A 72,089-nucleotide genomic window follows, 5' to 3' on the forward strand; every position below is an offset into this window, starting at 1 on the left:
TTATGTACTGGCTGTCTATCAGCATTTCAAACTCTATGATTGTGCATATTCAAGATGCAAGTACGCCAAAGGAGGCATGGGATACTTTGTCAAAAATGTATAGCACAAATACGCAAGCCAGGAAAATGCAGCTTAAGCAAGAGTTGCACAATGTGCAAAGAGAAAATATGAGCATCAATGACTACCACATGAAGGTGAAGAAGATTGCAAATGCACTTGCTTCCATTGGGTCGCCAGTGGAAGATGATGATTTAGTTTCTGTGACCTTGAATGGTCTAGGAAAGGATTATGGACAGTTCCAAACATCCATTTCCGTCCTGAAAGATTTCCTGATTTTGAGGAGTTGATTGCTCTTCTAATTTCTGAGGAGCAGAGAAATGGTGGTGCATCTTCTTCAGGAGGAACTTCAAAAGAAGTTGTTTTCTACTCGAATGCTGGAAGAGGTAGAGGCAGAGGTAGAGGAGGCCAATCTGGAGGCCGTGGTATAAATCAGAATATGCAGCAAACTCAAGAAAACCAGTCCTATGGAGGAGGACGTGGTAACTCTAGAGGCAAGGGGAGCCAAAGAGGTCGTGGTGGATGGCAAAGAGGCCAAAATGCAAACAGTAATGTTGAATGCTACTACTGTGGTAAAATGGGTCATATGGCTAAAGACTGCTATAAAAAGCAGAATGACATCATGAATGGAAAATTGCAATAAGGAAATTATGCATCTTCTAGTAGACAGGGTGATGACAGAAATGAGCATTTGTTTATGGTGCAGCACATGAACAATTCTGTGACAAGTGCAGAAGAAAGCAACGATGTATGGTATGTTGACTCAGGTGCATCAAACCACATGACAGGTCATGCAGAATGGATGGAGGATGCAAGGAAAATGAAAAAACCAGGATTTGTGGAGATTGGTGATGGTACTGCATATCCTATTGTGCAGATTGAAAAAATTCATTTGTCTATGCAGGATGGGAAAAAGAAATACCTGTCCGATATATTTCATGTCCCGAATATCACCAAGAATCTAGTTTCTGTTGGTCAAATGGTTGAGCAGGGCTTGCAGGTCAGATTTAATCCTCATGGATGCTTTGTTGAGGATATGAAAAATAAAGGTCGCTTGATAGCAAAAGGAAAGAAGAAGGGCAGAATGTTTACGTTGGATGCAGACATGCCTGAATTGAGTGCAGCAATGTTTGCACATGGGACCGGTGTAGTTGCAGATATTGATATCTGGCATAAACGCATTGGTCATGTTAATGTACAGTGACTTAAATCAATGCAGGCCCAAAATATTATTGCAGGATTGCCTAAATTCAAGGTTGCAAAAATGCATAAGGTATGTGAAGCTTGTCAATTTGGAAAACAGGCAAGGAAACCATTTCCTAGACATGTTCAAGAGAGTAAGAAGCCATTGGAATTAATCCACTCTGATGTGTGGACTACTAAAGCTGCATCTCTTGGAGGCTGTCATTATTTTGTCACTTTTATTGATGACTAGAGCAGAAAAGTTTGGGTGTATTTTATGAAAAAGAAAAGTGAAGTTTTTGGGCATTTCAAAACTCTTAAAGCTATGGTTGAAAAAGAAACATGCCTGCAAATAAAATGTCTAAGGTCAGATGGAGGGGGAGAGTACCTCTCAAATGGGTTTGCAAGGTTCTTGCAGGAGCATGGCATAAAGCAGCAATATTCATGCAATCATACCCCACAACAAAATGGAATTACAGAAAGGAAAAACAGGCATATTGGAGAGGTATCTCGTGCCATGCTCAACGAAAAAGACTTACCAGATTTTTACTGGGCTGAAGCAGTTGCTACAGCAGTCTACATAATGAACAGGACTCCCACTGCAGCAATACATGGGATGACTCCAGAGGAGAGGTATACTGGTAGGAAACCAGATATTTCTCATTTGAAGATTTTTGGTTGCATTGCCTATGTTCATGTACCAGATGAGTTGAGATCCAAGTTGGATCCAAAAGCTGAGAAGTGCATCTTTATTGGTTACTCTCTGCAGTAGTAGAAAGGGTATAGATGCTATAACCCTTCTACTCGTAAGTTTACAGTGAGCAGAGATGTTGTTTTTTATGAGATGAGTAGCTGGTATAAACCAGTAAATGCGATTGATAATGTAGATGCACAAAATGGTAATGCTGCACAGAATTCACAGAGATATTAGTGGACCTAGAGCGTCCTCTAGCAGTGGTTCACATTCTTCGCCATGGACAGGCAGATTGAGATCAGGAGAATCTTCTCAAAGCAATGCAAATAGTAGTATGCAGGTATCACGAAAAGGAAAAGAGAAGGTAGATCAGCCCATGTTTGATGTGAATGTAGGTCAATCTTATGTGGATGGTGAATCTAGTGGCTCAGAACAGAGAATTGATGATGATTTGGGTATTCTTTCTGTTGTTACACCTGGAGTAAGGAAGACCAGGGATGTTTTGAGAGCATCTGGAAGTGAGCCTACTTTGCGCAGGTCTACCAGAGCTAGGTATCCTGTGGATAGACTGAAATATGATGGATTTATAGCCATTCACTATGCCTATATAGTCAAAGTGATACAGGAACCAGAACCCACTTCTTTTGAGCAAGCCATGGGAAAAGAAAAATGGAAGAAAGCCATGGATGAAGAAATGGATGCTTTGGAAGCAAATGCTACATGGGAATTGGTACCTTTGCTTAAAGGTAAGAATGCAATTGGTTGTAAGTGGGTTTATAAGATGAAGCATAATGCAGATGGCTCTGTGAACAGATACAAGGCAAGATTAGTAGTCAAGGGGTATGCACAAACATATGGCATTGATTATGAAGAAACATTCAGTCCAGTTGCAAGGATGGCAACCGTAAGAGTAGTCATTGCTATGGCTGCATCAAAGGGATGGTCTCTACATCAGATGGATGTAAAGAATGCCTTCTTGCATGGTGATTTGCAAGAAGAGGTATATATGGAGCAACCACCAGGTTATGTACATGCTGTTCATCCTGAGTTTGTTTGCAGGTTGAAGAAAGCATTGTATGGCTTGAAGCAAGCACCTAGAGCATGGTCTGACAAGATAGGATAGTATCTTGTCACTATTGGCTTTCAGATTTTCAAGGCAGATTTCTCACTTTATGTGAGAAAAACAGAGAAATGTATTATGTTGCTTGTCATTTATGTTGATGATTTGATTATCACAGGTGTCAGTGATGAAGATATCCTTCATGTGAAAATGCTATTGAAGCATAAGTTTGAGATGAAGGATTTGGGAGAGCTGCGTTATTTCTTGGGCATTGAGGTGATTAGATCACCAAGTGGGATATGGCTCTTACAGAGGCAGTATGGATTGGACATGCTGTCCAAATATGGGATGACAGGTTGTAAGCCTATTTCAGTTCCTTTGGAGCAGAATGTGAAGCTGAGCGCAGATGCAGTTGAGCTTCTGGAAGACCCTACTATGTACAGACACATAGTAGGAAGTTTGATTTATATGACTGTTACCAGGCCAGATTTGAGCTATGTTGTTGGATTGGTAAGTCAGTTTATGCAGGCTCCAAGGAACCGCATTTAGATGTGGCTAGATGCATACTCAGGTATGTGAAGTCCACATTGCAGTATGGACTATTTTATGAGACTGGGGTTCAGATACACTTGCATGGATACATTGATGCTGATTAGGCTGGTAGTATTTCTGATAGACGATCTACCAGTGGATATGTGTTCTCTTTTGGGAGTGCTGCAGTCACTTGGAGTAGCAAGAAACAGCCTACAGTTGCCTTGTCAAGCACAGAGGCTGAGTACAGGGGCGCAGCAATGGCTGCATGTGAGGTAGCTTGGTTGCATAAGCTACTTTATGATATGCATCAGCCTACAAATGGGCCAGTTGTCATTTATTGTGACAACATAAGTAGTATACACTTGGCAAATAACCCAGTCTATCATGCTAGAACAAAGCACATTGAGGTGCATTATCACTATGTGTGGGAGAGGGTTTTACTAGGTCTTATTGATCTAGTTTATGTCAACACAGAGGACCAGGTAGCTGACATATTCATAAAGGCATTGGGCGCAGAGAAGCTGCGCAAGTTCAGAGACCTGCTTGGTGTGCAGGAATTGGGATTGAGCTCGAGGGGGAGTGTTGAGATATCGAGCTCCACTCGTGATATGCTAGGGTGACCGTTGTGCATTTATGTCACCGACTTGTTAGTTGTAGATGCGGTTGGTACACCACCCATGAATAATAGCTAGATGACAGCTATCCTTATCTACTCTAGTTCATGGCTCAGTTAGTATGCCACCTTAGTTAGTTGAGTTTGGTTTGAGACCCATATATAGGGTTCTTCTATTTCTATGTACTTGAGTTCTTTTTGGCTTACACAACTAAGAAGAGGAAAACTGTTTTCAGCCTCCACCTTTGTGTGTATTCCCCCATTGTGCAAGCAAGAAAGCTACAAGTGAGACTCCTTCCTTCTCTCCCACAATCTTGAAAGTGTTTTCCCCAAGCTGGTGCTTGAGGTAGATAGGTAGGAAGTGAGGGAGTTTGAAGAGGTATTCAATCTCCTTAGCAAGTGGATTTTTGGTTTTTTGGATTTGAAAAAGTAGGTTGAAGTAGTGTAGGTGTCTTATTTCTGATTTGGATGCATTAGGATAGGAAAAAACAAAGTAAAGAAAGGAAAACATGCATTAAGGTTTTTACTATCATAACAAGGCAAGAGGGTGTGATTTGCTTGCTGATTTGTTTTTTGGAGTTTATTTGCTATTCTAGGTATATACAATCTTTCATTAGGGTCTATACTTACATTCTAGAAGTTTGTGCGACCCCTCATAACCAAAATCGTTGGAATCGAGTTGATTTTTGTCATCCCTGAAACTCATCTGTAGGAATCGAACTCTGTTACCAAAGTCTGATTCCCAGAATCGAACTCTGACGGTCCAATTCCTAGAATCGGATGGTCCGATTTTCTAACTCGGACCAATCCATCTTGTTCGATTGAATATTACATGTCTAATTTCAAAAATCGAACATTCCAAAATCGGACGTACGAAAATCGAACTATCCAGAATCGGACACTCAAAATTAGACTACCTAGAATCGGCACTCCGAAATCGGACACCTGTCAAATCGAACGTCCAATTCCTAGAATAGGATGCACAAAAATCTAACACACAAAAATTGGACCAATCGTCCAATCGGATACCTAACCGTCCAATCGGACAACCTTCCCCAACTGGACTACCCATCCAGTCGGACACCCCATTTGTCCAGTCGAACACGCACAACAATCGGACCACTCTATAGTCGGACAAACCATAGGACTTGGACCCAACTACTAATCGGACCACTCTTCAAAATCGGACCCAATCCATTCGGACCACCCAAAATCGAACAATCCGATTCTAGGAATCAGACCCATAAACCAAAACAAGAAAATACAAACCTAGAGACCATATAGAGCCAAAATCACATTATGGATCTATCACTTGGCTGAAATCTAGAGCAAGTGGTTCAAAACTTGGCTACAAACGATCCTTCAGAACACGCATGGTGTTTAGCGTAACGGCCCTGCGGGCCAGGGGGGACTGCCTCCTCCTCCCCCCACCGGAACCCCGCCCCGAAAAGGGGGCTCTTCCCCCTCCACACCTCCCCCAAGCAGGTTGGAGAGAAAATGTGCACCATGTGAAGAATCGCGTGGTGGGGGGACTTGCTCAAGATGCTGTGCCGAACACACAGAATGCACAACGAGAAGCTCACTCAAGAGACAAGAAGAGAGATGGAGGCCAAAACGTTTTCTTGCTAGTTTTTTCTTCTTCTTCCACACACTTTACAATGTACACAAAGTATAGATAAGATACAACATAAAGGAAAGTGGCCTACTAAGTCAAACAATGCATAACTGACTACACTAGTCGACTATGGCGCCATAACTATGCCAGCTGTAAATAGGTGTAACAACCTGAATAAAATAAGTAATGAGTCAGTGGCCATGTGAGAGTCATAATGACCACCAACGTGCTAAGTGTAGACGTGTGGACCCATCTAACCAGGAGGTCCATCATCAATGTCCGCATGTGTTGAGCTTGTCATCTCAACACTCCCCCTCAAGCTCAATTGCATCTCTGCAACTCCAAGTAAGCTTCGAAACTTTTGAAGCTTCTCTGTATCCAATGCCTTCGTGAAGATGTCAGCTATCTGATCCTGTGTGCTGACATACACCAAGTCAATCTCACCTGCTAGTACCTTCTCTCTCATAAAGTGGTAGTGTACCTCAATATATTTTGTCCTGGCATGGAGCACAGGGTTCCTAGCCAACTGTATACTGCTCATGTTGTCATAATAAATGACAACTGGACCTTCCACCTGCACATCTAAATCAGCCAATAACTTTTATAGCCATACTACCTCACATGCTGCTACAGCAGCACCTCTATACTCAGCCTCTGTACTCGACAAAGCAACTGTAGGTTGCTTCTTTTTGCTCCAAGTAAGTGTTGCACTACCAAGAGAGAATATGTATCTGCTGGTAGATCTTCTATCAGACATACTACCAGCCCAATATGCATCTGTGTATCCAAACACCTGTACATCTGTACCTGCCTCATAGAAAAGTCCATAATGTAATGTGGACTTCACATATCTCAATATGCATCTGACTGCATCCAAATGTGGCTTTCTAGGTACTTGCATAAACTGACTCACAAGACCAATAGCGTAGCTAAAGTCTGGCCTTGTAATAATCATGTAGATCAAACTCCCCACTATCCTCCTGAACATAGTAGGGTCTTCTATCTCATCCCTAACATCAGCACTCAACTTTACATTCTGTTCCAATGGGACTGAAAGTGGTTTGCATGTTGTCATACCATACTTGGACAACATATCCAAGCCATACTGTCTTTGGGACAGCCATATACCATCATCACATATGATCACCTCAATGCCAAGGAAGTACCTTAGCTCACCTAAATCCTTCATCTCAAACTTCTTCTTCAAAAAATCCTTGACTTCAGCAATCCCACTATCCAGCAATCCCACTATCACTATCACCTGTAATAATCAAGTCATCCACGTAGATGACTATGATGACCAAACCTGCATCTCCCTTTCTCACATAAAGTGAGTGATCAGCATCAGAAGCATAAAAGCCGATATTGACAAGATACTCTCTGATCTTGTCAGACCATGCTCTAGGTGCTTGCTTGAGCCCATAGAGCACCTTCTTCAACCTACATGCATACGTGGGATGCTCTAAATCTTCATAACCTGCTGGTTGATCCATATACAATTCTTCCTACAAATCACCATGCAAGAAGGCATTCTTCACATCCATTTGCTGCAACCTCCAACTTTGGCTACTGCCAAAGAAATCACACATCTAACAGTTTCCATCCTAGCAACTGGACTGAAGGTTTTTTCATAATCTATGCCATATGTCTAGGCATAGCCTTTTGCAACTAGCCTAGCTTTGTACCTACTAATAGAACCATCTGCATTGTGCTTAATCTTATAAACCCACTTACATCCAATAGCTTTCTTGCCCTTCGGCAATGATACTAGATCCCAAGTCTTATTGGCCTATAATGCAGCCATCTCCTCATCCATTGCTGCATCCCAATGAGTATGACCAATAGCATCCTCAAAAAAAGTGGGCTCAACATCCTCAACTATTTTGACCATATAAGCATAATGGTGAGCTGCATAACCTTCAAAACAAAATCTTTTAACAGGGTATCTAACCTTGCTAGCCCATTGAACCCTTGCTTCATCCTGGTTGCCTCTTGATTGTGTCATTCATCAAGGAGTTAGCTCCACCCAATTTGTCTATACTCCATAGAACAGAACCAGAGGGGCTTCAGTCTCTTGAGAACATCTCTGAATTTAGCTTTCAAGCCGCTCTAGAGGGGAAGGTATTCGGTTATGAAGGTATCAAAACTCATTCTTTGGAGGATCGTTGTGGTGCCATCATCATAGTAATGCCAACTTCTGATGGTTTCAACAGTGTATGTTGTGAAGAACACTCTCTCTACTAGCTCCCAGTGGGTTGCTAATTGGACAAATTGTCAGTGCACCATGCATTCCATATATCTTGTTGTTGAGCAGCCACAAACAAATTCCCACTCTTTTCTTTCTTGTTCTCGTGAACCTCCACTGACCACGACTCTTGAAGCTTCTTTACGATCTCCCACTTGATGATGTTTGAAAACTTCTCAATGGATGCTAAATCTTCAATGGATGGTCATTCTCTATGTTTCTACACTTCAGTTTGTTCCTAAACAACTTGCCACGAAGATGCACATCTCTATTGCTTCAATAGAGAGAGGAAATAATCCACCACACAGAGCATGCATCAGGATAGTAATATGTCTCCACCATTGTGCGATGAACTTCGTATAGAAAGTGGCTTTGGAAATGAGAATTTCCAATTCTTCAATGGTAGAAGGAACTTTGCAAGCATCCATTTAATTCTTCTCCTCTTGCCATTGCCTTCATTTTCAGCCTTTTCTTATGCTTGTTGATGGCAATCTTTCCTAGTTGTGCACCAAAAACATGGAGCTCCAAGAGAAACACCAAGAAAATAGGAAATGTACTACAAGAAAATCTATCTTGTATCATCAACAAACAACAAGGAAAAGAACACCATGAGCAAGAAATCTTCATGCACCTTCATAGAAACAATCCTCCCACGGCTTTAACTTGAACCAAAATTGATTATGCTCTTCATATTCTTCATAGAATTCATCAAGAAACCACAAAGACATAAGACAATACACCACTTTGAATGAAAATCATCACATAGTATTCTTCTTCAAAGGTTCCATAGCTTTCTCTTACAATCTCTCACTCGTAGATACATTGTTTTGCATACATTTGGTTCTCTCTCTCTCTCTCTCTCTCTCTCTCTCTCTCTCTCTCTCTCTCTCTCTCTCTCTTTCTCTCACCTCATTACCATCACCACCTGCAAATATCATACCCCACATGCATACTACCATACACTTCACTCATGAGCTCTCACATGTTTACTCACAGCATCTGGAGGAGCACATCACGTCACTTGATCCAAACGCACCCCTTGATACACTGACCACTGATATCACACGCATTCTGCATGATTCTGCTACACTCAGTTTTCCACATCACACATACATGCACCCCCCTCGGACCGGTACCATGCCACAGAACAGGTGGTATGATGATGAGTGCAGAGATCTACGTCGACAGCTACGCGATTTGGAGGCCAGAGGAGAGATCACACACAGACAGGCGCAGAGATGCATGCACCGCTTGACCCGCCGTAAAAAGCGAGAATGGGAGGAGGAGAGATATTGGGATATATACCACCTTCTTATGAGCAGAGATTGTGTAGAGGCATGGAGGCAAATCAGAGAACCACGCTCACCCACACCGATACATGACCCTTCAGTATGGCATGGATACGCACAGAGTTTATATCATGTACCCGCACAGCCATTGATACCCACACCATGTACACCGAGACCGGGTATTTCATCCTTTTTCACCACTAGTATGGTGAAACATGCTATCTCACGGTTATAGCATGGCCGCGCTCGAGACCAGTTTGATCTTCAGGCAGAGCATATTATATATGGCAGAGACACATTGGCCCACTCATTGCTCACCTCTTCAACCGTGCATTGTCTAAGGGGTTCCCTGACTCGTGGACAGAGCACACCATTGTACCTATCCACAAGTCAGGGGATCCTATGGATCCTAACACGTATAGGACCATCATGATTGGGCCAGTTTTGGCCAAACTTTATGGCACGGTGATGGAGGAGGAGCTCAGCACGCTGGCAGAGAGAGAGTGCACGCGCGCACCCGGACAGGCAGGGTTCAGACAGGGTTCAGACGGGCATTTTCTACCATAGACCACATCTTCACTCTCCGTTGTCTGATCGACCAGACAGAGTGAAGAAACAGAGATTGTATTGTTGCTTTGTGGATTTCCGCAAAGCCTTTGACACGGTTCCGAGAGAGAGCTTTTCAGACGCCTACTTGATCTGGGGGTGGATGATGACATGATGTGGGGTATTTATGCACTATATGAGCGGGTTACTGGCAGAGTCGGATGTCCGGGAGGTATATCATATCCCCTTGTGAGCACCATTGGTGTGAAACAAGGATGCCCACTCTCACCGACTCTATTTGGGCTATACATTGATGAGATAGCAGAGTTTATTCAACAACGAGCCGGTGGAGGTATAGATCTCAGTGGAGCCACAGTTCATATCTTACTATATGCAGATGACATTGTGTTGGGGTCTCAGATTCAGCTCAGGGATTACAGCAGCATTTATTAGCATTGGATGATTTTTGCATACAGAGAGGCATGACAGTGAACCTTGGTAAAACCAAGGTTCTTATATTCCATACATCAGCTCAGATACGCAGACAGAGTATTTTCATGGCAGCAGGAGGGAGTATTGAGGTCACTGGATCATATGTATATTTGGGAGTCATCTTTACAGCAGCTTCAGGGATTTTCTCGATGACACAGGCAGCTCGTGACCGCCTCACTAGAGGATACTCAGCATTGGCTCTTATGGAGCGACAGTGTCATCAGGCACATTTCCAGGAGCCCCGCACCAAGGGGTGGATTCTTGATAGTCTAGTCACTCCAGCACTGATGTATGGAGCATCTATATGGGGGCCAGGCCTCGCCGATTATATATGGACATTGATGGAGAGACCTCAGGTGATCATGATATCTAGATTGATTCGCAGCAAGGCCTCAGTCCCACATGACATTGTGCGAGCAGAGCTTGCCACACCGCCCATGCTAGTCGAGGCATTATTTCAGACAGTCTGCTTCCTACACAGATTTCAGGATATGGACAGAGATCGCATTGCATACAGAGCATATATGGCATCTCAGGAGATGGCTCGAGCGGGGGATACCACATCATGGTATGCACAGACTAGAGCTTGGTTTGACAGACATGGGCTGGACATTGATAGACTCCCACCTCTTCTATATGATACTCAGGCTCCCACTTACACCCTCTCTCTCTCTGAGAGGAACAAAGTCATCAGACAGGAGATATGGCATATTTATATACAGAGGATATGGGTCAACCCTGCACAGCCACTGCCATCGAAGATGGCATATTATTATACACAGTTCTTGAGCATATCAGAGCAGGGATTCATAGGGATTCCGAGATATATGCATATCTATATGCCACATCGATTGAGAGTTCTTATTGGACAGCTCAGGGTATCATCACATCAGCTTATGATTGAGAGTGGCAGAGCCAGTGGCATCCCACGGGAGGAGAGGATATGCCCCCTTTGCAGATCAGAGGTGGAGAGTGAGGAGCATTTTGTTCTCAGATGCCCGGCATACTCAGAGTTGAGATCTAGATACACATTGAGTAGCTCATTTCAGGGATGTATGACTGATATGGATCAGAGATCATTTGGCCGTTTTCTGGGAGAGGCATGGCACATCAGAGAGCAGAGCACACAGTGGGTCCCAGTCAGAGAGGGGCCCACCCAGACGACTATTACACAGTTCTTTCAGACAGACAGAGTGAGAGCTACTGTACCAGCCTCCAGCCAGACCTCCGGGCTCACACTACAGCAGGCTGAGGACCAACGTACCCGACGCCACACGAGGATCTGTGGGTTTCGGACCCCACAACCACACCGACAGGAGATCCAGAGGATTCTTGATCTACATCGACAGCAGACTGAGATCCGACGACACTCGACACATTGGATCTCAGACCTCCAGTTTGCTCTTTCTCCACCGCCGATGTACCACATCCTGCATCCAGGAGGGATCACCTGCTATTAGCGACTTCGATGACTGCTACTACATCCCAGGATAGTATATCTCCCTGCATCTGTTACATATACACATCGCACCACTTTATCACAGCCGACAGTTGTTCCCCTATCACAGCCGACATTTGTTCCCCTTTTATAGCCATTATCTGGAGTAGTAGAGCTACATACGCACATACACATACACGACACTTATCACACTCACAGCACCGTATTTTCAATTTCCAGTTTTTAGCTTTTCATTCAGCACTTTTATTTTGGATAGCTGGACCTCATCAGTTGTATCACAGTTTGTCTCATAGGCCAGTTTTGGTCTTTAGAAGACGTTAATATAACTTTCTCTCTCTCTCTCTCTCTCTCTCTCTCTCTCTCTCTCTCTCTCTCTCTCTCTCTCTCTCTCTCTCTCTCTCTCTCTCTCTCTCTCTCTCTCTCTCTCTCTCTCTCTCTCTCAAATGTACAATGAGATAATCAAGAATAATCATTCATAATCCCTCTTTGGTCATGGATATCCCTCCCAAGAGGTATGTCTGATATGAAAGGTCACCAGGACCACTACAGTGTCCCTTCGTAGTAGTGTCACTATCACTTTAGTCTTTACTTTGAGTCTTCAGCAACTTCTTTAAGCTATTTTGAACTTGTATTCGTCTCTTCCCATGGTTGGAAAACTTTTCCAAGCTACACATTCATCCATCATCACACTTATAGAGGCATCCATATCAAAACAAAACAAAGATAGAGGCTCTACAAAAGGTCAACACAGGGTTAACAGTACCATACAGAAGGTCATCAGAAAGCCTTGAGCTTACTTAAATCACTCAAATCTATTAAGAATCAATCAATAATATTCCAAACACTCTCAAACTCCAACTTATACAAAAGGAAAATAGAGCAAAATAGAAGATCAATAGACTCAAACAAAACCAATTAGACACTAGCAGGACATCAACAAAACATATCAAAACATCATATCTCCACTATAAAATATCATGATCTTTCAAAACCTAATCAACCTCATTCAAAAAACTCCTAAAAACTTCCAATACAACTAATCATCATTCAAAATCCATCAAAAGTCAACCATTCAGTCCTCAAAAATAACAAAAATCAACCAAAAATCAAGGCATTTCAACCCTCACCATTAATGTATATGGTTGGATATGCTTATGATGCACTTGAGCTTCACATTTGAGCTCCATTAGATGTATTTGGGCTTTAGAAATTTACTTTAGTGATTATTCACTTTTAGGTCATAGACACATTGGATATATGTACTCCCGAATGTATTTATGATGTACTTGAGACATTGCTACTTGCATTCTATATATCTTGCATCACTACGCGAATATTTCTAGCAATGGAAGCTTACTTTGTTGGTCATTTTCCTATTGACAAATAGTCATTTACTACAATTTTATGGATAGCAATGTTGAATACTATTTCTAAGCAATTTCTTTGAGTGTAGATGCCTTGTGTTAGCACCCTATTACCTATTTTTGTAGATAGCTATACCCTCTTTTGTTGCCACCCTTTTCCCCACCTTTTGGCTCAATTTTGCGGCTATTTTTATATAATTATAACAATGCATACTTTTTTACTTTGTAGTGATTTGTTATCATAATGGCATGTGGGAGCTTTCGCTCAACTGCCAAGACCCACAGACCGCTTATTGTTTCAAGCGTTCCAAGTGAGCTCTAATGGCTATCTCTCACCTAGCCGATGCGCCGTCGATCCTACGAGTGTAGTGAGCTTACCTTGATGCCGATATGAGAGTTTCCTTCTCCCTCACACACACTGGTAGCTCCACAATCCTAGATGCTAGCTCAAGCATCCTCAAGCCTCCTCCATCTCCAAGCTCCATTCCCCATAGCCGCGCGTGCAAGAGAAGAGAAGAGAAGAAAAGAGAAGAAGAGAAGAGGAGATGTTGAAGACCTTCACCCTCTTGATCCCTCACTCTCACACACTCACTCTCTCACACTCTCACACTCTCACACTCCCTCTCTCAAGAGCATACACAAGCAAGGAGAGGAGAAGAAGAGAAGAAGAGAATAGCTCTTGTTAGCCACACACCAATGAATGAGCTTCCATTCACTTTTTGAACTTTATATACAAAACCCTAAATTCCCATGGGCACCCATCCCTTTCTTTTACATGACCGGCCCCATTGTGGCAAGGTCCATTGTCTATTTTTCCCTTCTAGCCTTGTGCCTCTAGCCTACACCCGTTTAATACTTTACAATTGCCACAGGAGGGAGCCTGGTGCTCTTTTACACAAACTTTTGGAGTTTTTTGAGGCGTCTTTCATTTAAAATTACGCTTTTGGCCCCAGCTTAGCTTAGAGGCCACCTGTGTGTCTTTGCTCTTTTTCCATCTTCTTTTCGCTTTTTCATTCATTCTTCCACCTTCTTGACTTGGGATTAACATTACCCCCCTCCGAGACGTATGCCAATCCCATGGCACTCTTGGCTGCTATTGGGGTTTAAGAGGCAGTTGGCGAAGTAGTCGTGTAAGGGTAGGGCCATGTGTAAACTCGGTTGCTCATGGAAGCTTGGTAACAAGGTTGGTTGGAGAAGCCAAATGGATAGCAAGTGGTTGATGGGGGCCTCTGAAGTCGGTGGTTTGTCGCCTTTGTGATGCTTGAAAGGAAAAGGTGAGGTGCTCTACCTAAGGGGGGGGTGTTGATCTTATTGTGTAGTATATTGTACTCATGCTGGTGGAGTGGGGAGTTGGGTCTAACCACAGGCTAGCCTGGACACTTGAGGACCCCATTCGTGCAAGGGAGGTATGGTGCAAGTAGCTTAGGGTGACAGGTCTAACCATAGACGAGTGGTACCCCCTATGTATGTCCTATCCTTGATGTGCCCTAAGCATGTGTTAACCATCAGACGAAAAAGGTGGAAAATCTGGAAAAGCTAAAGCAAAAGACAAAGGCCAAGGCAAAGTGAAACGGAAGACAAAGGCGCGCCAAGAAAATTCTAGAAACACAAGAAGCGTAGAAAATTCCTAAATAAGGGAAAAAGGCACACAAGGAAAAGTGCAAGTCAATACTTTTGTAAAAGAGCGCAAGCGCATCATGATTTAATTTAAGGAGAGCCGGGCTCTCACCCGTGCAATTTGTAAATGTAGACGGGCGGTGGAAAGGAAGCTAGGAAGATAGAAGGACAATGGGAAAAAGGGCCTAGCCACAGCCGGCCATGTAAAAAAGGGGATAAGGGGATGACCGCCCAAAAGGAATTTAGGGTTTTGTATATAAAGTTGAAAAGTGAATGAGAAGCTCATTCTTGTGTGTGGCCAAAAGCGGCTCTCTTCTTCTTCTTCTTCTCCTTCTTCTTCTTCTTGCTTGCTTGATCTTGTGCTTGAGAGAGGGAGTGTGAGAGTGTGAGGGAGTGAGTGTGTGAGGGCGAGGGACTGGGGAGGAGAAGCTCTCCATCTTCTCTTCTATTCTCTTCTCTTCTCTTCTCTTCTCTTCTCTTCTCTTCTCTTCTCTTCTCTTCTCTTTTCTTCTCTTCTCTTGCTCGCGGCTATGGAGCTTGGAGCGTGGAGCTTGAGGATGGAGCTTGCTTGAAGCTTACACTTGGATCATGGAGCTACCGAAGTGTGTGGGAGAGGAGGTAACTCGATCGGCATGGAGGTAAGCTCACTACACCCGTAGATATGCATGGCACGTCGGCTATCTAAGAAGTAGCCATTAGTGCTCGGCTTGGAACGCTTGAAACAATAAGCGGTCCAAGAACCAGTGAGTGAGGCCATGCCTGAAACAAGAAGGTCAAGAGCCAATGCCAAGGTCAGGCATTGGACTTATAAATATCGTAGAAGACCCCAAAAGAAGCCCAAGCCTTATAGACAAAGCCATCGATGGAGAGCCAATACAACACCGAGATGGATATCCAAAGCGTTGCTACGTGCTCAAGGATATTATGCAGGTAACCGATGGATTTGGGTACCAAAACCCCCTATTAAACCACCTCTATCAGCTAAAGGCTAGATTGCATCAAAAGCAATGAAGCACGGGAGGAAATCTAAGAGAAACTCTAGGTCTCGAGGCAAGAAACCAAACATGAGTGTTCGAAAGAAAGAGCCTCAACCTAGCATGCTTAATAAGCAGATGTCATATGTAACCATTGAGCGTGCACAAAGACCACTAGTGATCAAGGAGCTTTTGACTTCCCAAGAGGATAATGAGCACCAGAGGCACAACGCTGCTCATGAGAAGGCTAATTGCTCAACAAAGCAAATGGCACAATAGTCTAATAGCCTCGAGCAAATCATTTAGCCAGTGCCAAGTCCACCTAAGAGTCCTAGATCTCCTACACCCTCTTTTCCCAAACGGACACATGAAGCACAACAACAGACGTCAAGGGTGGCTGCTCAATCCCAATCTCTATCTCCATCTAAGCTTCTAAATGTCCAAGAGGTGGGACATGACACCATCCGTAGCTCTCGGCCCAAGGATATGCCTGTGGAACCTAATGTGACTAGATCAACTCATGCTCAATCTACACAGGTGAATTCTCAAAGGGCAATAAAAGACACCACCACTTTTGATCTCCCTAGGGACTTGACACCGCAATCTGCCAAGAGTAGCCAGCTCACTGGACTAGCCGCTACTACTTCCAATCAAGGATCATAGCAGTCACAACCCTTGGCCGTGACAATACCCCTTGCGGAACGTGTCCTTAGCAGTTTACCTAGGAGGAGGTGCCGCAACCAATATCCTTGACCACTCCAGCACTTCCAAAGCACCTAAAGCCTAGGCTTGAGGAGAAACCTCTCAAAGATGTGTCTAAGAGATGGTGCATCTGACCAATCAACTTAGCAAGGCTGTCCAGCAGGTCGTAGCTACGTCCCATGATGCACCAAAGAAGGGGAAAGATGAGGCTCAACCAAGCACATCAATGGCTGACCTAGTTCAGGGTCCTGAGTCATTAAGTTATGCACCTTCACTGACCAAGAAAAAGAGGAAAAAACAACGAAAGCAATAGCAGTTACAGGTGGTTGTGGACCCCAAGAGCATTGAGACCAAGAGCTCTAGAGAGTTGAGGAATAAAGCATCGAGTCCATTCACCAATGAATCCGTTGATGTCTCTCCTAATAGCAGTGAAACCTTAGACACATTCGTGTGTTCTGAAAAATCAAAGAAGATGTTACCATCAACAGTTGCTTGCAACACTCAATCCACCGACAAACAGAACTCGCATTGACCAATCAAGAGTGGATACAAGACTATCACAACAGGGAGTCAAATTTATACCAGCCACATTTGAGGAGAACCATGACAAAATAGCAGCAAAAACTCAGGAAAAACATACAATCCCTGAGAGCATAAGCAATCCTAGCATTGACCAATCTTGCTCATCTAGGCCTGAGCCCCCAGCTATGCTAAAGCCTAGGAAACTCTTAGAACCTTGCATGAGATAGCAATTGAGCAAGCCCTCGTTGAACATAGAAGTGTCACAGAATGCTTAACTGAGTTAGGTGCTAAAGTCAAAGTATTTGCACATGTCTATGTCCCAGCAGACATGGGCGCATTCCCTAAAGATCAACTTGAAGAATACTTGCCATTTCCCCTATCTTGGGAAGGGCAAGAACATCTTGATAAGCACTATGACAGGCTCCTGCATAAACGCATGTGACTCATCTCTGATGAGGAAGTCGACGAACTACGCTTAACTATAACATTCAATGATGTGCTCTGCCAACCAAATCTCTTAGAGATAGAGCAACTAAAGCGACAATCAAAGGGTCGAAGTCAATTTGAAAAACATTGGTTTGAAAACCGTGTTGCAATGGCCGAACTAGGAGCTCAGATTATGACAACCTCAGAGGAGCAATTGGCCAAATGGCGGTCTCAAAGAGACCCAACCTTATGTGGCACCAACTTCCTTTCGAGTGTTGACTGCAATTCGAGGTATGGACTTGTAAACGATGCGGGATCTAGAGCATGGCAAAGGCGGAAGCTATGGAGGATGGAAGATAAAGACACAACTCATGTTGACATGACAATGTAGACAACTGTTACATAAGTGAATTAGGTTTCAAGATTGAGACTTGAACTCATAAACACAATCTTGTGTATGGACAACAATGACAAACACTTGACAAAAAGAGACAAGTACTATTGCATTATCATCATGTGAAAGTGATAGTTCAAATACATCATTATATAGAGTTCTTTGGTAGCACTTAACATCCACTGTGCATATGGGATTTTGTCTCTCTTCCTAGAATGGACTGCATCTTCCTAGCCTAGCTGTTCCATACAAAGAAACTAAAGTAGGTGTGATTGCAAATATCTCAACCTCTCCTCAATCACAACCAAAAGTACAAAGTGTGTAGAGGCTTTAGTGAAAGCAACACCTGCAAAGTGTGGGCACACCATAAACATGGCAAAACACCAGAGGCTGTCGCAGAAAAGGCTAAGTGTGGGTACCACAAACATGATGGATAGCAGGGGCCTCACAAAGTGTACAAAGGCTGTAGTACAAGGATAACTGAGGAGTTTACAAGTTTATGTTTGAGACATTAGGGCTAGGAAATACAAAACTAAAAAAGTCTATCTGAATAGAAGGACTGATGAGGTTTGTCCTTCTCCTGGTGGTTTTCTTCTTCTTCTTCTTTCTTTGCTCCATTTCCTTCTTCTTCTTTGACTGCAACTAGATAGGCTTTTTGGGACCTCTTTCTTGCATGGCAAAACTTCTCGGTGTGTCCGGTCCTTTTGCAGAAGTCACAGAAGAGCTGATCCTTCTTGCCTTTGTACATGTTGCCAACATATAATGTATGCTCATCTCTAGAGGTACTTGGTTCTTCCTTAGTTTTTAGCTTCTTTTCCTCTTCTAATAGTGATGCCTGGATATCAACGAGTTCAAGATTTGGCATGTTGATTAAAGTTGTTGATACATTATTATATTCAAGAGGCAAACTCTTAAGTAGAACACCGATGTAAACATCTTCTTCCATTTTAATGTTGATTCCTACAAGTTGGGTTAGAAGTCCTTCCATGTAATTTGGATGTGTGGCAAGTGATGTGCTAGACTTCATTTCAAGCCTGAAAAACTCAATCAAGAGACCATACTTTGATGATTTAGATTGTGCACTGAACAAGGTATCAAGTCTCTTCCATGTATCCTGTGAGGTCTCACAGTTATCCACATGGTGGATATAGCTATCGTCTAGCTCCAGTTTGATAATGGCCTGGGACTTATCATCGTTATTTTTCCAATTTACAGCAAGATCCGCACCATGAGGCTTCTTTTCTTTTCCAGTGATAATGGCCCATAGGCCCTTCTTCATCAGGATGAGTTTGATGCGGGTCTGCCAAGTGTGAAACCCGACTCCTTTGAAATGAGCAGTTGGAGAGTCTTTGCCCATGTTAGACTTATGGAAACAGTAGCAAATCAAGTTCAGAATTTTGAGATTTATCAATGGAAGAGCAAATTGCAATGCGTTAAGAGACACAAGTAATGACAGTGTGAAAACACACTATGCGAAGACTATGTCTGTGTTGATGTTGAGCTTGAATCTTCTTTGTTCGGGGTCGTCGATCCTTCTTCAATCTTTCGAGGTCCTTCCTCTCCTTGATTTGATGCTAGGACAATAGATCAGAGTGGCAGTTTGTTGCTCCAGGTGGCAGGAGAGAGAAAATAATGAGATTTTTTAGCTTGAGTGAAAAATTGGCTATGTTGGATTTTAGGGTTTCATGATAGGGGCCTAGATTTTTGCTGATTGCAGGAGCTATGGTTGATCATTTTCAAAACCTTTTTTATGGAAATGTAGCTCTTTTCAAGGTCTATCAAAACCTTATAATCCTCATCCAGATCGCGGCCCGTAGCGATGGCGGCAGCAGCTCAAACATCAACAGGCACAATCCGAACAGGTTTTCACAATTTCATCAATGCCGATGCATACAGTGGCCAACGTCAAGCTATGTTGTGCCATGATGATTCGTCTGAAGTTAGGAAACAACTTTGTAGAAGGCAGCATGGAGAGTTATGCCCTCTATTGCAAGATCCAACTCCTCAAAGTTGGCAGGGTATATCTGGCTATGGTAGATACATAGGGCAGCAACTGTGTAGACTCACAATGCTGAGCTTGAAATGGCCTAATGTTGAGCTCTGAGGTGATAGAGAGGAGCTCCAGGAGCAAGGCTACAGTTCTCCAGAAAAAAGCTTGTCAAGATCTTGTCTGGTTGAAGAGATCTAAGAGCTTGAAGCAGGATAGGTGCACCGTGGCTATGGCTGCCACAAGGTCAAATGGAGAAGGAGTAGAAGATGAGCTCCTAGACTTAACCTGAGCTATACTGAGCTCAAGCTGAGCTAGATGAGAGTACAATGGAGCTGGAAGAGTAGTGTCATGCCCGACTAGGCTCTGATACCATGTAAAAGATACGGGATCTAGAGCATGGCAAAGGCGGAAGCTATGGAGGATGGAAAATAAAGACACAACTCATGTTGACATGACAATGTAGACAACTGTTACACAAGTGAATTAGGTTTCAAGATTGAGACTTGAACTCATAAACACAATCTTGTGTATGGACAACAATGATACAGACACTTGACAGAAAGAGACAAGTACTATTGCATTATCATCATGTGAAAGTGATAGTTCAAGTACATCATTATATAGAGTTCTTTGGTAGCACTTAACATCCACTGTGCATATGGGATTTTGTCTCTCTTCCTAGAATGGACTGCATCTTCCTAGCCTAGTTTTCCATACAAAGGGACTAAAGTATGTGTGATTGCAAATATCTCAACAGGACTTTGCTGAAACTAGCCAAGAGAATTCTCTGTCTAATAAGGTTCTCACACTGAGAAGGAGTTACATGTTGCCCAACAGACTCGGACAAGGTTCCATGCTACTCGATGTTGCAAAATATCTATCATTATTGAGTAAGGTGCCACAAGTACTAGATGCGTGTGCTACACTCTAGTACAATCCGGAGTTCTGCAATTGGATTTTAACCTCGTGAAGTGACATGGATTCGTAAATATGTATATAAATAAACAATGAATTTTGTGACCTGATATAGATAATATCAACATACACAAGCAATGATAGTCAAGCATAGGGAGAAGAGTTGGGTTTGACAGGCTAAGCTCCTCAGATCCTCCTCTCACCACACATTTAGAAGTTGTGTGACCATTTCCACCTCCACGTGGAGGGCATGTAGCACTCATTACCACCATAGGAAGCCCTAACCAACATCTCTGATGGTGTAGACAGGGTACCGTCCCTTTCTATACTCCTTTGCCCCTTTCCGGTCTATCCTTCTAAGGATGAGCCCTGCCCCACTCCATGGCAACCAATCCACACAGCTTAGCATAAGCCAAGATCTGCTAATGGCTGGAGGCAAAACAAACACCATCATGGGGGCCATCCCTCTACAACAAACATTGCATGCCTCATCTCTCCCCTCCTCATCATATGTGCTTGATAACCCACTGTATAATCCCTTCCATGCGAATAGTTTTATCCTACCTCAGGGCCTAATCCTTTGTTCTCATTTTGCAGGTCCCCCTACGGTAGCAGCCATGGACCACATAGTGCAGCCGGCATGCAAGGAAGCTCTCCGCCATTGGAAAGAGCATAAGGCACTAGCACCCCCACCAGAACGCTACGTGCCTACTCTAAAGAGATGCGCACCGTGGAGCCCCGAGAGGAACACCAAGGAAAAGGGAATTCTCTTGCAAGAAAATCTATCTTGTAACATCAACAAGCTTGTTTATCATGTTTCATATGATCACAATGAAGAAAAGAACACCAGGCACAACAAATCTTCATGCAGCATCATGTAAATCTCCCACGGTTTTGATAGAATCAACCATATTCTTCAACATCTTCATAAAATCCATCAATATCACAAAGAAAACAAAGAAATACACCATCCTTGAATGGAAACACATCACATATTATTCATCTTCAATATCTTCATAGTCTTCTCTCTCAATCTCTCATATACAATCACTCTGTTTCAGTATAATTGGCTATCTCTGACTCTCTCTCTCTCACTCCATCAATAATACACCATATCCTCACTACAATCTCTCAAAATTACACTCAATAATCACTCTTAGGTCGTGGATACCCCTCCCAAGAGGTATGTCTGATATGAAGGGTCACCAGAGCCACTACAGTGTCTCTTCACAGCTCACTACTGTCACTTCACTCTAGTCTTCTCTTGAGTCTTCAGCAGCTACTTCTTCCACTTCTTTCAGCTCTTTTGCACTTGTATTCACCTCTTTCCAAGGCTAGAAAACTTTCCCAAAAAGTCACACATACATTCCACAGAACACTTACAGAACAGTCTACAGAACAGTACCAGAACAGTTACAGTACAGAACAGAACAGAAGCAGAACAGAAGCAGAAGCTCTACAGAAGACCTACAGAAGGTTACAGAAGGTCATCAAAACCACATCACTCATTCTCAAACCATTCCAAAACTCTCACAAACCATTCACTAAGCTTTCACAATATCTCATTCTTCATCAATCTATACTCCATCCCTCCTTACAGAAGACAAAACAGACCAAAACAGACCAAAACAGAAGGTATACAGAACCATTCAGATCCTATCAGAACATCACAGAACCATCAACAAACATCATGACCTTCCAAAACACAATCAATATCATCCAAAACACTCTCAATCCTCTTCCAAATCAATCAATCATCCCATAAAATCAATCATTCAGCTCTCAAAAACAACAAAAATCAGCCAAAAAACAAGTCATTTCAACACTCAACATATCCCCACACTTAATAAGGAAGCGTCCTCGCGACCCAGGAAAAAGGGAATACAAGTTCATTGAAAAGCTCAACCTTGATCTTCATTATCTTCTTACAAAAAATCCATCCACCACGACCCCAACTTATAACCTGTTTCTGATATAAAAATACAAAGAAAGGAAAACTCTTTTGAAATTAACACCTCTTATTAAACTAAAAATCATCACAAATTTGTAAAGGATATAAGAGTTTGCTTCTTCTTCATCAGCATCAGCTTCAACTCTCCAGCCACGACCCCATCTCGACAAATCTCCAAAACATAGCTCGTACACAAAATCCAATAGGAAACCACCACGTTCATAGGACATGCATGAACTCACAACACAAACACTAATACACAACACAACCATCTGAATGACTTCTTCAAAAAGAAGAGTTTGGCATTAAATAGCTTGCACCAGTCAGGTTGTAGCTCAAGGACTCCTTGGCTAGGTATTACAACTTGTTCATCATCAAGGATATGGTTAGGGTTAGCTACGAATGCTTTCAATAAGCTAACATGAAATACATTGTGGATTTTTATATTCTCAGGGAGTTGTATCTTGTCACCGCTTGGTCCTAGGCACTTAAATATTATAGATAGCTCCAGCTGCTGAGAATCAATGCTAACATTGACATTCATGCACAACTTTGGAATAGGCTTTGAATCAGTATGAGAGTGCCTATGCATATACGCCAGGTACCAAGCAAAGTGAGCAGTTAATCTCACTGAGGGATCTGCAGACTGTGAATATTGTTGGGCAAAATGAACATAGTTTTGATAAGCTTGACTTGAAACTGTCCATTCCCCTGGAATTACGGGCCAATTAATCTGCGGTCCTGTAAGGCAATCATCCGAACTCCATCCCCTTCTTCTGGAAATCTGATTATCAAAACCGGCACAGTCACTAACCAACTGAGGTGGTTGAGATATGAAAGTGTTAGGAGAGGGTAATGGAATAAGGGAAAGTGGATGTAGGGAAGGATAGGAAAAATCATAAAAGGAAGAAAAGGTTAAAGAAGGAGTGGCAGAAATTTGTAAGGAATCACTAAGGAACGGGGTTAACTGATAAATAGGAAATGTAGAGGGTACATTAATGAGGGGTGAAGGACAGGGTGGAGAAGGGGAAAATACCCTATCTTCAATAAAGGAACAGTAAGTGAAAATAGGAATTTGAGGGAAATTGGAAGGTTGGAAAAGAAGGGGTGAAATTACTATGGAATTTGTTTGACAAAGGGAAAAATATATAGCATAGCGGTGAGCCAATTGTTGGTAATAAAGGAGGGTAGGAACAGAAGGTCCCAAAAGAGATCGTCTCTGATAGGCATCAAAGAAAGTAGCATCAAATGGATTATGTTTGGAAAGATAGGTTAAGAGATCCATCCTCAGTTGGTTAGTACTCTGGACAAAGGTAGGAGCTGTATTTTGTCTTTGATTTAGGACCACTGAATCAATCGTGGGATGCCACGAATTATCCTGACAATCAGCCACGTTGGAGGAATAACTCTGAAACATATCAGCTATGCGCAACTCCAAATGATTGACATAGAGAACAGCCTGTAAGACCACATCCCCCACATACCATGCCATATCTACCTCATCGGGAATTAACAAATCTCCTCGGAGATACATGTATGACATCAGCATGGTGTCTGGCGTGACAGAATCTTCAAAGAGCATTCTGACTACCTCTGTCAACAACGCAGCAGACCAAGCCCCACTTCAGCCATCCTCTGGAAAAGGTAAATCCATCGTGGAAAGCTTCATATAGAAGACCAACTTCTGCAAGTGGTAGTGGACAAAGAAAGAATGGTCTGGTAAGACATATTCCTGAAATTGTTCAAAGGTAGACCATAACAAGTCCATTCTGGACTGCAATCTTTCCACTTTGTCTTGGAATAGAGGGCACAAAGTAGCCTGTCTCTGTAGTGCAGCCAAATCCTGCTGTGAAAGAGAAGGAAGTAATGGAACAGGAGGGCTTGGAGGAACAGAGCGGGACTTCGCAAGCTGATCTTGCAACTGTTGGATTTGGGAGGCTTGGTTGGCCACTGTGTCATTAGCCATCTGTAAAGCTAAAAGCTTGTCATCTAAAAGAACTTGGAATTCTTTCGCTTCACTGGACATCCTCTCCTTCTCTGCTGAAAGGCTAGTAACCTGTGACTGAGCCTCGAATAACTGGGTCTTCAATGAAGAAATCTCATCACTTTGAGTGGCAACCAGTTGGGTTTGCTGTTCCATTTGCTTAAATAGATCTGCTAGGGTATCCTTAGCAGATGCTAACTCAGATGTTGCCTTATGCAACTGGTCTTTGGACTGCATGAGCTCTTCATAAAAAGATGCGTACAGCTGTTGAACACAAGCTGTCACTGACAACTCAATGGAACTTTGAATATCCTTGCAGAGGAAAGGAATGGCATCTCCTGAGACGAGACTGTTCAGGGAAGGAACTGAGATCTCCAAGGATCCTTCTCTATGTGCTCTGAACAGGTTATGGCAAGTGAGATACCCAGGGAGTTCACTGCCAGAAGTAGCAGGGATAGGCACTGAGGGAAGTACAGCAGGGGCTTTGTCCGCTACCCTCTTTAAGCGTTTACGCTGTATGACCAGGGGAGGCGGAGAATCATCATCCTCAATGTCAATAGGTGCTGACTCTTCTGAAGGTGGAGGAGGAGGTACTGGATCTGATGGAGGAGGTGGAGGTACAGTCTTCTGTAAACCTGAATAGGTCAAGAAGGCAGACAAATAGGATCCGTAGGTAACATTGGTAACATTACCCCTTGTGACTTTAACAAAATGCTGATCTATCTTAGTAAGGAGGTATGTGCTCCAATCAATGGCAACTCCTTTTAGCACCATCCTGGAAGCTGTGAAAAGCTCTTTGGACAAATAGTGGGATGGCGTTTTGGCAGGCATGAGCCTGTCCTGAAGGAACTGGCACATCGTCTTCCAGACGGGATCAGTAATCATAGAAAACGAAACTCCTGAAGAGTTTATCACTTTTTTAACATCAAGGACTTCCCTTGTCTGCTTCTGCAACAGTTTGAGAATCTCTTCATTAGAGAAGAGCTGACGAGTGGTCACAAAAGGTTCTCCTTTGAAGGGTAAGGACAGAGCCTTCCCTAAGCCGCGAGACGTCAATGTCATAGACATGCCTTGGACTACTCCTGTCTTCTTGCTGTAAGAGGCCAGGAACTCATCACATACGGACGGATCCTCTGGAAGTAATGGAAAAGGAGTGGCCACAAAAGCAGCAAGTCCTGCCTTCGTGAGGGGCTCAAAAGTAAGTAGGGACGAGTAATCCCTACTAACTAGTGGGACATACTGGATAGGGGGAGGAGCATGAGAAGGCGCCATTCAGATGGTTACACACACACCACAACCACAGACAATCAAGGTGAATGCCTGCAAGGCAACAGACAAAAAACCAAGGATAAGAGAATTACCAATGAAACGTGACCCGACCTACTAACCCCAAGCAAACCACATCCTAGAAAAAATTTGACATGACCTTGAGACAAATGCGACCGAAAGCTTCATGCGATGCATCAAACAAACGCCCTGAACCCCGTATCAGGCAAGAAAAGAAAAAAAAAACTACATACCGTAGCCGTAACCGTAACTAAGACAGGAAACCAAAACCATACCATATCCGACACATATCAATACGACATCTGGGATAGAACCAAGACTGGACCATGGAAAATAACACTAATGACTGCGTATACCCATCCCACGAAACGGTTCATTAAAAAGGGGATTAAGTGCAGTGAGGGGGGAATTAATTTAATGAAGGGTTGATTTTAATCAATTATTAAAAATGGGTGAATTTTTATTAGGTGATAAACCTTAACAAGAAAACGGCGGTTCCTTATTATAATTTTAATTACCAATTATTAGGTGAAACGGTGCAGTTATTCGATTCCCGGACGTCGATTCCCGACTGGGTCTCTAAATGCAATTCATTAATTATAAATTAAGGTGATGTGGAGCGCTTTTTTGCCAGCGCGTGCTCATGTGACGGCTGGTTGATTTTAATTTAAAAAATTTAAAGTGCCTCTTTAGCGCACGTAGCGCGTGCTAAGTGAACGGCTGGTTTATTTTAATTAAAAAAAATGTGTGTTTAGCGCGAATGCGCGTGGAAACGGTGGGTGAATTAAAGGGTTTATTTTAACAATTAATTGTGATTAAGGGAAAAAATAAATAAATAAAGCACATCAAATAAATACCTGGAAGGGTGTGTATGAAATGCAGGAATGCGCACGGAAGAGTCCCAGTAAAGGAAAAGCAAAAAGCACTGATGAAACAACAAACAACACCTTAGCAGATGTGTGGATTGGGTTTGTGTTGGTTGTTTATCTTGATTGTTATTTTTTATTTTTTTATTTATTGTTTTTTATTGTATATATATTTTTTGATTTTTTATTTTTTATTTTTTTATTTTTTGTGTTAAGTTGTGAGTATTTATGGTGGAATAAATGGAAAATGAGCAAGGGAGGTGAGGGGAATTTTTTAGAATTTTGTAGAATTTTTTAAGAATTTTTTACAATTTGTTAAATGATTTTTTCATATTTTTTTGGCAACTTAGGGGTAATTTAGGAAAGATGGATTTTTCTAGAATTATAGGAAAGGCAATTTCCAGCAGACAAAGGTCCAAAAATGGGCAACTGGCAGAAGGAATTTTTAGAAAAAAAAATTAATTTTTTTAGGGAAAAATTAATGTTGTGATTAATTAAGTCACATTAATCATATTAGTCACATTAGACATAAGTCAGGTTAGTCAGGTTAGTAGGAGTAAATCAAGTTAGTCTAGCTAAGGCTAGTCAGGTAAGTTAACCTAAGTCTAGTCTGGTTAGTGAACCTAAGTTAGTTAAGTAAGTCGACCTAAGTTAGTTAAGTGAGGTCTAACTAAGTCAGTTACGTAAGGTCTAACTAGGTTAGTTAGTTAAGGGCTAACTAGGTTAGTTAGTTAATGTTTAACTTAGGTTAGTTAAGTTAAATGTTAACTTAGGTTAGTTTCTAACCTAAGGAGGAGGTGGGGTAGGAGGTGGAGTCGGCGAGGAGGCGGCGGGCGGCGGACTGGACGGCGACGGCGGCGCGGCGGCCAGGCGATCCGGGCAGAGGCTGGCGAGGAGGCGCGGTTCGAAGGCGGCGACAGCGGCGCGGCGGCCAGGCGATCCGGGCAGAGGCTGGCGAGGAGGCGCGAGGTGGCGCGGGCGGAGAGGCAACGACCAGGCGGACGGGGGCAACTGCAACCAAGGGGAGGAGGGAGGCGACTGCGACCAAGGGGAGGAGGGAGGGGAAAAAGAGGAGGAGGAGGGTAGGCAGGAGAGAAGGAGAGAAGGGCAGAGAGGAGAAGGAAGGGAGGGAGTGAGAAGAGAAAAGGAGGAGAGGGAGGAGAAAGGAGAGAGAAGGAGTGAAGGTGGAGATGGAGGGAGAAGAGGGAGGAGGGAGTCGGCAGGAGAGAAGGGAGAGGGAGGAGGGAGAAGAAATGGAAGAGAGAGAGGAGAAATTACGCAGAGAGAGAGAGAGAGAGAAAGAAGAAGAAAGAGAAGAGAGGAGAGGTGGTTGAGAGTCGGGGGGGAAAGGGTGTCCGTTGGTTGGGTTTTTTTTTTGTTTTAAATTTATTTATTTTTTTTTAAATAAAAGGTGGGCGGGCAGGGGTAAGGGAGGATGGGCGGGGTCAAGAGGGGGCGGATCCCCGTCCCGCGCACGGGCGCGGGGCGGGGTAAAAAAAATTTGCCGTGACGGGATTAGAATGGCACCGGGAAGACGGTACGGGTTACGCGGACACGACCGGGGCGCGTGGAGACGCGTTAAATCGAAAACGGGCGCGTTCACGCGCAAAACGAGCGCGAGAAAAAATGGAAAAATAAAGAAAAATTAATAACTCCCAATCCGGATGTCAAAACGAAATATCATAAAAACAAAAAGTGGGTAGGACGACAGGGGGGAAACAAGAAAAATATGGGACGAGGGTTCCGGGAGGGATAAAGGGCGTTCACGTGCAAAAACACAAAAAACGAATCAAAAACGCAATTTAAAAATTAATATCGAAAGATCCGTGCATCGGAATGAGGTGCAGAAAAAAGGAAAACTGTGCAGAAAGATGTGCCCGACAATCCTATCATGTCAAAACACAATCCCGACTGAGAGAAGATGCGTGCACATGGGAAAAACCCAAAAAACAAACCCAAAAATGGAATCGGAAATTAATATCTGACAAACCATTCACCGGAATAACATGCAGTAAGAAGAAAAAATGTCCGCAGGAAGGAGTGGCACAGGGTTATCATGTGAAAACGCAGTTCCGGCGGAAGTAGGAGGGGTTCACATGCAAAAAACTCTAAAAATACTCCCGAAAAGTCATTTAAAAATTAATAAGGAAAAATCCAGAAGTCGAAAAAGGGTGGAGGAAAAAGGAAAAAGGTAGGGGAAGGCACAGGGGACACGGCTGTCAAATCAAATTGGAAGTCCGATGCAAACAGGGCAGGTTCACATGGAAAAATGTCAAAAATACACATGAAAAAGGCACGAAAAACCCGGAAAATTAATAACGGACAAACCGTGTATCAGAATGATGCGGAATAAAAAGGAAAAATGTTAGGGGAAAAGCGCTAGTCAGGGCTATGACGTCAGAGCATGATTCGGAAGCAAGAAAAGCGCGTTCACATGGAAAACCGTCTAAATTGCGTAAAATGCATGGGGGGAACAGGGCTATAAGGTTGGATTGGGACTTTGGTGAACGTAGGATGCATTCACATGGAAAAACCTCAAAATCAGGGAATGAAGGAAAACTGCAAGGGAACAGCCCCAAGGGTGGGTGGAGCATAACCGGGCGGGTGGGAAAGGACCCCAGGAGGGTAAAAGCAAGTCATGGTATACATGCATGAGCAAAATAAGGCATATGCAAAGGATATGCACGGTAGACGCGCAGGGACGCGTCCCCACACTTAAGACCTGGACGGATAGGGTTAACCGAGCAACAGGGACCTAGGACCACGCCACAGACCATCCACTACCCCACACTTAAAACATGACCATCACTAAGAAACAGAAGTTGTAGGGTTAGAAAAACTTGGCCCGTTTCGTCAAGAATCAAGGTTGAGTATCGATGGCACGTCCACTGTGGTTGTCGGCGCTGGAGGGACCAAGGCATCTTCTCGGCACACGTTCGTCATGGCAGGGACCACGCCGCAGCACCCAGGGAGGTAGCTGATGGAAGGAATCACAGGAAATTCGTCGATGATGAGGAATACTACACTCAACTCACAGTCACTCAAATGAAATGAAAGAACAGTCACTCGCCCCATGACTAATATCACTCAAGGAAGAATGATGGAACCCCATATCTCATACCCGGTTGAGGAATCAACAAGGGGGAATGGTGCAGGAGTATGCCAGGGTGCACAGTTGATGGTGCATCAGTGCATCCAACCCATCTGGCATAAGTGCAAGGAGGAAGGCAAGGGAGCCTTACAGTGCAGTGTACAGAACAGGGTGATGTGTTTTGTGTTTACGGTAAAGACCCATCCCGTGGGTGCATAGGGAAACGGGAACGTACCTGACTCCAAGTGTTGTAACGTCCCTCAATCTCACCTCTCGGTAATTGATTGAAGAAACTCCTGTCACACTCAGCCCACCCTCTGTCTCACTCTCTGTTGATAGATATAGGAGGGCAACCTTTTCCTGAAACCCATTGATGTAATCCTCACAGTCACTTGTGCAAAGGTTGTATGCCTTGTGCGCATTTGATGGTGCAACCGTGCATCCCGCCCTATGCCGGCATACGGTGCGAGAATGAAGGCCAGGGAGCCTTATGGTGCAGTGCACAGAAACAAATTGTGCTTTGTGCTTTGAGAGGCCCATTCCGTGCGTGCAACACTTCATTCACACTTCTCACCTCTCATTTGATTGGAAGGGAAAAGACTGGTCTCTCGCCCCACCCTCTGTCTCACGCTCTGTTGATAGATACAGAGGGCAACCATACTCACTTCCCCATCCGGTTAGGATGAAAGCTCACATCACTCAAGGGGTTGTCGATGAAGATCGCGTCAGCAGTTGTGGAAGAGGCGTACCCAGGGAGGTAGCCATCAAATTCGAACATTGTGTTGGATAGGAATATGTCGTCTGCTAGAGGACAGGTAGTCACTTTGCAGAAAGACCCATGACACAGCATACCAAGGGAGACAGCTTCGGAATTGGATCCGAGGGATATCAATCAATGAATCCGCTTTCTGGACTGCTGGGTGTTACCACCTTTTCCACAGCCAGCTTCTCGCCCAAGGGTGTTTACCACCTTTTCTTGGAACGAGGCCCGCTATGACAGGGAATTGCTTCCTTTTCTCTCATAACAGATTTGTTTTGTTTTGTTTTTTTTTTTTTTTCTCTTCTTTTCTTGTTTTTTTTTTCTATTCCCGAGGGTGTTTCCACCTTTTCTCGAAGGATAGGTCGGCATGACAGGGACCTAAGTCCTTTTCTCCCATGACCGATATATTTTGTTTTTTTTTTCTCTCTTTTTTTTCTTCAAATTGAACAAGGGAATGGTGGAAAGACCATGTGTCAGAACCCACCTCGCCACTGTCGCTGGTGGAAAATAGAGGATAAGAGATCAAGGCTGAAAGGGGGTTTTGAGGGGACAGAGGGTTGCATCCACTTCAGCAGGAGTGTTTGAAGAACGGCTATCAGAAGTAGCATCATAAGAAGTACAGTGCCGCACCAACGAGGGAAAAGATCAAGGGACCGTAATTGTCAAGATCCCCAAGGAGGGAAGTACTTCTTCAGGCATATCCATTGATCAGAAAGGGATCATCAGAGGCATCAACGGTCTGTACTTGGACAGCGCCATTCGGGTTGACTGCAAGTACCTTATAGGGGCCCATCCACCGCTGCTGGAGCTTACCAGGAAACTTGCCAAAACGTGAATCATAGGCTAGGACCAAATCACCTTCTTTGAACTCCTTGTGCTTGATGAAGCTGTCATGGTAAGCCTTGCGTCGAGCTTGCGTGGCTTCCATGCACTGTAGAGCCATCCGATGAATTTCGTCCAAACATTCCAAGTGTAGTAGATGACGTTGCAGTGAATCATCATCCCCCAAACGCTCTTTGATAGCCACTCTCAAAGAGGGTAGTTCCAATTCAACAGGAAAAACAGCTTCTGTACCATACACCAGCTGGAAGGGTGTCTGTCCCGTTGCTGCTTTATGGGAGGTTCTATACGCCCAGAGGGCCTCTGTAAGTCGATCATCCCAATCACGACGATGTGCGGCAATTGTTCTTGTCAGAATCGAGCAGAGGATGCGATTGGTGACTTCAACTTGGCCGTTGGCTCTGGGGTAATAAGGAGTGGACTTGCGATGGCGGATCTTATACAACTCTGTCAACTCTTCCATGACTTTGTTGAGGAAATGAGTGCCTCTGTCACTTACCAGCTCTAAGGGACTGCCAAAACGGTGATGATATTCTCGTACATGAACAGGGCCACGCTGTTACCATCGTCCCGCTTAAGGGCTTTAGCTTCACACCACTTTGTGACATAATCCGTACATACGAGGATGTATCTGTTCTGTTTCCTTCTGGTAGGAGGGTCGATCGGACCTACGAAGTCAATGCCCCACTTCTCAAACGGCATCAAGGGAAGGATAGGTTGCAATGGCATGGCACTTGTCTTCGTGGGTTTCCCCATTCTCTGACAAGCATCACATCTTTTACAGTAATCATAGGAATCTTTGTGGATGGTAGGCCACTAATATCCTGCTAGCAGAGCCTTCCTGGCTGTAGCTTCTCCTGCAAAGTGACCTCCACATGGCTCGTCGTGGCAAGCCTTCAGAACAATCCCAATCTCTTCTCCTGCAACACATCTTCTGAGCACTTCATCTTTGCCCTTCTTGTACAGTGCACCGCCTAGCAGGGTGTATGGGGCTGATTCTAGCATAAGCTTCTTCCTTTCCCGACTAGAAATACCAGGAGGGTACTGTTGGGTTGCCAGCAGATTGGCAATGTCTGCATACCAGGGAGTTACAGTTTCTACCAAGAATAGGGAAGCATCAGGGAGGTCTGGGTCATCCTGCTCCTCGTCTGCAGTTTGTGGGATACGCGACAGATGATCAGCCAGAACATGGGAACGACCAGGCTTAGTAATCACCTCAAAGTCGAACTCCTGGAATAAAAGGAGCCATCTCATCAATCGTCCTTTCACATCTGCTTTGTTCATCAAGAAGGACAGGGCCTCATGATCCACATAAAATTTAAAGTGGGTAGATAGGAGGTAATGGCGAAACTTCTCCAAGGCAAACACCATTGCCAAGCACTCCAGCTCGGTCACTGTATAGTTTCGTTCCCTATCAGTGACTTTTCGGCTTGCATAATAGATCGGTTGATCCAACTTTGACGAGCCCTTTTGGCATAGGACTGCGCCTAAGCCTTCAATTGATGCATCAGTGTGTACGTGGAACTCTTTCGTCCAATCAGGAGGTTGCAGGATGGGCGCCTCTATCAGACACTGCTTCAGAGTGTGGAAGGCTTTGTCACATTCTTCTGTCCAAGTAAACTCTGCATCTTTCCTCAGGAGCTTGTGCAAGGAGGTTGCCTTTGTCGCAAAATGGGCTATGAACCTTCTGTAGTAACCCACATGGCCTAGGAATCCCCTCAACTGTTTGAGGTTGGTGGGTGCTGCCAGAGCTGCAATCTTTTCGATCTTTGCAGGGTCTGTTGATATCCCTTGTGCAGAGACAATGTGGCCCAACAGGACTCCAGAAGAAACCCCAAAGATGCATTTGTCGGGGTTGAGGGAAATCCCATACTCCCGGCATCGATCAAAGCATTGTTCCAGATGTCCCCAGTGTTCACTGATCAAACTATAGACACAGAAGTCATCCAAATATACTTCAATAAAGTCGTGCAGATGATTTTGAAAGGCAGCCATCATGACTCGTTGGAAAGTAGCAGGGGCATTGCAGAGCCCAAATGGCATCACTCGGTAAGCGTAGGTCCCCCATTCTGTGGTGAAGGTTGTTTTGGACTGGTCTTCTTCTGCGATTTGGACTTGGTTGTATCCACTGAATCCATCCACAAGGGAATAAAGCTCATGTCCTGCCACTGTGTCCAACAGTTGGTCTGTGAAAGGGATAGGAAAGTGATCCTTCTTTGTCTTAGAATTAAGTTTTCGGAAATCCACACATATTCGCAATTTGCCATTCTTCTTGGGTACAACCACGATGGGTGAAACCCATTCACTATTTGCCACTGGATAGATGAACTCGGCTTCTAGAAGCTTCAGCAGCTCCGCTTTCACCAATGTGGAATAATTCGGGTTCATTCGCCTCTGTCGTTGCCGTACTGGCTTGGCATCAGGCTCCAAGTCAATATGATGTTGACATATTGTGGGATCAATCCCCTTTAGGTCTTTGTAAGACCATGCAAACACGTCCAAATTTTCTTTCAACAAGTTGTACAAAGTTGACAACTCCTCTTCTGGGAGACTGCTACCCACCTTCAAGTGGCGTTCAGTGCCTTCTGAATCCACAAAGGTTAACTGCCTTTCACCTTCTACTTCACGGATGAAGGTCCCGCGGACTGCTTCTGGATATAGATCCGACTCCTTCAAGGGAGTGGTATCCTCTTCTGATGTCCCACTAGAACCGATTTCTTCTTTTGGTGGGGACTTAGGTTGCTCTTTAAGATATTGGAATGGGATTAAAGCTGTTTCGGGTTTGGTTTCAAAATTAATTACCTCGTGGCTTGAAGACTCATCTTCTGATGATGACACATCCAGGAACGTCACATAACAGGGACCCTCTGATGCTTGTTGGGTTAGTTGGATTGGTGCTTGTTGGCACGGTGCATCATCATCATCTTTCTTTGGCAAAGATGGGTTAGGACGGCAGGAGCCACTACTGAAAGACGGCTTGCTCTTCTTAATCCATTTCTTATAAAGGTTTTGCATATGAGAAGATCCATTTACCAGACCAAATGGTATCATCATCATTCTGTCCCATAGCATGAGCTCATCGGCTTCTGATACTTCTGGAACTTCTTCTTCAAATGTATCCTCTTCAAGTGGGATAGACTCTTCTGGCTCACTTTCATAATCTTCTTTGTCCATATCATATCCATCCTCTTCTGTCTCTGTCTCTGTTTCTGCTTCTGTCTCTGTTTCTGCTTCTGCTTCTGCTTCTGCTTCTGCTTCTGTCTCTGTAGGAGCTCTGTAACAGAAGAACAGATTCTCTGGTTCCTCTCCTGCCTCTGTCTCTGGCTCTGCTGTGGCCATGTAACAGGGAGAGCAGTACATCCATGCCTCTATCTCACTATCAGAAGTGACTTCAGAAGTCATTCCCGGTTCAGGCAGGAAGTATTCACCCATTGATAATGGCTTTGCATCCTTTGGAAGTCGGCTTACTGTATCCACTGTTAAGGAATGCGCTACTGTTTTCTTGGGAAGGATCTGTTTGACAGCATCTTCGTCTGATGATGTTCCATCCGTAGCCTCGTTAGGGGAGTCAGAAGATAATTCCAAGGAGGTGGATCCATGTCCTTTTTGAGAACCATACAGTTTCAGCACCACTTTGTTGGGTCCTCTGCCCAAGGTCAAGGTTCCTTTGAACCAATCCGTCCTTGCTCTGGCTTCAAAAAGCCATGGTCTACCAGTAACAGAGGATAGGATGTACCATAAGAGTTTGGCTTCACCACTAAATAGGTCAGCCAATAATCTTTTCCAGCCACAGTAGTCTTCACATATGGGAGAATGCCCAAAGGCTTGATTCTACTCTGATCCGCCAGTCTGATGAGCCATTGGGTTGGTTGCACACCTTGTAGGCCTAGATCCTTCATTGTCACATCCGTCATAATGTTCACTGATGAACCTCCATCAATCAGTGCATTTGCAATGAAGCAGCCTTCTATCCATACGCCAGTCTCTGGAGTACCTGGATCTAGGAAAGCATTAGCCACATCCACTTCTTTTACAGGCTCTGGAGCCTTGTTGGACTTTGTCACTGTTGAGGGAGCAATCCTTAAACCACGTCTTTTTGTCAGTATACTTTTGAACCTTTTCCGGCAACTGGGGGACAACATCAATAATTGTCGGAATGTGAGGTTTGGTTTAAAGGTATCTAGATCTCTGACTAGATCGTATTCCTTAATAGGATCCACTGGCTTCTCTAATCGGTTAGGGAATGGGGCAACACCCATTTTCATTTTCCCTCTTTCTTCCATCAGAGGAATTACAGGAACTTCTTCTACCAATTGTGGCACGTCCTCCTCTTCTGTATCCTGGACCTCTGGTCCTGTCTCTGTAACTGTCTCTGTAACTCTCTGTGGCACTGTAGGGCTCTGTACGGCACTGTTAGGCTCTGTTCTGTTCTGTTCTTCTGGTGGAAGATTGAACTTCACTGTTCTGGCAGGAGGGTTATTTTCTTTCTGGATAGGTGGTTCCTTCTGCTTTGCACGCGTGATGGCAGCAACTTCCAATTCCACCAAATTGGAGGTAGGCTCTTGGGCCTTGGACTGACTATCAGTAGCACTGTTTTTCACTGGGGCTGGGCTTGGACAGTCTTTTGCAGTGTGGCCTTCTCCTTTGCATCAACTGCATAAGGGCTTGTAATCCACTGACCTTCGAGGATTTGGACAATTTGGTGAGATGTGGCCCTTTTCTCCACATCTGTAACACTCCACTTCTGATCTCTGACCACCGCCAGACTGTCTTCCTCTGTAACTTTGAGAGGGAAATCTTCTGGGTCCAAAATTAGGACCAAACTCTCTAGGCTTGGGTCCAATATCTTGTGTTGTCATTTTGGATTCCAACAAGTTGAATCTTGCGTCTTCTTCCTTCCTTCTCCTATCATGCATCTCCTTCAGAGAGCAAATGTCCTCTGTATGATTCTTTCACAAACAATAGGAACAGAAGGCTCCAGGGATGGTTGGTTTTCGTGTACATTCAGTGGCTAAATGACCTGCTTGATGACACTTACCACACCAAGTATTTGACCGCATCACATCTCTTCCTGCTCCCGCAACATTGGATATGCTTGCGGTATTCACTTTCAACGTCTGTAGTTGTTCTGTAATCACATCCATCAACTCCTTTTTGATGTTTGCAACTGAGTTGGATAAATAATCCTTCAAGCTTTCTCCTCCGGACGTACTGGCAGGAGGGTTTTGAGGAGTCTCTGTAATCACTGCATAAACGGGTTGAGCTGGTACAGAGGGGTCTCTGTTCTGGTTCTGATTTAGAGCTCCTGTTTGAACTGTTGGCTGTTGACTCCAGTTGGTAGGGTTCCACTGTTGCTGTTGATTTGGCATTGAGGAAATTGGTTGGGACCATTGTTGTTGTGGTTGAACCATCATTTGAGGCATGGATTGTGGCCACTGTGGATTTGGTGCACTGTACTGTGATACCGGGGGCATCTGTTGGTAGGGGTAGGGAACAGTCCCAGGGACTGCATTAGGTGGGTACACCATTCCTGGCACCAGAGGAGGTAGGACTCCTCTTCCTGTATTCATCGCTAATCTAGCTTCCACTTCATCGTACAGTCTTGCACCTTCTGCTGCAGCTTGCAGTGTGGCTGGTCTTTGTAGCTCCACAAACTTACGAACTTCTGGTCGTAATCCTCTGAGAAACACTCCCTTCTGAATGCCATCATCTAGATTATGGTTAGTCCATCTCTTCAGGATGGATTCCATTCGTGAGACATAGGCTTCTACTCTTTCTCCAGAGGACTGACTTGGGTTCATAAATTCCTCTCTCATCCGCTCTTCAAAACCTTCACGCCTGAATTTAGTGAGGAAGGCCAACTTCAGGTCGTCCCATGTGCCAAAAGTTCCTGCTGCTTGTCTCTCATACCACTGAAACGCCGCGTCCTTGAAAGTGGCGGGGAATATCGCTAACCAATGCTCAGGGGTTCTGGCATTGTTAGCCACACATGCTACCATAAACTCTGCTACATGAAGATCGGGGTCTTCATTATACTCTCCCTTAAAAACTGGCAATGGGACTACATTCGCTGGTCTGTCATCAATATTTCCAGGACGGATCTGGCTTGGAAGTGGACCTCCAGCAGGAGGAGGAAGGGCTTGATGTGCCATTGGGACTTCTGTAAAGAGTTCCGCAAGGGCGTCAAAGGCGGCTTCTGCTGCGAGCTCGCTCTCGGCTCTGATTCTTGCTTTCTCTCTTCTCACGTACCTCTGGACTCGTTCCAACGCTTGCCTTTTTATTGCGTCATTCATCAGGGGGTTGACTCCACTATGTTGTTAGTGCTCCACAGAGGGTTAACAGAAGGCTTCAGTCTCTGGAGGACTCTCTTGCCAACATTTCTTCTACTTCTTTCCTCTCAACGTCCCTAAATTCTGCTTTCATGCCACTGCACAGAGGAAGGTATTCGGTTCTGAAGGTGTCAAAATGCATACGTCTGAGCATGGTGGTGGTGCCATCATCATAGTAATGCCAGCTTCTGATGGTTTCAATAGTGTATGTTGTGAAAAACACTCTGTCTACCAACTTCCAGTGGGTTGCTAATTGAACAAACAGAAGATTATCAGTACACCAAGCATCCCATGTATCTTGCTGTTGAGCGTCCACGAACAAATTCCAACTCTTTTCCTTCTTGTCTTTGTGAACCTCTACAGACCAAGACTCCTGAAGCTTCTTCACAATCTCCCACTTGATGTTGTCTGGAAACTTCTCAATGAATGCCAAATCTTCCATGGATGTTCATTCTCTCTGTTTTTGCTCTTCAGTTTGTTCCCAAACAGTTTGCCACTAAGATGCAAGTTTCTGCTGCTTCAATAGGAAGAGGAAACTGTCCACCACATAGAGCATGCATCATAATGGTGATATGTTTCCCCCATTGTGTGATGAACTTCTTATGGAAAGTGGCTTTGATTATGAGGAATTCCAACTCTTCTGTGGAAGAAGGAACTTTACAATCATCCATTGAATTCTTCTCTTCTTGGCAATGCCATTTCCTTCATTTTCAGCCTCTTTTGATACTTGTTGATGGCAAGTTTTCCCCGGCTGCGCACCAAAAACATGGAGCCCCGAGAGGAACACCAAGGAAAAGGGAATTCTCTTGCAAGAAAATCTATCTTGTAACATCAACAAGCTTGTTTATCATGTTTCATATGATCACAATGAAGAAAAGAACACCAGGCACAACAAATCTTCATGCAGCATCATGTAAATCTCCCACGGTTTTGATAGAATCAACCATATTCTTCAACATCTTCATAAAATCCATCAATATCACAAAGAAAACAAAGAAATACACCATCCTTGAATGGAAACACATCACATATTATTCATCTTCAATATCTTCATAGTCTTCTCTCTCAATCTCTCATATACAATCACTCTGTTTCAGTATAATTGGCTATCTCTGACTCTCTCTCTCTCACTCCATCAATAATACACCATATCCTCACTACAATCTCTCAAAATTACACTCAATAATCACTCTTAGGTCGTGGATACCCCTCCCAAGAGGTATGTCTGATATGAAGGGTCACCAGAGCCACTACAGTGTCTCTTCACAGCTCACTACTGTCACTTCACTCTAGTCTTCTCTTGAGTCTTCAGCAGCTACTTCTTCCACTTCTTTCAGCTCTTTTGCACTTGTATTCACCTCTTTCCAAGGCTAGAAAACTTTCCCAAAAAGTCACACATACATTCCACAGAACACTTACAGAACAGTCTACAGAACAGTACCAGAACAGTTACAGTACAGAACAGAACAGAAGCAGAACAGAAGCAGAAGCTCTACAGAAGACCTACAGAAGGTTACAGAAGGTCATCAAAACCACATCACTCATTCTCAAACCATTCCAAAACTCTCACAAACCATTCACTAAGCTTTCACAATATCTCATTCTTCATCAATCTATACTCCATCCCTCCTTACAGAAGACAAAACAGACCAAAACAGACCAAAACAGAAGGTATACAGAACCATTCAGATCCTATCAGAACATCACAGAACCATCAGCAAACATCATGACCTTCCAAAACACAATCAATATCATCCAAAACACTCTCAATCCTCTTCCAAATCAATCAATCATCCCATAAAATCAATCATTCAGCTCTCAAAAACAACAAAAATCAGCCAAAAAACAAGTCATTTCAACACTCAACACACCGCAAAGAGGCCCTAAACTACACCGCCCAAGATGCAGGCCAAAAAACCCTCAAGCCAAGAGGACGAGGGCTCAAGGGAGCACACGGGGTGTGGCAACACTAGCCGTGCAGGCTCCCACCAGAAGCTCGGGCATCAGGCGCTCGAAAGAGAAGAGGGCAGCTTGAGACAAGCATGAATTTAATGCATTGTTTAAAAGCATTCTAGAAACATTTTTGGCCAGGGACTACACCATCCGGGTCCCAGCCGACATCTTCCCCGCCCATCCTCACAGGAGCCCTTCACCGGCACAGCCTCAGTCGCCCAACCACCCGAACTCGCCCCGCGTGCAAATAGAGTAGCCCCTATGATATATAAGCAGCTTAACAAAGGCCATCCTGCCATAACTTTTTGTCTTTAAATGGTTAAAGGAGCAAGCTCCCCACCTGTATACACTTTCCTTACCTATTGCTAATATATGCCATGTCTTTAACAAGCACCGGAATATGCATCGCAATCAGTATCATAGGATTTTGATAAAGTAATATCTTGGCATGATTGCATCTATTCGTTGTGCTTGAGGCATGCGACTTGCATATACTCTCATGAAGTGACAAGTGGATGCAGGACGACGCAGGTCTTCGTGCGAACGTGTTCAATGCCCAAGTCACCGCAAGACCATCAACCTCACAAAGAGCCGCAACAAAGCCACGCTGCCGAAAGCAAAAATCACCCTTGCAAGTGCCCACGTCGCATGGCCCAAAGTATGATCTTAACCACTTCCTCTTTTTGGGTTACACTCTATGCCGGGCACTCACGGCAGCTATTACCCCAGCTATACCAATATCGCACGTTCCAAAGAGGGTTGCAATATCTCAAGTGTATCTCCCCATCTCAACAACTGCTTCTCTAACAACGAGACTAGGACACAATCATCGCTGTAATATCCATTTCCTGAGCCTTCAAAGCTTGACATTTCCCAACCCATTGAAAGGCTGATAACCTATTGCAATGGTTGTACTCAGGCAAGTTCAAAAAAAAAAAGAGAAAAGAGAAGAGAAAGAAAAAAAGAAAAAAAAAGCACAAGAAAAAGAAACGAAAAAGAAAACAGAAAAGGAAAAAAGAAAAGAAAAGAATGAAAAGATACGAAGCACCCACGATCACACAACACAACACCTAGGGGTCCTCAAATTAGGTACGTCCAGTGACCTTGGTTGGCTGGCTCTGTCCCTAATCCCCTAGCCCTTTAGCATCACCCACAATTGTTCAGGGCACATCAAGGGCAGGACATACCTAGGGAGCTTGTCTCGCCTATGGTTGAACATGTCACCCTGACCCATTCTCATGATTCCCTCTTGCACTCTGCCTTAATACCATTGCAATCAATTGTGGTAAGCACCATACAAATGGCCATGAAAAGTACACCATCCTCATCAAGCAAGTCCAATATCTCCCAGCTACTACCGAAAGCGCGGTGTCCCTGTGTTCAATTATGCTACGTCGTGCAGTCACAATGCAAAGGATGTCTCATACACCTTCACATGTACTTCTTCTCAACATGGACAATTTTGCTTCATCCACAAATTGTTACGAGAAACCAGCCCACATTCTTCTAACTATGTAATATCTAAGTATGCACGAGCACTCACATAATATCTGCACCAAAATATACGCACAGTTTGGGTCCTCAAGCGCAGGACAATACTCTTAGCTTGCTTAGAGTTCGACCTGTCTCCCAAACTAATTGAACTATGTCTTGTGCACGATAGAGAAGACTAGCACTACTCCTAGGGAGAGACCACCTATGAGAGGTTTTCCATTGCAGGTATTAAAGACTCCAACGAAAGTGTCGTTTGCTCTTCATTGACACCCAACTCTGAATTCTTATCCTTTATCATCCTGCAAACTTGCCAAGAATCGTCATGTGGAGAATCCCCAACAAACCAACACTTGTGCTGGCCATTAGTGCAATCCCCAACAAAGAATAGCCCTACCACCAACTCCAACAACCCTACCACCAACCACCTAGGCCACCAACGTGCCCCCGATGACCTTTCTCCACACCATCACCAACACTCCTCCACGGCAACCATGGATGTCCCTTCCACCCACGTCTTCAGTGCATGCCAAAGCCTGCTACCTATGACAGTGAGTGCCATGGGACTGACACTCATCTAGGAGGGGGTAATGTTAACCGTTATATGAAAAAGGTGGAAAATCTGGAAAAGCTAAAGCAAAAGACAAAGGCCAAGGCAAAGTGAAACGAAGACAAAGGCACGCCAAGAAAAATCTAGAAACACAAGAAGCGCAGAAAAGTCCTAAATAAGGGAAAAAGACGCACAAGGAAAAGCACAAGTCAATACTTTTGTAAAAGAGCGCAAGTACATCATGATTTAATTTAAGGAGCGCGGGCTCTCACCCGTGCAATTTGTAAATGTAGACGGGCAGTGGAAAGGAAGCTAGAAAGATAGAAGGACAATGGGTAAAAGGGCCTAGGCCACAGTCGGCCATGTAAAAAAGGGGATAAGGGGATGACCGCCAAAAAGGGATTTAGGGGTTTGTATATAAAGTTGAAAAGTGAATGAGAAGCTCATTCTTGAGTGTGGCCAAAACTGGCTCTCCTCTTCTTCTTCTTCTTCTTCTTCTTGCTTGCTTGAGCTTGTGCTTGAGAGAGGGAGTGTGAGAGTGTGAGGGAGTGAGTGTGTGAGGGCGAGGGACCGGAGGCTTTTTTCCATATTCCCAAAGATAAGTGCAACAAGTTGGACATGAAGTCCACCAAATGCATTTTTCTTGGATATCTTGATGTAGGTGAGATAGGCTATCTATCATCTTTGTGATTTACAAGCCTTGAAATATTATCCATAGCCATGATGTTAATTTCCATGAGAAAAATATGCATATGAGCATGTTATATGGGTACACTTGGCAGGTGACATTAGGAAGCTATGAAGGATGCCATAATATATCTTATAGGCATTGTAGATATATGCATTTTCTATAGTAGCCAAGATACAAGAATCATGGGTTACACTGACTTGGATTGTGCAAGACATGCAAACAATAGGAAGTCCACATCTAGGTATATCTTTATCTATTTTGGAGGTGCTATCTCTTGGATGTCCAGGATATAGAAATGCACAACTTTATCTACTACTAAGGTTGAGTATACATTGTAGCCACCAAAGCTTGCAGGGAGGCCCTATGATTGTTGCAAATCTTGGCGTGAGTATGACTCCTACACTACATTTGGATTCGATGGAGTGGCATTCAATTGTGCCGTAAATTGATCTTCCATGCAAAGCCAAATCACATCGAGGTGTGCTATTACTTTATCAAAGAGGTGATAGAGGACAAGTCCATTGAGCTTGTCAAGATTCTTATGCATACAAATCCTGTAGATCTACTCACTATAAGTCTCCCAATGGAATGATATGCCTTCCTTAGAAAGTCAATGGTGGGTATAGGATGAGATGACGTCTTTCCTCATCCTATTATACTCTACGTACATGTTGTACTTTTCTTTTCTTTTTCTTTTACTTCTCACTAAGTTTTATTTACCTTTAAGTGGGAGGTTATTTGAGGTTAAAGATGGTTTATGCCTAGCCATCCACATTTACTTGTATATAGTACCAACACACTTATACACTATAAGTGGTGAGTGCCCATCACTATCACTTTATTCTTTATTCTTTTAGTAGCAATACAATAAGGGAAGATAGGTTACACATTGTGATTGTTGGAGTTCTCACTCACCGATCTCTCTCTTCTTGCTTGAACCTCAGTATCTCTTTCTCTCTTTTTACTTTCTCTTGTGCTTCTAATTCTATAGGGAGAAAGGATCCTACAATAGGTGATGATAGGAATTGACGTGGTTCTAACCTAATATCTAGCAAGTGTGGTGTAGATGTAAGAAAATGTCCCCTTATGGATCATCCCTACATATGCTTGAGAGTGCTATCTCCTAAAGTAGGGTGAGTCCCCCTTATACATGACACCTACAAAACAGGGAGAGATTCTACTGTTAAACCCAACACGAAGAAAGCAAAATGAAATAAAAAAGACGCAGGGCAAAGGTGGAAAAAAGATAGCCCGACTGAAGATAGAAGAGGATAAAAGGTCAAAAGTGCATGGGCAACCTTACAAAGTCCAAGGCAAATGCAAAAGGGGAAATGTGCATTTTAAAACACAAAGGCGCACCCTGAAATCTTGTAAAAGAGTGCCACGAGATGGAAAATCCGGAAAGCTAATAGAAGACAAAGACAAAGGCCAAGGTAAAGAGAAACGAAAGACAAAGGCGCACAAGGAAAAGTGCAAGTCAAAACTTTTGTAAAAGAGCACAAGCATTTAATTCAAGGAGCGCCGGGCTCTCACCCATGCAAATTGTAAATGTAGACGAGCAGTGGAAAATAAGCTAGGAAGATAGAATGACAAAGGGAAAAAAGGGCCTAGGCTACGGCCGGCCATGTAAAAAAGGGGAAAAGGGGATGACCGCCCAAAAGGGATTTAGGGTTTTGTATATAAAGTTGAAAAGTGAATGAGAAACTCATTCTTGTGTGTGGCAAAAAGTGGCTCTCCTCTTCTTCTTCTTCTTCTTCTTCTTCTTCTTCTTCTTCTTCTTCTTCTTCTTCTTCTTCTTCTTCTTCTTCTTCTTCTTCTTGCTTGCTTGAGCTTGTGCTTGAGAGAGGGAGTGTGAGAGTGTGAGGGAGTGAGTGTGTGAGGGTGAGGGATCGTAGGGTGGAGAAGCTCTCCATCTTCTCCTCTCTTCTTCTCTTCTCTTCTCTTCTCTTCTCTTCTCTTCTCTTCTCTTCTCTTCTCTTCTCTTGCTCGCGGTGATGGAGCTTGGAGCGTGGAGCTTGAGGATGGAGCTTGCTTGAAGCTTGCATTTGGATCGTGGAGCTACTGGAGTGTGCGGGAGAGGAGGTAACTCAAACGGCATGGAGGTAAGCTCACTACATCCATAGATATGGATGGCACGTCGGCTATGTGAAAGGTAGCCATTAGTGCTCGACTTGGAACGCTTGAAGCAATAAGTGGTCCGTGGGTCTTGGCGGTTGAGCGAAAGCTCCCACCACATTTTGGTTCCTTTTCCGGGACCAACGGATTCAAGCCTTGAGCACTTGCATGCTTTGAATCGAGCATCGAAGTAAGGGCTTTCCCCAAACCAGTGCTTGAGATAGGTAGGAAGGGAGGGGGTTGAAGATGGTATTCGATCTCCTTGGCAAGTAGGTTTTTTGCTTCTTTGATATTTATGTTGTGAGATGGAGTAGTGTAGGTATTTACTTTGTGAATTGGATGCATTAGAGTAGGAGAAAACAAAGAAAAATAAAGAAAATAAGGATTAGGGTTTACTGTTGCAAAACAGGGTAAAACAGGGGAAAAATCGTGCAAAAAATGGTAAAAAGCTCGCGTTGATGCCTAAGATCGGCAAGTGAGTGATTGGGGGCATCAATACCATACTCGGGAAGGGACATAAGAGCCAAGAGGCCAAGGGAGAGCTCATTTGTGACCATTTTAGGGTGAGAGAGAGAGAGAGAGAGCCATCGCACGATTTTCGCTCTAATCTCGCCATTGATGAGCCTACTGCTCCATTCAGGTACATGAATACCTTTCCCTATCCCTCTAGATAGGATCTGGAGGTTTATGCTTGCTATGATTGGGTAGATCGCATGAATCAAGCAAGATCGACATCTCGCTGTAGTCGTCGCTCCGCGTTCGGCCCGTCCAAGCAGCCTCTTCTGGGCCGAGTCCTAGAATCGGCCCTCGGCCTCCTTTCGCTCGGCCCACTCGGCCTGAAACCCTAATCAACCCTCAGCCCAGACCTATTCGGCCCGTCCGAGTCGACCATTCGGACCATCGACTAATTCGGCCCTCGGCCATGTGTCATATTTGGGCCTCGGCCCAAGTGCCTCAGCCCGTCCGAGTGACCCTGTCCGAGTGACCTCGTCCGAGTGACCCTGTCTGAGTGACTTTGTCCGAGTCTGCGTCTCGGCCCGTTCGAGTCTACCCTATCTGAGTCCCGAATTCGGCCCTCGGCCCATGTACCTTGGCCCATCTGAGTAACCCACTTAGACCCTACAATTCGGACCAGCTGGGCCGAGTGTAAATTTTTATCAACTTCTCAAAAATTTGACCTGACCCAGGTAGAGCAGCGCAAACTGTCGAAAGTCCTTCTAACGCTCAGAACTTGATTCTGGCACATGGAATGGAAGAAATCGTAGGGAGCAGCCGCTTAGCATCTTGAAGTAGGCAGCGGCGAGACCTAGAGACTTAGATGCAAAATGCTGAGCAGACTAAAAACTGATTAGTCAAGAACAAACAAGGCAACATATTAGAAAAACCCTGAACCCCGAAATTGACCCCAAAGGCTACGTAGAGCTAAAGGCACATCACAGACCCATCACTGCGCTGAAACTTAGAACATTAGTTCAAAATTTGGCTAAACGGTCCTTCAAATTGCACATGGTGTTTACCCTAACGGCCCTGCGGGCCGGGGGGACTGCCCCCCCGGCCCCCCGCAGAGGAGGGGGCTTTGCCCTCTCCATGCCTCCCCCAAGTAGGTTGGAGAGAAAACGCGCGCTATGACAGGTTTCCCAAACTAGACCTTAGTGTAGTAATGGCTCTACACGAACATGGGTCCTCACTAACAAAAGAGCAACCAAAAGCGCATACCCGAACCAAGAGAAACAGAGACCCTAGAACCTCAATGGGCCAATCTATCCAACAAGGGCAAGGAGGCCACACTGCAAAAACACATACGTGTTGCATTCGGACTACATCTAGTCAAAGCAGAATGCAACAACATCAGGCTACGATAGCAAGAATGACTAGATATGATAGTCCTAATAATAGATGCTCCTTGAATAGCCTGCACTGACAAGCCAAGACATCAGTGGAGAATCCATATCTGGTCGTGTAGTTGGGGACTCAAGGGCATTTGTCAGAAGGCTTAAATTTACAAGCCAAGACCCAGAAGATGAGGATATAGTACCACCTGCTTATCTTATGGTCAAACTCACCGCAAAAAGAGAGCGTACGATTGATGCTCTGATTGATAAAGGAGCAGATTTTAATGTCTTGACCTATGAGGCATGGACCCTACTAGGCCAACCAGAGCTGACACCAACTAATGCAACTCTTAGCCCTTATGGGGGACCTCCACAAGCACTCATAGGGAAGTGCAAAATCCTTGCAACAATTGAAACTGAAAGCTTGCCTATCCTATTTCATGTTCCTCCAAATAGTGCTAAATATGGTAAGGAAACCCTCCTGGGAAGACCCTTCAAAAGGGCGACCAAATGTGAGGGACTATGTAGCACAGAGGATACACCTGACACTACCAGGTGTGAGGATAGTCACAAACTTTAGCAAGGGTGACCTCATCGAACCTCGAAGGAAAGGCAAGGAAGGTGCTGATGTAACAGTCAAGCCTACTATCGAGAGCAAGGACTTGTTGAAAGAGCTGATACAAGCACAAGTCAAACAACGAGAACCAGTGAGTGCAGCCACGCTTGAAATAAGAAGGTCAAGAGACAATGCCAAGGACGGGCTTTGGACTTAGAAATATCATAGAAGACCCCAAAAGAAGCCCAAGCCTTATAGACAGAGGGATTGATGGAGGGTCAGCATAATGCCGCGATGGATATCCAAAGCGTTGCTATGTGCTAAAGGGTATTACGCAGGTAACCGATGGATGTGGGTACCAAAATCCCCTTCTAAATCATCTCTATCAACTGAAGGCAAGATTGCATTAAAAGCAACGAAGCTCAGGAGGAAATCTAAGAGAAACTCTAGATCTCGAGGCAAGAGGCCGGACATGAGTGTTCGAAAGAAAGAGCCTCAGCCTAGCATGCTTACTAAGCAAATGTCATGTGTAGCCATTGAGCGTGCACAAAAGCCATTAGTGCCGTGCATGCCTAACAGAGTAATTGATGTGACTACCCAACCATACCAATACCCACACAAAATACTATGTGATTGGTGACCAGTCTACACCTCCCTATGAAACATGCCCATGAGTGAAGGTGCAGTGCAAACCATGCATTTGAATTATGTGTTGTGCTTTTACATGTGTGTCTAACTAAACAAAACTAGCCAATGTATGCTCATGGCATATGTGCAAGTGTTTGTGGCTAATTTGCATGAATGCATGATTTGACTAATTGAGTGACAAGCATATTGTAATGACCAATAAACGAACTTGTGTTGTGGCCACTTGGTGTATGGAAGCACAATGGCGGTTGAATGGGTGCTTGATGCAAACATCTTCACTACTAACCCTTAGTTCTCCGACATTCCTATTTGTGTGATTTAGTGTCCCATACACATGATCGCTAGGCTATGGTGTAGTGTAATGCATATAGCTAGTTGATTAAGTGTTCATATATTTTGAGCATTCATGCAATGGCAAAGGCTAGGGGGCTGAATTGATGTGACATGCCAAGAGGCCTACATGACAATAGTGGGTGTATGGTCAAGGTGGTGGCCAAGATAGCCACATGCCATGAACATCATCTAGTAGCGATTAAGGGGTGGCTAGAAAGGCCAAGTTGCTAATGTGGTCAAGGGGCTAGCTAATCATTTGAGTGGGTTGAAGGGCTGCACATTTAATGTACACAAGCCGAGCTAGTCCTCTATCCAAGTGGCCTCACGCTTGATGGTTGATTGCATGCCCCTCATCCAAATGACCACCACATTTAAGTGAGTCAAGGGAGAAGGGTCCACATATGTGATGGTGATTGTTTTTGCCAATGTGGTGGTAGCCCGAAAGGGAGAGGATGGTCAAGGGGGGAGATGTTGGGAGAGAAGGTGGCCAACATTTGAGGCCTAGGAATGCTGTAGTGCCAAGGCAACCAATGGGGTAGTTGACCTAGAGGCCATGATGGAAGCTAAATTGGTGGCTCCAATGGCAACCAAATTAGAGGCATGGTAGTTGTTTCATGCAATAGCATGGGGCCAAGGAGGAGATAGTGGATGGGGCAGGCTGAGTGGTGGCCTGTAGTGGTGGCTGAGTATATAGGCATGTGGTGGCTAATTGCTACTACAATGAATTGAGAGGATACAATGACCAAGTTTTGGCCTAGATGTGATCAAATAAGCGAGGTGGGGGGCTAGGTGAGGTGGTAGCATGATCAAGGAGAGAAAATAATCGGCCAAATAGAGAGTAGATGGCTAATAGCCAAGGTGCCATGGGTGTCGCTAAGGTAAAGGACTTGATGCTCAACCTTCTACAACTCTTCCCCTGATGGCGAAGCTATGGTTATAGTTGCTTCCTCTCCAACTCATGTTGGTTTAGTAAAGGGGACCAAAGAGACTGCTAGGCATGCTAGAGAGAGAGAGAGAGAGAGAGAGAGAGAGAGAGAGAGAGAGAGAGAGAGAGAGAGAGAGAGAGAGAGAGAGAGAGAGAGAGAGAGTGTGTGTGTGTGTGTGTGTGTGTGTGTGTGTGTGTGTGTCTCGAAGGTGTGTGGGGGATAAAGAGAGAAGTTGAACATGAGGATGTGAAAGGATTTTATCTTGCTACCTTGTTAATGAATTGCATGTTGCAAGATGATTGCACCTATTGGAATAATTATACCTAATTTAACCAAATCATTTGATATTCATGTTGATGTTAGTAACAATGCATTCTTCTAGAGATGATACTAGTTCAATATTGGGATTGCTATGATGGTCTATGCTTAGGCTAGGGTGGCAGCAGAGCTGATTTTGAAAAAGAACAAAAGAAGATCAAGCCTTAATAAGTTGATTCAATCACCTTCAAAAGGCTGATTTTGGGAAAAAGAATGTGAGTCTTAATAGGCTAATCCAGTCACCTTAAAGTGGCTAATTTGAAAAAAAACAACACATGAAGCTTAATAGGCTATGTGACATCTAATAACAAACCAAGGTGTGTGGCGACCAAATTAGATGGTGAGGTAACGTGTTAAGGGTTCAATGGATGATGCGATCAAGGGTGCATGTGAGTGTAAGAGCTAGATGATTATCGAATGCTTTTGCAAGACCAACTGTTATTTGATCAAATGGTCATCCTTAATCAAAGCCTATTAGCATTTGGAAATTGGGCCATTGGTTTCACCTTCCTTTCCAACACCTAAGGTCAAGGTGCCTTATTATGGGCACTTTTGGTTTATATTTAGGCCGCTTAGATTCAATGTCTTAAGGCCTTAAAGGACTTGGTGGTGCACTTGGATGAAGGTCTAGGTGACCAACTCATATATACTAAGTCTTTAAGGCCCTCTCACCCTCCTGTCTAAATGGAAATTAGGGTTTAACAATTTAGGCCATCAGAAGGCAAAATTGTCATTGCATTGTCAAGCAAATGTTTAGATGGTCAAATCATGGTGGTTGTGGCCTCAATGTCCAACATGTATAGGTTGAATTGTGAGATCTGAGGCCCTATAGGGGATGATCATGAAGACAAACCCTATATGGGCATAAATTCACATGAACGCAACCTCTCCATCACCATAAGGATGAATCCCAAGAAGGCAAATGCTATAGATTGTAGATAAATCCCCTACTTCTGCAAGCCGTTTACTTTGGACTCACAAAGTAGGCCTTTACCCTTCCCACAAAATATAAAACAAAGACCAAAATTTTAGATTTTTAAATGTTTTCATTGTTTGAGGCTTATTCCTAAGGCTATCCTAACTCACTAATCTATTTCAAATTTAAAATTTCAACCCCAAACTCATCTAATATTCCCTTCTCCATCTATTCTACCATATCCCACACTCCTTTTGAGCTCCACTTCTAATCCATTTTAGATGCCACACTCCCATTCTGTTTTAGAGCAGTGCTTCTATTTTTAAGCATGATGAAGATAATTTTTGCCTTCACAAATGATTCCATTGAGTCCCCACAATGGAACTAAAATGTTGGAGCATTCGCAAGCTAGATTGTTGGACTTGATGGAATGCTTATTGAAGGGAGTGAGCCCAGAGTAGAAGCACGTGAGCAAAAGCAAGAGCTATGAGAGAGAGAGAGAGAGAGAGAGAGAGAGAGAGAGAGAGAGAGAGAGAGAGAGAGAGAGAGAGAGAGATGTGGAAACTCTGATAGTCACAATGTGTAACTAACCTTTCCTTTTTCAAATGTCACTGAAAGAATAAAGAATGAAGTGACAGTGATGGGCACTTTCCACCTACAGTGCATAGGTATGCAAGTACTACCAATGTAGCAATATATAGGTGACATGCATAGGTGCCTTTATCCCCAACAACCTCCCTTTTAAAGGCAAATGTACCCCTAGTGAGGAGAGAACAAGAAAAAAGTAACAAAGTACAAATGTACATAAGTACGATAGGATAAGGAAAGATGTCATCTCATCCAACATCCATCGACTTCCTAAGTAAGGTAGAACACTCCGTTAAGAGACTTTTTGTGAGAAAATCTACTAGATTTTGGTTAGATGAGATCTTGACAAGGTCAATAGACTTGTCCTCAATGACTTCTTTGATGAAGTGCTAATGTGTTAGAAGAACTGATCTAAAGCATGGCTATGGTGGCTTGAAGAGATAGAGTGACGGATGATTTTTGATACCAAGAAGCGCTTAAAAATAGCCAAAAATTCTAAATTTCAAGGAAAAAATAGACTTCATCAAGGCGGTGGTGGCAATCAATACGATTTTAAGCGGCAATGCCCGAAAGTGCTTAAAAGACCCACTAGACGACAGTTGGTGAATTTTCATAATTTTTTGGCGTGTCAAACAAGACCCTAGAAGATGCTAGGAAGTGCGAGACTTCAAAACGGATGCCTAGGAATTTTCAAACTTCAATTCAAACACCGGACGTGGAAGAGGAAGTGCCCGGGAGGCCAAGACCCATAAGGGCAAGTGGGAAAGGACTTAAGAGAGTCCAAAGAGCATGCCTTTTGGGGGCTCCCAAAGCCTTTAAAAAATGAAAATCCTGGGGGAGGGGCATCCGTTTTTTTCGAGCGACAGACAGATATGAAGGCGTCGTTAATCATTTTGATGGAGAGGGGGGCTATGGCACCTGCAAACAACCCCCCAACTGATCTCATGCATGATCTACACTCAATCTTCGCTTCCTATCGCTCCAGACCACACATGGAATGGCTGCCCGGTTGTGGAGATCAGAATTCAATCTTTCTCTCTCCTCCCTCTCTCTCCCCTTAAGAGACACCTCATGTGGCAAGAATCAAGAAGAGAATCGGGAGATGGATGCTTGTCCAGGAGGCACCGGATTGTTCCAAGGGGTTGAGGAGGCTGAAGGCTAAAGATCTATGCTGAAATCCAAGGCTGGTTGGTCGATACACATTCCCAATTAAATATTCAAAAAACCCAAAACACGCAAAAAGGCGGTATGCTCTATTTTATGAAAGAATTTTGCTTTTTTTTATCGTTCATGGTCTAAATGGTGTGCGCATGGGCTAAAATTTTATTTGAATGTTCCTTGCATTGTGTTTGAGGATTGCAATCACTATTATGTAGAACCTGTATTGATTTACTGTAATTATAAATTTTCAAATCCCGAAAAAATACTAATTTTGATGAAAATTGATAGTTTCTTTGATTTTGGGTGGGAAAAAATGAATGGACATGGGATAAAATAAGGGAACATGCTGAGTTTCAGTTCCAATGATCAGTCATTAAAAAATCTAGAAAATATCTATTTTTATTAAAAATAAATAGAAAAAATAGGAAAATTTGAGAAAAATGGGTTTCTTGCGTTGGAAAAATAAGATCTATGTATATGAATGTCTAACGAGGCTGAAGCATGAGGTTAAGCCTCAGTTTGGCCCTTGTCGTTTGTGTTAAAGTGCGTATTTATTACTTTTACATACAAAAAATGACATAAAAGAACCTCTACATCTGTGCACCGCAGTAAAATTTAAACGGTGAGGGGGGAGGATGATGTTATACAATAATTTAAATGCTAAAATAATAGAAAGTCTGATTTTTCTCTTTATGCATAACATTTAGGATGCGGTTTATTTGAAAATAATGGATCTAGCAACACGAGGTTTGTCTTGGTGCTAGGTTCCTATAACGAAGCATTGCGTATTAGCGAAAATTCATTAACAGAACTGTTTTTGCACGACACATAGGCTGATTTTAAACTATAATTATTTGTGCACAATAAGGCATTCACCATTGCATAAATCATACACATGGTATTTATTCCTGGCATGCATAACAATTGGTTGTATTATAAATGACCCACGCTGGAGAGAGTAAGGCACCCAAGCTGTAGGTCTAGACGGTGGGTCCAAGGGGACAAGTAAGTAAGGATTGGTACATTCCTGGAACGATATAATGTTGGTACCAAGAGCGGATTGTGTTTCGTATGTGTTATATGTGAGCGATGCATTATGGGGCCAATTCCCAAGGTGTAGGAGGGTGGCAGTGGGGCCACGGCAATCAGCCATCTCAGAAGGTTAAGGGTTGGACTACAAACACAATACAAATGCAAAATGCATGTACGATGGCAAGGCAATGTGTCTTGTAGACGCTTCTGACCGCGAGGCCATGGGGTTGTCTTGTGCATGTCAGAGGTCCGGCTAGTGCTATAGCCAATGCCGGCCCATTTTAGGTCCCATCATAGAGTGAACTCATGAAGACATAGAGTTGAAGATGGAATGTCACACAAGTGAATTAGGTTCCAAGATTGATTAGCTTGGACTCATAAACACAATCTTGTGTGGTTGGACAATGACTCGGACTCTCAACTGAAATGACAAAATTACCATCATTTACATTACTCATCTTGCAAGTACAATGCTTTATACTAGTTGGATTGTTCCACTCTCCTCATTATGCATATGGGATTTAGGACATCTCTTCATGGAGCATACATCATTTGTCTATTTCTCAACACCCCCCTCAAATGATGAGTTCCTACACTTGTTGGTTTTTGCCCCCCCTACATGATGACATGGCCTGGGAGACTAGCTCATAGGCAGCCTAGTCAAGTTAAATCTTGAAACTTTACATCTTTGGAAAGGGTTTTTACAAAGCAAATTCACTAAGGGAAACATATGAAAGATACAAAAAATTCCTTAGAACAATATGTCAGAATTGTTGATGGTAGTGGAAGCATCTTCTTCTTCTTTCTTCTTCATTCATGAATTGGTTCTGGTGGTGATCATTCTGTACCTGTTGTGCTCTTTTCTTGTGGAAATATTCAATGGCTATATGGCTAGTCTTACCACAATAATGACATGTCATCCAATTTTTGTTTGTCAGTATTGAATCCTCGACCTCTTCCTTTGGGTCCACCAGCTCCTTTGGTGTATAAGAGATTTTTCCTAGATGATGGAATACCATCTTTTGCATTCTTGTTCTTCTATTTGTTCTCTTCATCAAGAAGAGAGTGCTCAATATCTTTAAGTGAGAGACTTGGAACATTACTTAGGGTGGACATAAGATTCTCATATGGATCCTTATTTACACTTGCAAGCAGTACAGCTATTACTTCATCTTCATCAATATTCTTCATAAGAGTTGCAAGCTAGGTTTTTAGGCTATTGAACTTGTTAATGTGTATGGTCATGGAAGCACTATCTTTTATATCCAGTTTATAAAACTGCATGAGTAATTTTACCTTTGAATTATTTTCTTGGGTACCAAACATTCTGTCAAGTTCCTCCCAAGCAATTCTAACATCTCTTATGCCAGAGATATGATGTAGCACATCATCACTTAGTCCCCAGGCAATGATGCCTAGAGCCTTGCTGTTCATCTTTTTCCACTCCTTTGTCTTGAGATGGTCTTCTTCAACGAACATGTCTTCATCATCTTCCTTCTTGCTATTTGCATCATCTTCAAATAGGTCCCACAAGTCCTTTTGCATAGGTGGTACGAGGTTTTCTCTTTCCAGGCATGAAAGCCTTCACCATTGAATTTAGCTATTTGCTCAAGCTTTGCCATTTTTTATTAGTAGCAATTCAGCTAGCAAAGGAGTTGTTCCTTAATGTGTCAAGAGACACATGTAATAGTGTTAAACAACACTAGCTAGTATCAAGAGATACTATGTAGTGGAAGTTTGATGCTTGAACTTCCAAATCTTTTTCTTCGAGATTGCCCTTGCTGGAGAAGTAAATCTGAGTGGCAGTGACCTCAGTGTATTGTAAAGAGTGAAAGAGTGAGATGAGAAATGAGCTTGTAGTTGAAGTGGCTATGGTGGAATTAGGGTTTGCAGGAATAATCGACTGATTTTCGGGCTATAGCAGATTGTATGCGCAATTATTTGGAACAAGAATTGTTGGGGAGATAGCATATGAGATAGGCTTCAAAAGCCCTATGCCAGCAGGGTAGATTGCACCGTGTGGAGGACAACTAATAGTACGAAGTGAAATCGGTGCAGTTTTGGACAGTGACCTAGGAAATGCACAATGTCGTGCAGGGAGGAGGCTAATGTTAAGGTTCGATATGCTGGCTTGAAGTGCCTTGAGTAGGAGAAGATTTTCTTAGTTAAAGCATGAGCTATCTCCCCTTCTTTGGCTAGATCCAAGGCCTCCAAACAAGCAGGGTGCTATTGGCTATGGCTGCCTTAAAATGTCAAGTGAAGATAGAGATGAAAAATGAGGTCATCAGCTAGCATTGAGTTGATGAGAAGGCTTGAGAGAGTAGAGAGGAGAGATAGATTGAGCTGGGCCATGCTCAGTTGAGCTCTAATACCATGTCAGAAGAACGAATCTAGAGCATGGCTATGGTGGCTTGAAGAGATAGAGTGAACTCATGAAGACATAGAGTTGAAGATGGAATGTCACACAAGTGAATTAGGTTCCAAGATTGATTAGCTTGGACTCATAAACAAAGTCTTGCGTGGTTGGACAATGACTCAGACTCTCAACTGAAAGGACAAAACTACCATCATGTTACATTACTCATCTTGCAAGTACAATGCTTTATAATAGTTGGGTTGTTCCACTCTCCTCATTGTGCATATGGGATTCAGGACATCTCTTCCTAGAGCATGCATCATTTGTCTATTTCTCAACATAATGCACCTCAATGTGTTTTGTCTTCATATAGAAGATCGAATTCTTGGATAACTAGACAGTACTTATAGAATCTAAATGCAATGTGGCAACCACAATAGTAATACCAAGGTCTATCCACTAGATGGCCTAACTAGAGAGCCTCCTTGCAAGCCTTGGTGGCTGCAACATACTCGGCTCAATAGTAGAGAAAGCCATGCATTTATGCACCCTAGACATCCAAGAAACAACACCTCTAGTAAATATGAAGACGTAGGTCGAGATGGACTTCCTATTGCCTGCATGTCCCACATAATTAGGAAATCGCTCCTTCTATGACAAATAAAGGAACCCCGTAGAGTGTGCGTGATGCACATCCCAAGAATATGTGAGGCTTGTTTCATGTCCTTCATCTCAAAGCTCTTCTTGAGTTGAGTTTTCCAGGCATCTAGCTCATCGTGAGCTCTTCCAATAATAAGCATATTGTCCACATAGAGTACCAAAGTCATAAGACTGCAATCACAAAGTTGCCATCACGAGCCTTCTTCATATATAAACACGAATCCATAGCACTATTGCTATATCCCTATGAATTCATAAAAGCATCAAATTTGTAGTACCATTCGCTAGGTGCCTGTTTAAGGACATAAAGGCTCTTTCTTAACTTGCACACTAGGTATTCCCTGCCTTTTTTTCAAAGCCCTTAGGTTGCTACATATAGAACTCATAATGCAAGTCCCCATGTAAAAATGCTATTTTTACATCCATTTGATAAAGATCTTGATCTAGTTGAGCAACCAATGCTAGTACCAAGCATAGGGTCATCATTTTGAACGCAAGAGAAAACACTTCATTGAAGTCGATATCGTATTCTTGGTTGAAACCCTTAGCTACCAATCTGGCCTTATAACTAGGCTTGGGGCATCCAAGGATACTTTTTAGCTTGTATATCCACTTGCATGGCAATGCCTTCTTGCCATTAGTCAAAGGAACCAAATCCCACATATTGTTAATCTATGAGGAGTCAAACTCCAATTGCATAGCCTTGTTCCATGAGTGGCTATCATCTTTGTGCATGGCCTCATCATAAGAAAGAGACTCGCCTGCATCTGTCACCATAACATAATCCATGGAGAGCGTCAAGCACCCAGGCAGATGTCTAGCTCTAGTAAAGCATCTCAAAGCAAGATGATCCTACACAACAAGAGGGGCCTTGGCCATTGGAGCATTAGTTGTGCTATAGGTTGTCTAATTGGCTATATGAGAGTAGAAGGCTCCTCTTAAAAGCTCACTGTGCATACCTCAACCACCTACTCATGCTATTTATGCATCTTTTCCTCATGGAAAATGACGTCATATTTGTGGATAACCTTGTGAGCTTGCAGATCCATAGGTGATAGCCCACCTCACTTGCATTCCCATAACCAAGAAAGATGCATTTCACGAACTTAAGATCCAGCTTATTGTGATAATCTTTGGGAACTTGATAGAATGCCTCACAACCAAAGACATACAAATGAGCATAAGATGGATGTTGTCCAATCCATACCTCCTCTACAAATCTGGCAATCAATAGTAGTGCAAGGAGATCGGTTAATCAAGTATACGACAATAGTAGATGCCTTAGACCAAAAGTGTTGTGATAAACTTACTTGGCTAAGCATACTATGGAAGTGCTTCTAAATCGTCATGTTCATGCGTTCAATAATACCATTATGGGGAGGAGTGTAACTCACACTTAATACCCCACTCATTGCAAAATTTCTCAAATACTCACCCCCATTATCTAAGCTTAGGTATTTCAGTCTATACCCACCAACTCTCTTACAAAAGTTGATGTTTAGGGATGGTGATGCCAATACATTTAAAGAGACAGTTGCTAAATTTCATAAGTCCATTCTCAACAAGAGCAAGCCAACATTAAAAGGTAGACAATATATCTTATTTCTACTTAATAGAAAAAGCCCAAATCTTATGTGAGCAATCATCAATCAATGTGACAAAGTACTTCACACCACATAACGGCTGACAGGGCATAGGACCATATACATCCAAATGAATAAGAGCCAAAGGCTCACCCATGCACTTCATGCCAAACTTCTTATGTGCACTACATGTCTACTTGCCATATAAACAATGATCACAAGACTCAAAACACTTATAGTTTAGGAGTGGAAGATACTACAAATAGGTAAGCATTTTCATTCCCTTCAAAGACATGTGTCCAAGGTGACGATGACAAAGAGATATATGTGGAATTGTAGCCACAGCCAAAACATGGTCAATTGACCCAAATACAAGCAAAGGATAGAGGGTACCAGACTTAACACCATGTGCAATAATAGGATTCCCACAAGAAATCTTCCATGAGGAATTATCAAACGAGACAATATAACCTACATCATCGAAGATACCAACTGAGATAAGGCTCTTCATGAGAGCCAGTACATGACATACATCATGAAGAGTGAACATGCTACCTAAACCAAAATGCACCTAGACATCAGCAGTACTAAAGATCTCCAATGCTAGGTCATTACCCAAAGGACAGTTCCAGTCATACTATGATAGGAGTGAAACCACTCTCTATGAGGGGTCACATGAAAGGAAGCCCTACATCTATCAACCAACACTAAGTATGACTTGAAAAAGCATGACAAAGCATCAATTATGTGTGAAGCATCCAAACTCATATTCTCCTTGAAAGAGCACAAAATCATTAACACGCGCATGTATATTGTTGTAATTGACGCCTAGATTTTGCAACACTTGTCACGCATCATCAATGAGACTTGAGCATCATGTTTTCGAATAGCAATATATGATATTTTAGTAATATGAGATATCACAAAAAATATTTGAAGAATAAGAATTTTTTTTTATAACCTAAAAAAGAGTGTACTATGTACCTAAACAACTCGGACACACTTGCATCACTCTATCCATACTTTACATGTATACTCAAGAGTGCAAGAAGTATCTTTAAGTGGGATACTTGGCACCCATCATATAATGGCATGGATATCTCCTCTCTCAATGGGTTAGATGACTTCACATCCATGGATAGTTGATTGTAAAGCATGATTAGTGCATACTTTGCTCATTGCTAACTCAAAGTCCAAGATCATTTGGTCAATGATTTCTGTTTAAAACTTTCTTGGTGTCACACATGGTCCATATAAAAATGATGCTTCTAGCAAGTGCAAGGACATGGGACATGCTAATTGAGATATATCTCTCGATCTCCAGCATTGCGGTCATGTAGCACATGTAATACATTATTCAAATAATCAAGTTACCCACCCTAAACCAAGTAGAAATCAACAAATCCAATAGATTTTTATTAAGAACTCTAGAATTTAATGATAGAAAAGTGGGTGCTTCTATTCCTAGGCTAGTGGGTGTTTTAATTTTTGGTACTTTTGTTTTTTAGATCATAAAAAATCAAAATCTTTAATCAAAGTCCAATTTTAGCCTATTATCAATCTTGTTGATCCTGTAACAACTCATTAGCTCCACACTCCCTACCCTCAACTCCTCTCTCTCTCTCTCTCTCTCTCTCTCTCTCTCTCTCTCTCTCTCTCTCTCTCTCTCTCTCTCTCTCTCTCTCTCTCTCTCTCTCTCTCTCTCTCTCTCTCTCTCTCTCTCTCTCTCTCTCTCTCTCTCTCTCTCTCTCTCTCTCTCTCTCTCTCTCTCTCTCTCTCTCTCTCTCTCTCTCTCTCTCTCTCTCTCTCTCAATGCACAAAGAAAACAAACAAATAAGAAAATAAATTCATAATCCTCTCTCTCTCTTTCTTTCTCTATCTCCATGTTTTTATCCTCTCTCTTTCTTCTCCTCTCTCTCTCTTAAGTGCAATGTGATTTTTATAAAAAGAAAGAATAATAGAGAAAAATACTTATCTCAAAGCTTAAAGAAGCACTCTTTTGAGGTATTTTTATTCTTCTCCTTCATGGCCTTCCTCCTCCTTTTCTTCTTCTTCTTCTTCTTCTTCTCCTCCTCCTCCTCCTCCTCCTCCTCCTCCTCCTCCTCCTCCTCCTCCTCCTCCTCCTCCTCCTCCTCCTCCTCCTCCTCCTCCTCCTCCTCCTCCCTCTCTCTCTCTCTCTCTCTCTCTCTCTCTCTCTCTCTCTCTCTCTCTCTCTCTCTCTCTCTCTCTCTCTCTCTCTCTCTCTCTCTCTCTCTCTCTCTCTCTCTCTCTCTCTCTCTCTCTCTCTCTCTCTCTCTCTCTCTCTCTCTCTCTCTCTCTCTCTCTCTCTCTCTCTCTCTCTCTTCTTTCTTTCTTTCTTTCTTCATGCTCATTTACAATGCTAAAACTACCATGCTTGTGTTCGGTGCCTTTTTTTTCTCCACAATATGCTATCTCTATTTTCATAAGTATCAAGACCAAAATGCGTGTTAGAATGAGTATTAGTATTAGTGTCATTATTACCATCATTGATGCATATAGCAAACAAATACTAATGCCATAGTGAGGGAAATAGTGACATTGAAAAAAATCATCGCTGTTGTTCACCTACTATGGCCTCATTCGAGAAAAGGTGAGCCTTTGAAAAATTATATGTATACATTCTCATGAAATGTATATATGCTCTAAAACCACACACAAATGCACATTTTACAAACACATAAATGGACACATATACATGTATGCGTATACATATATGTGCAAACACATACATATATGTATGCATATATGCATACATTCTCACATATATGAGATAAAATTTGAGAGAGAGAGAGAGAGAATGGATGCACACTTGTAAAACATGTACTTATATACATGCATATACGCACATATGTAGACACATCCACACACAAATATATACATGCGCATATATAGTAATCTATACATACACATGCATACACATATATGCACATGTGTACATATGCATACCACCAAAGGAGAAGAAAGATGAGAGATAAGAGGAAAAAAAAGAAAGAAGAGAAAATAAAATAATGAAAGGGAGAGAGAGAGAGGACACACATTTACAAGACTACACAAATAGAAATGCAAATCAAGTAAAGGGCGCAAAGCATACAATAATTTTCAATCGATGTCTACAGCCCCAAAATAAATTGTAATATCATTTTGAGAGCTAAGCATAGCGCCCATGCATTTTACAATATCTTTGATCAAGAAGAAAGACTAGCAACTCGAAAGGATGCAAGCACTAGCTTTCATTTACTTTCATGATAGTCAATGTAATCTAAGTTTATACGTGTAAATAAAAAAAGAGAACCCAATAGGAGAGATGGGTACCCAACTTAAGTGGAAGCCCAAACTCAAATCCCATGTATAAAAACTAGAAAGTGAATGGTTAAGCTTATTCTTGTGGTGTGCGAACTTATGATCTCTCTTCTTATTTCTTGCTTAAGAGAGTGAGAGTGAGAGTGTGTGTGTGTGTGTGTGTGTGTGTGTGTGTTAGAGTGAGGGACTAGTGTGGAGAAGCTCTTCCTTCCTCTTCTTCTTCGTCTTCTTCTTCTTCATGAGCTTACACTTTGATTGAGGCAATAAAAGTGAAGCTTGCTTGAGGTGAGTTGCAAGGATCATGGAGCCACCTTCAAGCCTTTGCTTTGCGATGTTAAGAAGAAGGTAAGGGGATGAGTTCACTACATCCTTGTTGATTCATTTGTTCTTGCTTTCATGTGATTTGGGAGAAGAATGAATAGTTCAATGAGTAAAGAGGATCTATAGGCTATGTAAAAGCTAGTTATTGCCAAATCAAATAAAGTGCTTGAAACAATAAGTGTTGGGGGTAAAGGCACTAGTGCCTAGTTTCCTATGTATTACTACATTAACACAGTACCCACACAATTATACATTACAAGTGGAGGGTGCACATCACTATCACTTCATTATTTATTCTTTTAGTGATATTTGAATAAAGAAAGGGTCAATCACACATTGTGTATATTGGAGTTCCCATATCTTGTGTATATCTCTCTCTTGCTTTTGCTCCTTCCACCATATCTCTTGCCTCCACTCGCGTGCTTCCACTCCAAGCTCACTCCCTTCAACTAGTATCAGAGTCAATCATTCAAGGAGCTTCTTTATCCTTTGCTTTAGCCTGAATTCAAAGCTCCAACTCAAGTTTTCATGCCATCCATTGTTTCTTTCTCTTAAGGTATGCATTAAGTCTTTCCTTCATTAAGCTTGTTTCAACTTGCTCTACGCTTGTTGAAGAGCTTCTCAAGGACTACTTGAGCCTTGTTGAGTATTTATTGAGCTTAGGAGTAGCCATTTTATCCATTTTTGAGTGGATAGACAACATATTTAGGAGTTGTAGATAGTTATAGTAGCAGCTTGACAACACTATCGTATTTTGGCCACAACTTTTGTATACGATATCATATTTAGGCATTTTATAGCTAGAAATGAAGAGCGTGATGAGATCTATAAACTTGGGCACTTATAGAGCTAATTCTATGTAGTTTTCTATTCTTTGTTTCACACAGAATAGAACAGTTCTAGTTTGGACAACATACAATAAATTCCATAATGCATGTTTGATGCTTCGGGGATGCTATTTTGGTGCCCAAATAAATCTTTATGCTTTGGATCAATTTGAGTATACATTCGGCTCAATTTTCTCAGAGATTTGATTGCAATAACAATAGGGGTGAATGTCATTTATCTAGAAAAAGTATATGCCTCTTGTCACTTGATGCTTTCGAGGCTTGGTATTGATGCTCGAATGCTTACTTGACACGTCTAGATGCTTGACACATGTCTTAGAGTGCTTCATTCACTTAGTTTTCGCTGTCATATCCTTGTTGTTCATAGAGGGCAATAAGCAGTTGTCTAATAAAGATTAAGCTCATTATACTTTAAAGCTACAGGTACTATATATTGGATGTACCAACACTTTGATGGTCATGTATTCCTATAGATATGCTTATGACATGCTTTTAAGCTAAGATTAGAGCTTAGATGCTTTGACATTGGCTGTCATTCCTATTTGTGGATGCTACTTGGATGTTGTAATTAGAGTCTTGCAAACTACCTAGATTCAATGCTTTTGGATGTATGCTCTATGGATCTTGGATACTCGAATATCATTCACATGATATTTTGACCTTTGCTTGCTCATTTGGTATTCAACTTTTACTTCAATGGGAGCTACTCAGCTTTGTGTATTGAGCCACATTGGCATTTGGATATACTATAGAGCATTTGGTTTTTGCAGTTGATCTTGAGCTTATAATAGTGAGACAATGGGACTCATTGTGACTTGTACATGCTCTCTCGATATTTATTGGATGCAGTTACCCTATCATAGCCTAATTTGATCTCTTAGATTGGGCTTGGTACTTATGTCTATCAAGGTGTTGTATATGGTATTTATACCTTCATTTATCCTTGAGTCCTGGCCTGTGCATGACATCTATGCCTATTGCATACATGGTTTCTCACACACTGTAGTAGTGGCAGTCTTTAGTGTGCGTCAATTGTTTCTAGCTTCTTTCCTCTTGGTTCCTCACAACTTCTCCTCCTCAGTCCCTCACCCTCACACACTCACTCCCTCACACTCTCACACTCCCTCTCTCAAGCATAAGCTCAAGCAAGCAAGAACAAGAAGAAGAAGAAGAAGAAGAAGAAGAGGAGAGCCACTTTTGGCCACACACAAGAATGAGCTTCTCATTCACTTTTCAACTTTATATACAAAACCCTAAATCCCTTTTGGGCGGTCATCCCCTTTTCCCCTTTTTTACATGGCCGGCCGTAGCCTAGGCCCTTTTTCCCATTGTCCTTCTATCTTCCTAGCTTCCTTTCCACCGCCCGTCTATATTTACAAATTGCACGGGTGAGAGCCCGGCGCTCCTTGAATTAAACCATGATGTGCTTGCACTCTTTTAGAAAAGTTTTGACTTGCGCTTTTCCTTTGCGCCTTTGTCTTCCGTTTCTCTTTTCCTTGGCCTTTTTCTTTATCTTCTCTTTTAGCTTTCCGGATTTTCCACCGCCTGGCACTCTTTTACAAGATTTCAGGGTGCGCCTTTGTATTTTAAAATGCACCTTTCCCCTTTTGCATTTTCCTTGGACTTTTTAAGGTTGCCCTTGCGCTTTTGGCCTTTTCTCCTCTTCTTTCTTTAGTCAGGCTACCTTTTTTCCGCCTTTGCCCTGCGTCTTTTTTATTTCTTTTTGCTTTCTTCGTGTTGGGATTAACACATACACACACATCTGCTCTTCCCTTTAGGTACCTCATTATACCCTTGACGACATCTCAATGCCGCTTGCTAGGTATAGCCATATAGCGTGCCACAACTCCCACTGCAAAGGCTATGTCACGATGGAGTAGCTATCATGGCATACATCAAACTGCCCACACTACAAATGCATAAGGGATCTCGGCCATCTTGGCCTTCTACTTATCAAACTGTGAGCAATTGGCCTGGCTCACCTTCACATGAGAAGGCAAAGGACAACCAATATGCTTAACATCTTGCATATGAAACTTCTCAAGGACCTTCTAGATATACTCTTTTGTGACAAGTAAAGGAGCCCTTGAGAGAAATCATGTGTAACGTGCATCCCAACAATATGTGCGGCTTGTCCCATGTCATTCATATCCAAGATCTTCTTGAGCTGACTTTTTAGAGCATCCAGCTCATCAAGAGCTCTCCTAGCAATCAACATGTCATCCACATAGAGTGCCAAAATCGAAAGGCTACCATCACAAGCCTTTTTCATGTAAAAACACAGATCCATATCACTGCATGTATAGCCCTATGAATACATAAAAGCATCAAACTTGTGGTATCATTCCCTGGATGCTTGCTTAAGGCCATAAAGACTCTTTCTCAATTTGCACATTAAGTGTTTCCTGCCTTTTTTCTCACAGCCCTTAGACTGCTGTATATAAATCTCGTCATGCAAGTTCCCATGTAAGAAAGTAGTTTTAACATCCATCTAATAAGGGTCCAAATCTAACCGATAAAGGTCCATCTAATAAAGGTCTAGATCTAACTAAGCAACCAATTCTAGTACCAGGCATAGGGTAGATATCTTGACTACATGAGAAAATACTTTCTCGAAGTCAACACCATGCTCATGTTTAAAACCATTAGCAATCAATCTAGGCTTATAGGCCAGGCTTGGGTATCCTTGGGTGCTCTTCAACTTGTACACCCACTTGCATGGCAATGCATGCTTTCCACTAGGCAAAGGAACTAACTCCCACATATGATTTTTCTATAAAGAGTCAAACTCTGACTACATGGCCCTCTCCCAAGAGTGACTATCACCACGGCACATGGCCTCATCATAAGTGAGACACTTATCTACATCTGTCACCATCACACAATCAACAAAAGGCTCAAACCACTGATGAAGATGTCTCACTCTAAAACAAAGCATCTCAAGGCAGGCTGAGGAGCCTGCACATTCTGTCTAAGATCATGGTCATGGGCCACTTGAGCATCAGTTGTCTAGCTTGATGTATAGGAGTAGGAGGCTCCTCTTGAAATCTAACTCTACGTATTTCGACTATCCACTCAGGTAGCTTATGCATATTTTTCTCATGGAAAACTACATCATGGATGCAAATGACTTTCCAAGCCTATGGATCCCATAGGTGATAGCCCATCTCACCTGCATCCCCATGACCAAGAAAGATGTATTCACAGACTTAGGATTCAACTTTGTATGCTTGTCCTTGGGCACATGGTAGAAACCTCACAACCAAATACACGTAAATGAGAATACGATGGAGTTTTTCCAAACCACACCTCCTTTGCAACCTAAAAGTTAATAGTACTACAAGGAGACTGATTGATCAAGTGTACGATAGTAGTCACTGTCTCAGCCCAAAACTATTGTGGTAAGCACGCCTGGGACCCTTTTCTATATTTTCATGTTCATACGCTCACACCCATACCATTCTGGGGTGGGGTCTACGGGGCGGTCAACTGACGCTTAATACCCCTCTCATCGCAAAACTAATCAAAGGCTTTAGAGACATACTCATCCCTATTATCTAACTATAGGCATTTCAGTCTATACTTAGACTAGCTCTCAATCAATGTAAGCCAACGTTGAAAGATAGCCAAAACATCAGATTTCAGCTTTATGGGACATGCCTAGACCTTATGTGAGTAATCATCAATGAATGTGACAAAGTAGTTCATGCCTCCTAATGATTGATAGGCATAGGTCCACAGACATTAGAATGAACAAGAGCCAAAGGCTCTCACCCATATGCAAAGTGCCAGACTTTTTATGCATACTAGATGTTTTCCTACCATACAAACAATGATCACATGACTCAAAACACTTATAGTCAAGGGATGGAAGATACTGCAAATGAGTAAGAATTTTCATTCCCTTTAAGGACATGTGCCCAAGGCGATGATGCCAAAGAGATACATGTGGAACTACAGCCATAGACAAAACATGATCTATGGATCCAGATACAACCAAGGGATATAAATTTCCAAACTTGGCACCACATATCATAACAAAGTTCCCACATGTGAACTTCCAATAAGAATACAATAGTCCGCAATTATAGCATGCAAAAAATGAGGTACAGTAGTAAGAAATTAATGCCAATCAGGGGCAATCATTGATACAAAAGAACCTGCAACACACGAGCAGAAGTTGAAGTAGCTCAAGCTCAACTACAAATAAAATCCAAAGCTCAATGTAACATCCAACTGTCAAGTAAGTGGCTCCTGCTAGAACAACAATCAGATGCCAAATGAGTAAACAAAGCTCAAATCCTCATGTGAGTGGCATCCAAGCATCTAATATACATCAAGTACATAGCCGAGAGCATAAGATCCAATAAAAGCTTCAAGCCCGAAAGGTCGTAGACTCTGAAGCATCCAATGATGAAATTGACAACCAATGTCAAATTTCCTAAGCTCAAATCAAAGCTCAAATGCATTCAATAGCATAATCAAGCATAGAGCTTCAATGTCATGCACCAATACATTCGATAGAATGCCCAAATAGCATGAAAGAGCATTAGGCATAGATTGTCCCTGTTAAAAGCTTATTGTCCAATGTATGTATCATAGTAAAATGATAGTCAAGATTGAGCAAAAGTGAGCTCAATCGAAGCTCAAAAGCATTCTGGGAGCATGGCCAAGCATGTGGCATCAACCATAGATGTCAATGTATCATCCCAAGTATTCGGGAAGCATCAAGAAGCAATATGCATATGCTTTCACTGATAATAGTACATTGGCCAAACATTCCCCAAGTGTCCAGCATCAAATGAGCATCACATAAGCCAAGAGCATGACATTTTCTAGACAAATAGCATTCGGCCCTATTATTATAGCAATGATATCTATAAGAAAAGTGAGCTAAAAGAGTGCTCAAACCAGTCCAATAGCATCTCAAACCAATGACATATGATCCCCAAAGTATCTGGTAACAAAACATAGGTATATGGGCATCCCAGGAAGCATCTACGAGCTCCAAACATAGTTGAAGCTCAATGACTCAAAACCAATGCTCAATGTTAATAATCAATGCCTGGAGGAGTGGTAAACAATGCCAAAGCCTTTGTCCAATGCCATGGGCAAGCACAAGTGCTTGAAAATTGCCATAACTGAAAAAACGTTTTCTAATTTTCAGCCCTAAATATAGAGCTGAATACTCTCTGAAATAAGCTCAATGAGGCCTTGAGATATCCCCAATAGGTCCTGAGAAGTCCTAGAGCAATGAGAGCTCAATATAAACCTCAAGAGGTGGAGCTATGGCTGTTAATGGTGAAACCCTATTGTAGGTAACTCGAATGAGAGCTGAAGCAATGTTGGATTGAGCTTGAGCTCACTAAGAAGAAGGCTCTGATGCCAATTGAAGGGAAAATACCAAGTGGAAGCATGAGGTGTGAGCTATGGCAGATGGAGCAATAGAGTAAGAGAGAGATACTCAAGTTTGCATGAAAATATTATAATAATTGATAAGCTTCTTAGATTGTATCTTAACTATGTATATTCGATTAGGCCAATATTCTTATCAGATGAGTGCATTGATAAATATGAGGTCTTATTCTTGAGAATGGGATTTCATGGGGGACAAGTTTAGTTGAGAAAGGACCAGATATCTTTAGGAAAAACAAGAGATGTCTTAGGAGATGTCTCTATGGGAGGTACAAAGGCCAAAAGATTCCTTGAAAATCACAATGGAAAACAAGTAAATGTGGTGTGGAAGCATTGGAGAGAGTCATGTAAGACTATGACAAATATGACCACCACACCCCGAGTTGCATTTTTGCTTCTGCGAATGGAGGTTTGGAGACAACTTGACATATTTATGAAAGTGCTCATCAGGCAATAACAAACACTATTCATGTATCCAGAAGAGTACAAATGTTCAATTATAAATCTTATTCAAGCAATGAAGGAAGCATGGGGGAAAAGATATTACTTTCGATTTGGTAAGATAGAGAAATAACTCAATCTTGTATTTTTTAAAAATAAAAGATCAAATGATATAAACTAACTCTTGTTTCTTATATGATGTAGCACATTCTTCTAATTCATGGGCCTTATTTTGTGAAAGAGCATGAGTCTTTAGCAAGTTATATTAGCCAAGGAAAGGAAAAGTTCCACTATCAAGCTTGTACATGTTACTTTCATAGCACAAAAACAAAAAGTAATGCTCTTGAAGAGCTATTCAACTAGTTTTTTTAAAGACAACTTCAAAGATTGAAGAATACAACAAATATTTATGAAATTTGAACCACCAAATATATAAAGGGCTAGCTAGCTTGAAATAGCCTTTTCATCCTCTTCATCCTCAAGTATCTTTTCTTTGTAATGCAAAAACCTTCTCCTCTTATAGCTAGCTATAGATTTAAGATATTTTTGTTGTGCTACCAAAGCATAAGAGGAGAATGCTAGAAAATATCTAACTTTGGAGGTAGAGTAGCCATGTACATAGCTGAAAATTCAAATGGTTGGTATCTTTTCAAAAAACATTACTTTATGGGCATTGTACTGTAAACCTGAGTAGCCAAGAACCCTTGTAAGAGCTTTTATACAAAGAATGTCCATGAGGCCTCCTCTGAGAAAGTGTTATGTAATATCAAAAGAAAATGAAAATCAATTCTGGCAAGGTAGTGTCCAAGTGTCAACATCCTTGATAGGGACACCACTAACTCTTGATCCTTTGCTTTTTCCCAAGAAATTATCCTCATTTGCATTCTCCAACTAGAAAAAAAAAATTAATGGAAAGGAGATGTGACAAAGAAAGTAGTGAAATGAAAATGTAAAATATCTATAGATACTCATGTAAAAGAAATAAAGTATTACCATTTGATTTTCATCATTGTCTAGTTTAGTTGGATTCCATAAGTTAATTGATTATGTCTCCTTGATATCTTTAAGTTCCTTTACATACTTTGACTCTTCTCTCCCAAAATTCAAAGTTCAAAGTCTTTCGTAAAGCTTGTGAAACTCCTTATTGGTAATCTGTAATTCTTTCTCAACATCTTTTGCTTTGGTCAAACACATAGATAAGGTCTTAGTTGCATCAATGAACTTATTATCAGGTATTTGTGTATCTAGCAAGAGAAATTCATCATTAGACTCATGTTTAACATCAATAATGCCATTAGCATCTGTAGAAGCTTCTATAATAATTATTGAACAATAGTCCTCTCTCAAATTAAAGAGCCTTTGGATGTTAGAAAATAGCAAGTACTCCTTATCTTTGATTGGAAAGGTCAATAGAGAGGGTACAATAAGGCTCAAGGATGACTCATATATTTCAAGGATCTCAATAGCACTGCTTTCTTCGATAATAGTCTCCAGCTTGAAATGAGCAACATCTAGATTCTTTGCAATAGATGCCTCCATTTAAGGGTCAATCTACTCCTCCACATCCTTGTCACCCTTCATCTCCTTGAGTAGACAATACCTGGAGGATTTCATTGTTTCCATCTGTTGTTCATCAAAACTCATTGGATACTTCAGAAGGGAATACACAATGAATGCATCATACTTCAACATAAGCCTACATTTCCTTGGGTGGAGAGAGCACACAACATCTAAACTACAAACTTTTCCAAAGAATTCCTTCCACGCTTCTTTGTGAATGATGTCTTCTCTATGGGGTGACTTTCCAATAGGTACATAAACAAAAATCTTTGACTCCACTTGTACAATTGGGCCTGCTAAATCTTCAAAATCTGCACAGCCCTCCTTGCAAAACTCATTGTAATAATTAACTACTTGATCAAGATCCCATTCAAGATTGAACATGTCCTTGGCAATTGGAAAAAATGATGGCTCAATGTTACTTTGAATAAAGAATCCAAAAGTCTCTTAGAGGGGGTTATTTATGTGATTTAAGTAAGTCTTGGGGCCCTCAATGGTGATTTTCCTTTGCTTGGTGGAGTTCTTCTTGAAATTCCTACACTTCCTATGGAGCTTGTAGAGGTGGTAGAAAGAACGTCTAAGACATGGCTAGCCTTTCTCTTTTTTGACTCCTTGGATACTGTGGAGGTGACACCCCTTTTCCTTTTAAGACTCATAGCCTTGAAATAAGAAATGGGAAGGGATCCTAACTCTTACGACATGGTTGAAGGGTTGTTAAAATGCAAAACCAAAAGCAAAGAGAAATATGTCATAATAGCATGAGGAGAGGCAATGTGAGATCCAATCAGTGCACCAGTCATGCCATAAGGGAGAAGTCGAAGAATTTTTGGAATGGAAAACCAAGAGGAGAGATGTATGTGTTGCAACAGTGTGAGAAGAAACAGTGCCAAATCTAGTATGTGCCCTAATTTCATTGTTAGGATAAAAGCCAAAATGAAGTGATAATAGCAACCCATAGAGGTGGGAGGATATACACTCATGCCATCATGGAAGGGATGAGCCATGAACATGCAAAACATGAACTTGGAAGTGGCCCTACTGGAGAGCAAAAAAGTGAGACAGGAGCTACACCATACCTATTTATAAGAACCTACGACACTTGGTGAAAAACTAGATGTTGGATTTGAATGTTAGACACGTGATATAAATCTAGCCATTGAAATTTTCGATTAGAAGTAGCCATCTGAAACCCTAGATCCTCCAATGAGTGGCATGCTACATGGGTAACTATAAAAGGTGGGCTCTTTTGCATTGCATCATTCACACTCCTCTCCTAGACCAACCTATCAAGTTGACTGCTTCTTGCTAATGGCAATGTGTCGTTAGGAGTCCCCTACGGTGTGATATCACCCCTAGGAAACCCTACCAACTCTCCTACTCACACCATTCCATTCTCTTTGTCATGTCCCCAATGGTGTGATACTATCTACCTGGCATCCGCATATATCCTCTTTCGCATTGTGAGGGCCATTCGCTTCATCACATCCCCAATAGTAGGATAACATCTACTTTGCCTCCACAAAGTGCTCCCCTTGTGCCATGATGACTGTCCACCCCATCCACTCTAGCATGTCCTCAACAAGGTGATAGCACATACCCACCAGCCTCCAGGAAGTGCTCCTCTTGTGTCGTGATGGCCCTTCGCTCCAACACGTCTGCAATGGTGTGATACCACCTACCCAACCTCCACAAAGTGCGGCCCTCATGCAATGATGTCGATCCTTCATATCACATCCCCCATGGTGCAATAGCACCAATCTAGATAGCAAGGGCTTCCTCCATTGCATCGTGATGGCATGAGTTTTTCATGTTCCCCAATGGTGCAATAAGGTTCTCTCCAGCTCTCCACCAATGTCTCCCTCAAGCCATAACAACCATTCTATTTGCAACCTCCCAAGTTCCTCATTCTTCTACTCCTACTTCTAAGACATAAGCATAACCCCATAATGATTGGTCACTAACCATGCAACCTCTACCAAATATGAACATAAAAGAGCTTAAAATCAAAGCTCAAAGCTCAAAGCTCAAATAAGCATACATATGATCCAAGAGCATTCTCAAATGGCATGAAAATATAGATTTCACTATGTTTAAAGTATATGCTTGTTGTCCACTATTTATGACAAAAAGAACCTTCCAATAGCTTAGTAAAATGAGCTCTAGTCAATCCCTAACACATCTTTAAGCATCAATACATCATCCCAATAATGAAACTTTAGTGAATAAGCATAAATGAAGCCTGCACATTCACATGTTTGTTGTCCCAAACTATGAACATCAGGTGTGTCCACAAATGACAATCAATGACTAAAGATCTCTTCTTGACTAATGCTCCAAGACGAAGTCAAAATTTCTAGGAACAATTCCCAATAATTGAGCAAGGATCATGAGGAATGAATGAGGCAAGAGGGTGATGCAGATAATGTATGGAAGCCCCCTAAAAATGCACCACAATTTACGGTTGCTATCCTGAAGCTTCCCCTACTGCTCCTCACCCTCCAAGGTCACTTGGTAATAGCTAGAGGTCCCATTGGAGTTGGGGAAGAAGCTAAATAAGGTGGGGAGCTTATACTTAACTCAAATGAATGAATATACTGCTACCATGGAAGTTGGTTTGAAACTCTCTTTGAGGGTTGAAGTAGAATGGCTAAAGCTGCTTGAATGCCCATTGTGATA

This window comes from Lygodium microphyllum, chromosome 10 (assembly GCF_053477565.2).
Source record: "Lygodium microphyllum isolate KBCC chromosome 10, Lygodium_microphyllum_v1.1.10, whole genome shotgun sequence".
Lineage (NCBI taxonomy): Eukaryota > Viridiplantae > Streptophyta > Polypodiopsida > Schizaeales > Lygodiaceae > Lygodium > Lygodium microphyllum.